Below are 72,089 nucleotides of genomic sequence, written 5' to 3' on the forward strand. Positions count from 1 at the left end.
GTTCTGTTCTAGTTCTGTTCTAGTTCTGTTCTAGTTCTGTTCTAGTTCTGTTCTAGTGTTCTAGTTCTGTAGTGTCTAGTTCTGTTCTAGTTCTGTTCTAGTTCTGTTCTAGTTCTGTTTAGTTCTAGTCTAGTTCTGTTTAGTTCTGTTCTAGTTCTGTTCTAGTTTAGTTCTGTTCTAGTTCTGTTCTAGTTCTGTTCTAGTTCTGTTCTAGTTCTGTTCTAGTTCTGTTCTAGTTCTGTTCTAGTTCTGTTCTAGTTCTGTTCTAGTTCTGTTCTAGTTTGTTCTAGTTCTGTTCTAGTTCTGTTTAGTTCTGTTCTAGTTCTGTTCTAGTTTGTTCTAGTTCTGTTCTAGTTCTGTTCTAGTTCTGTTCTAGTTCTGTTCTAGTCTGTTCTAGTCTGTTCTAGTTCTGTTCTAGTTCTGTTCTAGTTCTGTTCTAGTTCTGTTCTAGTTCTGTTCTAGTTCTGTTCTAGTTCTGTTCTAGTTCTGTTCTAGTTCTGTTCTAGTTCTGTTCTAGTTCTGTTCTAGTTCTGTTCTAGTTGTTCTAGTTCTGTTCTAGTTCTGTTCTAGTTCTGTTCTAGTTCTGTTCTAGTTCTGTTCTAGTTCTGTTCTAGTTCTGTTCTAGTTCTGTTCTAGTTCTGTTCTAGTTCTGTTCTAGTTCTGTTCTAGTTCTGTTCTAGTTCTGTTCTAGTTCTGTTCTAGTTCTGTTCTAGTTCTGTTCTAGTTCTGTTCTAGTTCTGTTCTAGTTCTGTTCTAGTTCTGTTCTGTTCTAGTTCTGTTATGTTCTAGTTCTGTTCTAGTTCTGTTATAGTTCTGTTCTAGTTCTGTTAGTTTAGTTTTTTTTTTGTTCTAGTTCTGTTCTAGTTCTGTTCTAGTTCTGTTCTAGTTCTGTTCTAGTTCTGTTCTAGTTCTGTTCTAGTTCTGTTCTAGTTATGTTCTAGTCTGTTCTAGTTCTAGTTCTGTTCTAGTTCTGTTCTAGTTCTAGTTCTGTTCTAGTTCTGTTCTAGTTCTGTTCTAGTTCTGTTCTAGTTCTGTTCTAGTTCTGTTCTAGTTCTGTTCTAGTTCTGTTCTAGTTCTGTTCTAGTTTGTTCTAGTTCTGTTCTAATTTCTGTTCTAGTTCTGTTCTAGTTTTGTTCTAGTTCTGTTCTAATTCTGTTCTAGTTCTGTTCTAAGTTCTGTTCTAGTTCTGTTCTAGTTCTGTTCTAGTTCTGTTCTAGTTCTGTTCTAGTTCTGTTCTAGTTCTGTCTAGTTTCTGTTCTAGTTCTGTTCTGTTGTTCTAGTTCTGTTCTAGTTCTTCTAGTTCTAGTTCTGTTCTAGTTCTGTTCTAGTTCTAGTTCTGTTCTAGTTCTTTTCTAGTTCTTTTCTAGTTCTAGTTTCTGAAAAATGTTTCCGAAAGCAGCCTGTATCTTTAGTACAAAAGATTGAATTAAAAAATTTTTCCGCCTTTCGGTCCTTTATTTGTTGCACTTACTTATATGAAGCTACAGTTTTTGGTATATTTCTTCAGTTATGGTTGCCATAAATGTTGTTGATGATTATGATGTTGTTGATGTATGTGGCATGTCATGTTTAAACTGCCAATGTATTTTATAACACTACTGTATATAGTTTTGCTTAAAACTTCCTAGATAGAACACTCTGCAGACTATAGATATATTCATGTCATATTCAATTTTGACTCTTACAATCGGTTGTATATCATGGAGTTTTTTTCTTGACTATAAATTTCAAAAAATATTGTTTTTGTTGGTTTGTATTTGATGTATGTATCATGAGCTTTTTCCCTTTCCTGCACTGTTGCTTGTTTTTTGGTAGAAATGGTTTGTTGTTGTGCTGCCTTTTTTGTGGTGGTTTCTTGGTATATGTATATGTTGTTGATTATGTCGCGGTTTTTTGTATGTATAAGCCGCCATAGACACAAAAACTTAGACAAGAGCTTAAATTTTGAACAACCAAAAATTTAGAAACAGACACTCACAAATACAGTTGCAGATATTATGAAAAGTGTTTGAGTGTATTCATATGTTGAAGATAATGCAAACTCTAATGAATTTTCAGATCAAAATCTGAAGGTTTCACTTTAAAATGTTTTTAGTATTTTCTTAAAGAATATTACATTTTCTGCCATTTTATAATAAGAGATCATAATTTTTTTAAAAAGTTTTTATTAAAACCGTTAAAACTAATTTTTCAATAATTTGTCCTACAGTACGTATGATTAATATTAATTAAGAGGTTATGATGGAAAATTGTCTGCAACTCAGCCAATAGATTGATGATTTTTAAAATAATTGTGGCAAATTGATGCTAAGAATTCAGGCAATTTGTTTTAGAAATTCAATACCTAAATTTTTAACAAGAACAATTTTTACGTAAATAAACATTGTTTAATAAATGATTAACTTTCGTCAACTTTAAGCATCAAGCGCCAAAAGGCAACTGAAATAAAATTATTAAAGTCATAGAACACAATACATTTAAGGCGAATATGTGTCTTTTTATTACTTGGAGAGTGTGTGTTGAGTATTACAAAGAGAACGACGGGACAAATAAAACTCACAGTGTGGTGAGTTAAAGAGTTATTTTTAAAAAGGCCTCTTTTCTTCTAAAAGTTTAAGGAAATGCTTTTAGAAAGGTTTAAAATAACCAAAAAAAAAAGAAAATTTAACCTTTCAAAGAAAATATGATAAAATGCAAATTTTCTACTTGCAACATAATTTTCTTTAGAGCAATATTAGAAATACATAACTGATAAATAGCATTTATGCTTAATTTTACCAAAATATATGAAATTTCAAGTTTTTAACATTTTTTGCAACATGTGGCAAGAATAATTTTTTGTTGCAACATGGTTTTTTGTAACGAAACTAAAAGGCTTAACAAAATTAATGTAGTTTAATGATTTTTTAACCATTTTTCAACATGTTGCAAGTAAAATTTTTAATGAAACATACAGTTTTCCATAAAAAATAAGAAAAAACACCTTTGCAATGTTTTGTAAACATAATCTTAACATAAATTTCCAAAAAAAACTCAAGTTGCAAGTAAAAAAAAATCCATGTTGCACAAAGAATTTTTTTAACATAAACTTAATTTGCCTAATTTTAGCATGGAAATCTGTAATACCAAGATTCTTAAACATTACTAACAAAATTTCTTAATGTTGCAAGTACTAGAAACCAGTTTTCTTCAGATTCCTAAGAAAAAATATGCTTTTTCCTTTATTTATCATAAATTAAGTAATAAATTTATTACATATTAACGATTTGTTAAACTTTTCCTAATATGTTGCAAGTAGACATTTTTTGTTGCAACATGATTTTTTCTAACTAAAATAAAAGGTTTCAGTAGTAAAACATTTCTTATCATATTTTCTAAGTTTATTAAAAAAAATATACATGTTGCAAGTTAAAACTTTAATGTTGCACAAAGGTTTTTTGGGAAATTTAAGTTTTTTCATTTTCGAAAAGCATGTAAAACACTAACTTTGGCTAAAATCTTCTACATTTTATATTGTATCGGTTTTTTGACATGTTGCAAGAACAATTTTTTGTAGCAACATTTATATTTCATTGACAAATTATTAATTTTATTTGTTATGATTTTTTTTTCCTATTATTTATAATTATTTTAGCTTTAATTAACATGTTGCAAGTAGAGTTATTGTTGCAACATTATTTTTTTAACAAAATTAAATTACTTGAATATTTAACAATATATTGACATATTAATTTACACTCTAAATTAATGTTGCAAGTAAAATGTCGGTGTTGCAAGTAAAAATGTTGATGTTGCACATAAAAATTTATTAAATATAAGATGGTTTAGTTAATTTGTGTAACATAATTACATTTTAAAAATTTTTTAATTATAATTTTTGCAGTTATTATGTTGCAAGATCAAATTTTATGTTGCAACATGCTGTTTTTCTCGGAAAAATCAAAGATTTGTCTGTTTAATGATGTGTTATTATCTTTTTGAATGTTATTTTTACTTTTAATTGATGTTGCAAGTAAAAAATATAATGTGGCAAGTTGTATTTTTTTTATTGCAATATCATTTGAGTTGTAAAATACATAAAACATGTAAATAATATTCATATTTGCTTTGATATTTATGAAATAAGTGCATGTTGCAAGTACATAGTTCAATAAAAATGTTTAATTTTTTCATATGAAAAATATGTTTTTTGAATATTTTGTTAATATTTTAAAATTTAAAGAATTTTTTGCTTGTGGCAAGTTTATCTATTTGATCATGTTGCAAGTATAAACATTTTTATATTTCAATATTTCGCTTAAAAATATATATTTGGGAGTATAGTATTAAAAATATTTTACAATTTTAAAACAAATTTAGCTTGTGGCATGATCAGTGTAATGTTGCAACATGACTTTTTTCGCCTAAAAATATTACAGTTTGCTTTAAAATATTGTTAAATGATATTCCAAACTAGTATTTGCAAAGTTTTTCCATGTTGCAAGTATCAAAATTCTTGTCTATGAACTGTTAGTTAATTTGTTAACAATATTTCATAAAATTGAGAAAATTTGGCATGTTGCCAGTTTAAAACTGTGTTGCAACATGCATTTTTTCTCAAAATTTTTCCTTAATTGATATAAAATTGTGTTTAAAACAAGTGTTAGTACAAAATTTCTTCATGTTGCAAGTAGCTTTATTCTATAAAATTAAATTTTTTACCTGTAATAATGATTTTAGACTTTAACTATTAATAATATTTCATAATTTTAAGAAGCTTTAGCATGTTGCAAGTTCAACATTATGTTGCAACATGAACTTTTTCTTAGAAAAATTAAAATTTCGCATGTAAAAGTTATTCCATGGTGTTTTAATAAAAAATTTCTAATATAATGCATGTTGCAAGTAGATTTTTTTATTTTTTCTTTATTTTTTTAGCAGACATTTTTGTTTAACTCTGTGTGACCACTTCTACAAACCATCAAAAATAAACTTAATTACAAAAATTTTTAATTTCATGCCTTGTTGACAGTTTCCACAGCAATCACTTAAACCCTCAAGAGTTTTTAGTACTGGCGTAAAATTAGTTTTGCAAAAAAAAACCCAAATGCCGACAGTTTGAAAACCAACATTATTTTTTTTCGCAATAATAGCCCACAAAAAAATAATTAAATTTTACAAAAGCTGAAAAGTATGCTGCACAAAAAAAACTATAACGGTTTATTTGCAATGGTTTTTATTTCCGGTCTAAAAAAGATTTACGCTTATTAAAAACGCAAAAAAAAAATACTTTACCAATTCTACCAATTAAAATTTAGAGATTAAGCAAGGCATGAAAATTAATTGGCCACAAATTGAAAAAAAACTGAAAATCTCAATACACAAACCAAACGCAACACTTGAGGCAGAGTAAACCAAAAACCCACAATGTTTTTCTTTTTGTAGACAAAAACTTTGGTTTTGTTTAAAAACTTGTTAAAGGCCACAAGCCTACAAGTAGGCTTTACAATTTGTAACAAAGTTGTTAAAACTCTGTTGTCGTCTCTCAAGGTAAATCAAAGTTTATCTAGAGTTTCTGTTAACATGAAATTCTTTTTATATTTTTGTATGAGAATTTAATAGTGTGAACTAAATTTTTAGTAAATTTTTTCCAGCAGCAAATGCAAAATTCTTGCAGCAATTCGTACATGTAGTAGAAATTATTTGCTATTGAAAAACACTTAAAATGTCAACATTTACTTTTATGTAAACTTTCTAACAATGATTCTTCAAATAAACAGTGGAACGAAACTGAACCAGAACAGATCTAGTAAATAACTACAAACAAAACTAGAACAGAACTAGAACAGAACTAGAACAGAACTAGAACAGAACTAGAACAGAACTAGAACAGAACTAGAACAGAACTAGAACAGAACTAGAACAGAACTAGAACAGAACTAGAACAGAACTAGAACAGAACTAGAACAGAACTAGAACAGAACTAGAACAGAACTAGAACAGAACTAGAACAGAACTAGAACAGAACTAGAACAGAACTAGAACAGAACTAGAACAGAACTAGAACAGAACTAGAACAGAACTAGAACAGAACTAGAACAGAACTAGAACAGAACTAGAACAGAACTAGAACAGAACTAGAACAGAACTAGAACAGAACTAGAACAGAACTAGAACAGAACTAGAACAGAACTAGAACAGAACCAGAACAGAACTAGAACAGAACCAGAACAGAACTAGAACAGAACTAGAACAGAACTAGAACAGAACTAGAACAGAACTAGAACAGAAATAGAACAGAAATAGAACAGAAATAGAACAGAAATAGAACAGAACTAGAACAGAACTAGAACAGAACTAGAACAGAACTAGAACAGAACTAGAACAGAACTAGAACAGAACTAGAACAGAACTAGAACAGAACTAGAACAGAACTAGAACAGAACTAGAACAGAACTAGAACAGAACTAGAACAGAACTAGAACAGAACTAGAACAGAACTAGAACAGAACTAGAACAGAACTAGAACAGAACTAGAACAGAACTAGAACAGAACTAGAACAGAACTAGAACAGAACTAGAACAGAACTAGAACAGAACTAGAACAGAACTAGAACAGAACTAGAACAGAACTAGAACAGAACTAGAACAGAACTAGAACAGAACTAGAACAGAACTAGAACAGAACTAGAACAGAACTAGAACAGAACTAGAACACAACTAGAACAGAACTAGAACAGAACTAGAACAGAACTAGAACAGAACTAGAACAGAACTAGAACAGAACTAGAACAGAACTAGAACAGAACTAGAACAGAACTAGAACAGAACTAGAACAGAACTAGAACAGAACCAGAACAGAACTAGAACAGAACCAGAACAGAACTAGAACAGAACTAGAACAGAACTAGAACAGAACTAGAACAGAACTAGAACAGAACTAGAACAGAACTAGAACAGAACTAGAACAGAACTAGAACAGAACTAGAACAGAAATAGAACAGAAATAGAACAGAAATAGAACAGAAATAGAACAGAACTAGAACAGAACTAGAACAGAACTAGAACAGAACTAGAACGAACTAGAACAGAACTAGAACAGAACTAGAACAGAACTAGAACAGAACTAGAACAGAACTAGAACAGACTAGAACAGACTAGAACAGAACTAGAACAGAACTAGAACAGAACTAGAACAGAACTAGAACAGAACTAGAACAGAACTAGAACAGAACTAGAACAGAACTAGAACAGAACTAGAACAGAACAGAACAGAACTAGAACAGAAACTAGAACAGAACTAGAACAGAACTAGAACAGAACTAGAACAGAACTAGAACAGAACTAGAACAGAACTAGAACGACTAGAAACAGAACTAGAACAGAAACTAGAACAGACCAGACTAGAACAGAACTAGAACAGAACTAGAACAGAACTAGAACAGAACTAGAACAGAACTAGAACAGAACTAGAACAGAACTAGAACAGAACTAGAACAGAACTAGAACAGAACTAGAACAGAACTAGAACAGAACTAGAACAGAACTAGAACAGAACTAGAACAGAACTAGAACAGAACCAGAACAGAACTAGAACAGAACCAGAACAGAACTAGAACAGAACTAGAACAGAACTAGAACAGAACTAGAACAGAACTAGAACAGAACTAGAACAGAACTAGAACAGAACTAGAACAGAACTAGAACAGAACTAGAACAGAACTAGAACAGAACTAGAACAGAACTAGAACAGAACTAGAACAGAACTAGAACAGAACTAGAACAGAACTAGAACAGAACTAGAACAGAACTAGAACAGAACTAGAACAGAACTAGAACAGAACTAGAACAGAACTAGAACAGAACTAGAACAGAACTAGAACAGAACTAGAACAGAACTAGAACAGAACTAGAACAGAACTAGAACAGAACTAGAACAGAACTAGAACAGAACTAGAACAGAACTAGAACAGAACTAGAACAGAACTAGAACAGAACTAGAACAGAACTAGAACAGAACTAGAACAGAACTAGAACAGAACTAGAACAGAACTAGAACAGAACTAGAACAGAACTAGAACAGAACTAGAACAAAACTAGAACAGAACTAGAACAAAACTAGAACAGAACTAGAACTAGAACAGAATTAGAACAGAACCAGAAAAGAACTAGAACAGAACTATAACAGAATTAGAACAGTGGAGAGAATATGCTCCACTGTTTCTTTAGCTTCTTCTTCATTTCTTTCTTTCATCTCCCACAATTTGATTTTAATCTTTTTCTAGCATTTCACTCTGCTTGACATGTCCGTAATGAATGTCGAAAAATTGGGTTAAAAAAGAAGAAAACCTAGAAAAGCAAATAGCATGAAAGAAATTTTAACCATTTCTAGCATTTCACTTAATACAGTTTGACACACAATACATACATTACAACTCTACACACAGCCAGCATATCAATGTAAGTAAAATTGCTTTGTAAGTTGTGCCAAGTTCCAAAAACAAACAAATATTTGTTCACACAATAGACAGTCGGAAGATGGTGGACAGCTGGATGGACATGAAAGATTCCTGCTGAAAGTTTAAAACCTCTTTTAAGTTTTTCCAAGAACAACATGTCACAGTTTGTTTTATTCAGGTTTTTTTGTAGTTTTCATTCCATCTACCAATGTTAGTAGACACCCTGGCCTTTTCAATGTAATTGTAATTTACAGCTTTCATGTTCTATTATTTTCAATCTCCCAGAGTTACATTCAAAGATGTCTTTTTTGTGTTAAGTCCTTTAAGAGGGGCATGTTAAACCATTTAGCAGTGGCCAGACATTTTAAGATCATAGTCGTATGTGAGTGTTTTTTTTAACATCCTTTTGAAACCAGGAAAATAGTCCTTGCAATAAACATACATATTTGTCTCATGTTGTTTCTCAGAGGATTTTTTGTCATTTGCTAAATCCTCACATTTTGTGAGGTATCCTTTGAAAAACTTTCAGCTCCCTTTAGTCTAATGTGGTATTTTTGATCACTTCTTTTACATGTTTCAGCTCAAATTACTTTTTTTTAGTTCTGTGAATAACTTTAAAACAAATTTAAAATTTTTCAATACAGGGCGTATGATTAATATTAATTCACAGGTTACTTGTGAAAAAATTCAATAACTTAGGCAATACTAAAACATTTATGAAAATTGAGACAGCATTTAAAAGCCGAGAAATTCAGCTTTATTATCAATGGTTTCTATATTTCTAAATTTTAAATAAATTAAATTCAATAAAAATGTTCACATTTTCTACACATATTATCTTCAGCAACCTTATTATTTTCCCCACATTAATCACACAGTTCTTTTATTTTCTATTTTCTTTTAAGGTCTAACACCAACAAACTTCTTGTTTTTAGCCCTGAACCAAAATAAATGATCTCATAAAATGTGTTCAGTAGAGCGATTATGTGAGATTTTATATGGCTTTTCTAGAGAAAAGGCCCCAAAAAAATCTCAACAAAAATCTCCACAGTTATTTGCAAACCAAAACAAAATTAAGAAAACTTGAAAACACAAGAAGGACCGGTAAAAACAAAAAGTTCTTTAACAGATAATTTCAAAAGATTAACTAATTCATTTTAGCAATAAATTCGTCTAATATATAGCCTTAGTTTAGTCTCTAGTTCTAGTCTATAGTCTAGTGTATAGTCTAGTCTATAGTGCTAGGCTAGTCTAGTCTATAGTCTAGTTCTATAGTCTAGTCCTATAGTCTAGTCTATAGTCTAGTCTATAGTCTAGTCTATAGTCTAGTCTATAGTCTAGTCTATAGTCTCGTCTATAGTCCTAGTCTATAGTCTAGTCTATAGTCTAGTTATAGGTCTAGTCTATAGTCTAGTCTATAGTCTAGTCTATAGTCTAGTCTATAGTCTAGTCTAGTCTAGTCTATAGTCTAGTCTATAGTCTAGTCTATAGTCTCTCTATAGTCTAGTCTATAGTCTAGTCTATAGTCTAGTCTATAGTCTAGTCTATAGTCTAGTCTATAGTCTAGTCTAGTCTAGTCTATAGTCTAGTCTATAGTCTAGTCTATAGTCTAGTCTATAGTCTAGTCTATAGTCTAGTCTATAGTCTAGTCTATAGTCTAGTCTATAGTCTAGTCTATAGTCTAGTCTATAGTCTAGTCTATAGTCCAGTCTATAGTCTAGTCTATAGTCTAGTCTATAGTCCAGTCTATAGTCTAGTCTAGTCTATAGTCTAGTCTAGTAGTCTATAGTCTAGTCTAGTCTATAGTCTAGTCTATAGTCTAGTCTATAGTCTAGTCTATAGTCTAGTCTATAGTCTAGTCTATAGTCTAGTCTATAGTCTAGTCTATAGTCTAGTCTATAGTCTAGTCTATAGTCTAGTCTATAGTCTAGTCTATAGTCTAGTCTATAGTCTAGTCTATAGTCTAGTCTATAGTCTAGTCTATAGTCTAGTCTATAGTCTAGTCTATAATCTAGTCTATAGTCTAGTCTATAGTCTAGTCTATAGTCTAGTCTATAGTCTAGTCTATAGTCTAGTCTAAAGTCTAGTCTATAGTCTAGTCTATAGTCTAGTCTATAGTCTAGTCTATAGTCTAGTCTATAGTCTAGTCTATAGTCTAGTCTAAAGTCTAGTCTATAGTCTAGTCTATAGTCTAGTCTATAGTCTAGTCTATAGTCTAGTCTATAGTCTAGTCTATAGTCTAGTTAGTCTATAGTCCGGTCTATAGTCTAGTCTATAGTCTAGTCTATAGTCTAGTCTATAGTCTAGTCTATAGTCTAGTCTATAGTCTAGTCTATAGTCTAGTCTATAGTCTAGTCTATAGTCTAGTCTATAGTCTAGTCTATAGTCTAGTCTATAGTCTAGTCTATAGTCTAGTCTATAGTCTAGTCTATAGTCTAGTCTATAGTCTAGTCTATAGTCTAGTCTATAGTCTAGTCTATAGTCTAGTCTATAGTCTAGTCTATAGTCTAGTCTATAGTCTAGTCTATAGTCTAGTCTATAGTCTAGTCTATAGTCCGGTCTATAGTCTAGTCTATAGTCCGGTCTATAGTCTAGTCTATAGTCTAGTCTATAGTCTAGTCTATAGTCTAGTCTATAGTCTAGTCTATAGTCTAGTCTATAGTCTAGTCTATAGTCTAGTCTATAGTCTAGTCTATAGTCTAGTCTATAGTCTAGTCTATAGTCTAGTCTATAGTCTAGTCTATAGTCTAGTCTATAGTCTAGTCTATAGTCTAGTCTATAGTCTAGTCTATAGTCTAGTCTATAGTCTAGTCTATAGTCTAGTCTATAGTCTAGTCTATAGTCTAGTCTATAGTCTAGTCTATAGTCTAGTCTATAGTCTAGTCTATAGTCTAGTCTATAGTCTAGTCTATAGTCTAGTCTATAATCTAGTCTATAGTCTAGTCTATAGTCTAGTCTATAGTCTAGTCTATAGTCTAGTCTATAGTCTAGTCTATAGTCTAGTCTATAGTCTAGTCTATAGTCTAGTCTATAGTCTAGTCTATAGTCTAGTCTATAGTCTAGTCTATAGTCTAGTCTATAGTCTAGTCTATAGTCTAGTCTATAGTCTAGTCTATAGTCTAGTCTATAGTCTAGTCTATAGTCTAGTCTATAGTCTAGTCTATAGTCTAGTCTATAGTCTAGTCTATAGTCTAGTCTATAGTCTAGTCTATAGTCTAGTCTATAGTCTAGTCTATAGTCTAGTCTATAGTCTAGTCTATAGTCTAGTCTATAGTCTAGTCTATAGTCTAGTCTATAGTCTAGTCTATAGTCTAGTCTATAGTCTAGTCTATAGTCTAGTCTATAGTCTAGTCTATAGTCTAGTCTATAGTCTAGTCTATAGTCTAGTCTATAGTCTAGTCTATAGTCTAGTCTATAGTCTAGTCTATAGTCTAGTCTATAGTCTAGTCTATAGTCTAGTCTATAGTCTAGTCTATAGTCTAGTCTATAGTCTAGTCTATAGTCTAGTCTATAGTCTAGTCTATAGTCTAGTCTATAGTCTAGTCTATAGTCTAGTCTATAGTCTAGTCTATAGTCTAGTCTATAGTCTAGTCTATAGTCTAGTCTATAGTCTAGTCTATAGTCTAGTCTATAGTCTAGTCTATAGTCTAGTCTATAGTCTAGTCTATAGTCTAGTCTATAGTCTAGTCTATAGTCTAGTCTATAGTCTAGTCTATAGTCTAGTCTATAGTCTAGTCTATAGTCTAGTCTATAGTCTAGTCTATAGTCTAGTCTATAGTCTAGTCTATAGTCTAGTCTATAGTCTAGTCTATAGTCTAGTCTATAGTCTAGTCTATAGTCTAGTCTATAGTCTAGTCTATAGTCTAGTCTATAGTCTAGTCTATAGTCTAGTCTATAGTCTAGTCTATAGTCTAGTCTATAGTCTAGTCTATAGTCTAGTCTATAGTCTAGTCTATAGTCTAGTCTATAGTCCGGTCTATAGTCTAGTCTATAGTCTAGTCTATAGTCCGGTCTATAGTCTAGTCTATAGTCTAGTCTATAGTCTAGTCTATAGTCTAGTCTATAGTCTAGTCTATAGTCTAGTCTATAGTCTAGTCTATAGTCTAGTCTATAGTCTAGTCTATAGTCTAGTCTATAGTCTAGTCTATAGTCTAGTCTATAGTCTAGTCTATAGTCTAGTCTATAGTCTAGTCTATAGTCTAGTCTATAGTCTAGTCTATAGTCTAGTCTATAGTCTAGTCTATAGTCTAGTCTATAGTCTAGTCTATAGTCTAGTCTATAGTCTAGTCTATAGTCTAGTCTATAGTCTAGTCTATAGTCTAGTCTACAGTCTAGTCTATAGTCTAGTCTATAGTCTAGTCTATAGTCTAGTCTATAGTCTAGTCTATAGTCTAGTCTATAGTCTAGTCTATAGTTGTCTAGTCTATAGTCTAGTCTATAGTTAGTCTATAGTCTAGTATATAGTCTAGTCTTTATAGTCTAGTCTATAGTCTTAGTACTATGTCTAGTCTATAGTTAGTCTATAGTCTAGGTTATAGTCTAGTCTATAGTCTAGTCTATATCTAGTCTACAGTTAGTCTATAGTCTAGTCTATAGTAGTCCTGTCTAGTCTATAGTCTAGTCTATAGTCTAGTCTATAGTCTAGGTCATAGTCTAGTCTATGTCTAGTCTATAGTCTGTCTATAGTCTAGTATAGTCTAGTCTATAGTTAGTCTATGTCTAGTATATAGTTCTAGTCTCTATAGTCTAGTCTATAGTCCTAGTCTATAGTGTAGTCTATAGTCTAGTCTATAGTCTAGTTCTATAGTCTAGTAATATAGTCTAGTCTATAGTCTAGTACTAAGTCTCGTCTATAGTCTAGGCATGTCGAGTCTATAGTATAGTCTATAGTCTAGTCTGATAGTTCTAGTATATAGTTAGTCTATAGTCTAGCTATAGTTAGTCTATAGTCTAGTCTATAGTCAGTCTATAGTCTAGTCTATAGTCTAGTCTATAGTCTAGTCTATAGTCTAAGTTCTATAGATCTAGTTATAGTCTAGTCTATAGTCTAGTTATAGTAAGTCTATAGTCTCGTTCTAGTCTAGTCTATGTTAGGCTATAGTGACCGCAAGGGTATCCTTATGAAGAGGATAACGGGTGTTACAATCCCGCGGACCCTAGTATATCAAGCCCGAGCTCAGGACTTGATAAGGAGCCACTGTAGGCGTACAGTGGAATGGTCAACAGATTTGTTGACTAGCTGCAGGGCAGTCTCCAGCAGAGCAGTGGAAATTTCTACACTTCCTAAACAAAAATCCAGGCGCGACGGTTTTCCACATTGGACGGCTTCCTGGTCAACGTCTGATCCCATGTTAGGGACGGTTGTACTATAAACCTGACGGAAGGTGAAAAACGTAAACAACAAACAAAAACCAAATTAATATGCAAAATAATGAAGAAAACGTTACGGTGCAGGGGCTAATTACCCCAGTACCGGCGGCTTTGGAGGGTGAGCAAACGGGCCCCCAGTCGTCGAGATCAGATTACCGTAATACTTCCCCGGTGGCAAACTTGGCTGGAGGAGTAGATAATGCTACAAGCCCCCAAAATATGGAACATTCCAATCCTTTTGGAAATAGTTCCAGGACAATGCGCACCCCACCGCCCAATGTGGAAAAAGTATCCGCTGGAATGGAATGTGATATGGACAATGAAAGGCAGCGTTTGAAAATGCTGCAATATGAAGAAGAAAAAGCTTTTGTTGAATTGGGAGATATACTGAGCATAATCAATGCAGTTGCAATAACCGCTAAAAGTGTTCACAGGCCCATTCGTGACAATATGATATGTGTTATGGCTCTTTACCAACAGTTAAGAGAATACAGAGATGCTATGGCAATAAACCCTTACAAGCAAACAGGATTTGAAAACAGCGTGTTAGTTGAGTCGAAATTTTGCCAAACTGACTTCCCATTACCAACAACAGAACATGTACACAAGGAGCAAGATAATAATGTAAATATGAGTAATAACGAGTCGAAATTTTGCCAAACTGACTTCCCATTACCAACAACAGAACATGTACACAAGGAGCAAGATAATAATGTAAATACACCATCCACTGGTCCAGTAAATAATATAGTGGAACAAAGCAGCAAACGGTTACTCTCAAACTCCCCGAAGCATGAGATGCGACCAAAAAGACAGAAAACTACAAACACCCGTTTAACTGAAAATGCAAACGGAGAACAAAGCGAAGAAATCGGTGAAAAAAACGAAGAAAGTGAGGTACAAAATGAGAAACAAAACGAAGAAAATACATGGAAACAAGTTATACCTAAGAAAAACGGAAACAAGATCCCAAATAGAAACAAAAATTCAAATAGAAAACAAGGATATGCAAAGGAGTCTGGTGAAGCTCTAACAATTAAAGTTGATAATTCCAGAACATATGCGGAATGTTGAAATGCATGAAGACAAAAATAAATCCTTCTGAAGTTGGCGTGGAAATAAACGAAATGAGAAGAACAAAAACAGGTGAACTACTTATTAAACTTAAGAAAGGAGATGGACAAGCTGAAAAATTAAAGGAAGCCCTCTGCAACACCCTCGGAGAAGGAGTGCAAATCCGCACAGCAACTAAAACGATTAATGTCGATATCAGGGACATGGATGAATCTACGGAAGAATGCGAAATAATAAATGCTCTTATGCAGACACTTGGTGTAACTCAAGAAGCTGTCTTTAAGATCCTTAATATTAGAGAGTCATATGGCAAAACTAAACAAGCATTAGTTCAAATGCCTATAAACCTTGCTTCGAAACTTATAGAGGAGCGAAGGATAAGAATAGGATGGATTCGATGTAGAGTAAAACAAAAGGAAAATATCGTAAAATGTTTTAAATGCTTAGACCAAGGACATTTAGCAAGAGAATGTACAGGTGTAGATCGTTCTGATATTTGCATGAGATGTTCTAAAAAAGGTCACAAATCGAAGGATTGTACAGATAACCCTGAATGTATAATCTGTAAGGAAGCTGGAGTACGAAATACTAAACATTTCATTGGAAGTGCGATATGTGTAACAAACAGAAGAAACGCAAATACCAGAAATGACTAAAGTTATCCAGATTAATCTTGGAAGAGGAAGACATGCGCAAGATTTACTGCTACATAAGCTTGACCGAGAGTAATATTGATGTAGCTCTCATAAGTGAACAATATAAAAGATCTGGTTCCCAAATATGGTTTGAGGATGCAACAAAACGAGCAGCAATAATTGTTATGAACAAATATATTAACATAAACGAAGCATGTGAAGTAAATGAATTTTTTGTATTCGCAACACTAAATGGAATAAGGATATATAGCTGCTATTTCCCCCCTAGCATGGATATCGTGAATTTTTCTGAAAACTTAAGTAAGTTGGAGATGAGCATTAGAACAACAAAAGGAAGAGTAATAATCGGCGGTGACTTCAATAGTAAATCGCCTGAATGGAACGCAAAAATACTAGATAGAAGAGGAAAACACGTTAGTGAGATGATTGCGTCTCTGGGTCTTATTGTGTATAATAACGGCTTTGCTCCAACTTTTTGTGGGGGTAGAGGAAGCAGTATCATAGACATAATATTTGGAAGTCCTGAATTATGTAATAATACATTAAAATGGGAGGTGTTAGACGAGCTCACTCTAAGTGACCACCAATACATATCTTTTAATGTTGATAGAACTACCATGACGCCGTTTGTTGATCTTAATCTCCCCAGGTGGAATGTTAGAAAGCTAAATGTTAACGAATTTACAAAAAAATTGCAGCAAATAAAACAAATGACGAACCTGGAAAATATAGAAGTGGCAAATGTAGCAAACGTTGTGACTGATACCATTACAAAATGTTGTAATGCAAGTATGCCGAAAATAAAAGAATACAATAAAAGAAAAGAACCAGCTTTCTGGTGGACCCCGGAGATCAAAATGCTACGAACTAATTGTTTACGTGCGCGAAGAATAGCTACCCGTCACTACTCCGACGACACGCTTGTGAAGAAGTATCGAAAACTGAGAAAACAACTTAGAAACGCAATTAAAAGAAGTAAAATAGAAAAATGGAAGGCGATATGCAACACTATAGATGATGATCCATGGGGAAAACCATATAAAATCATAACTAAGAAGATGCATACTATGATGTCAATACCAGGTATCACAGAGCCAACATGGGCTTCAAAAATAGTATCTACATTGTTTCCAATAGATACACAAGGATATACATGCAGTCAAAACTACAAAGTACTGGCAATATTGTCCCTTTTGATCTTGAGGAACTAAATAGCGCATGCCGAAAACTTAAACTGGGAAAAAGTCCCGGACTAGATGGTATCCCAAATGAAGTACTTAAACTAACAGGTGAGCTTTGGCCAGAGTTGTTGTTGGTAGCCTATAACCTATGCTTCATAAATGGTACTTTTCCGAAGTGTTGGAAAATCCAAAAGCTGGTTCTACTCCGGAAGGGGACGAAGCCACTAAATGAGCCAAGTTCATACAGACCTTTGTGTATGATAAATACACTAGGTAAACTATTTGAAAGTTTAATATCCACCAGATTAGACATTGAGATAAGGAGACAAGGTGGATTATCTCCAAAGCAATATGGTTTTCAAAAAGGGAAAAGCACAGTTGGAGCTATAAAGGAAGTAGTGGATATTGCACTAGCTTCCAAGAAAGAAAAAGGTTTTTGTACTGTTATTACACTTGATGTTAAAAATGCATTCAACACAGCTAAATGGAGTGTTGTAATGAGCTCATGCAAAGACAAAAGAATACATAGTTCTCTGTATAATATAATAGCTGATTATTTGTATGATAGAGTCCTAATGTATAAAACAGATGATGGTATGAAGGAATACCAAATTACTGCAGGAGTACCACAAGGATCGGTCTTAGGACCACTTTTATGGAATATGATGTACGACGGACTTCTAAATCTCGAGCTACCAAAAGGTGCGCATATTATAGGATATGCCGATGATGTAGCACTTGTTATTTCCCATACTTTGCCACAAGCTCTGGAAATAATAACTAATGATAGCCTCAGCCGCTGCGATAGGTGGTTAAACGAGCATGGTCTGAAATTAGCGGCCGAAAAAACAGAGTCAATATTAATTACAAATCGTAGATCGTTTATAGCTCCAAAACTAAGAATACAAGGTAAAAGTATAACCTTTAGCAAAAGTTTAAGATATCTTGGTGTTCTACTAGATAATCGATTAAACTTCAATATACATGTACAGAACATTCGAGACAAAGCCCTAAAAACTGCAAATGTGTTAACAAAAATTATGCCAAATATAAACGGACCTAAAGACTCCACTAGGAAGCTCATAAACAGTGTAGTTCACTCACAAATGCTGTATGCAGCACCTATAATTGCATCAGCTTTGAAAAGAAAGTGTGTAATCACACAACTGTTAAAACCACAGAGAGTTAGTGCCCTAAGGGTAATATCAGCGTACAGAACTGTGTCCACAAGTGCAGCTTTAGTTCTCTCCGGAATTCCACCCATTGACCTCCTTATATTGGAGCGAGAAGAAATATGGCAAAGATTGAATGTAGCAACAAGTCTAGACATCAATACGCAATATATTAAAAATGTAAAAGAGGAAGCAAGAAACAATCTGCTAACAAAGTGGCAGGAACAATGGGAAGCAGATGAAAGGGGTAGATGGACTCATAAACTGATACCAGACATTGAAAGCTGGATAAAACGAAAACACGGTAGAATGCACTACTATCTAACACAAATACTAACGGGACATGGAAATTTTAACTCATATTTAACAAGATTCAAGATAAAAGAGAATATATATTGTGAAGACTGTGGATCCCAAGAAGATACCGCAGAACATACTCTATTTCAATGTGAAAAATGGAACCAAATGAGGAGATCTTTATATGAATATATTGGAACTATATTAACTCCGGTAAACATTGTTTCGGAAATGTTGAAATCCGAAGAAACGTGGCTGAAGTGTCAAGATTTTATCACACATATAATGAAATGCAGATCTGATCGCAACGCCGAACCCCTAATCTCATATGAGGATGGGGGAGTAGGATAGCGATATATAAAATCGTCTGCCCCGATGAAATGCGAAAGTGGTACCGGGGTGGGACGGGGAGGTATTCGTGGGGCCACTAGTTGATAGTGTACTATCACTACGTCCTATAAAAAAAAAAAAATCTAGTCTATAGTCTAGTCTATAGTCTAGTCTATTCTAGTCTATATCTAGTCTATAGTCTAGTCTATAGTCTAGTCTATAGTCTAGTCTATAGTCTAGTCTATAGTCTAGTCTATAGTCTAGTCTATAGTCTAGTCTATAGTCTAGTCTATAGTCTAGTCTATAGTCTAGTCTATAGTCTAGTCTATAGTCTAGTCTATAGTCTAGTCTATAGTCTAGTCTATAGTCTAGTCTATAGTCTAGTCTATAGTCTAGTCTATAGTCTAGTCTATAGTCTAGTCTATAGTCTAGTCTATAGTCTAGTCTATAGTCTAGTCTATAGTCTAGTCTATAGTCTAGTCTATAGTCTAGTCTATAGTCTAGTCTATAGTCTAGTCTATAGTCTAGTCTATAGTCTAGTCTATAGTCTAGTCTATAGTCTAGTCTATAGTCTAGTCTATAGTCTAGTCTATAGTCTAGTCTATAGTCTAGTCTATAGTCTAGTCTATAGTCTAGTCTATAGTCTAGTCTATAGTCTAGTCTAGTCTAGTCTATCTAGTCTATAGTCTAGTCTATAGTCTAGTCTATAGTCTAGTCTATAGTCTAGTCTATAGTCTAGTCTATAGTCTAGTCTATAGTCTAGTCTATAGTCTAGTCTATAGTCTAGTCTATAGTCTAGTCTATAGTCTAGTCTATAGTCTAGTCTATAGTCTAGTCTATAGTCTAGTCTATAGTCTAGTCTATAGTCTAGTCTATAGTCTAGGCTATAGTCTAGTCTATAGTCTAGTCTATAGTCTAGTCTATAGTCTAGTCTATAGTCTAGTCTATAGTCTAGTCTATAGTCTAGTCTATAGTCTAGTCTATAGTCTAGTCTATAGTCTAGTCTATAGTCTAGTCTATAGTCTAGTCTATAGTCTAGTCTATAGTCTAGTCTATAGTCTAGTCTATAGTCTAGTCTATAGTCTAGTCTATAGTCTAGTCTATAGTCTAGTCTATAGTCTAGTCTATAGTCTAGTCTAGTCTAGTCTATAGTCTAGTCTATAGTCTAGTCTATAGTCTAGTCTATAGTCTAGTCTATAGTCTAGTCTATAGTCTAGTCTATAGTCTAGTCTATAGTCTAGTCTATAGTCTAGTCTATAGTCTAGTCTATAGTCTAGTCTATAGTCTAGTCTATAGTCTAGTCTATAGTCTAGTCTATAGTCTAGTCTATAGTCTAGTCTATAGTCTAGTCTATAGTCTAGTCTATAGTCTAGTCTATAGTCTAGTCTATAGTCTAGTCTATAGTCTAGTCTATAGTCTAGTCTATAGTCTAGTCTATAGTCTAGTCTATAGTCTAGTCTATAGTCTAGTCTATAGTCTAGTCTAGTCTAGTCTATAGTCTAGTCTATAGTCTAGTCTATAGTCTAGTCTATAGTCTAGTCTATAGTCTAGTCTATAGTCTAGTCTATAGTCTAGTCTATAGTCTAGTCTATAGTCTAGTCTATAGTCTAGTCTATAGTCTAGTCTATAGTCTAGTCTATTAGTCTAGTCTATAGTCTAGTCTATAGTCTAGTCTATAGTCTAGTCTATAGTCTAGTCTATAGTCTAGTCTATAGTCTAGTCTATAGTCTAGTCTATAGTCTAGTCTATAGTCTAGTCTATAGTCTAGTCTATAGTCTAGTCTATAGTCTAGTCTATAGTCTAGTCTATAGTCTAGTCTATAGTCTAGTCTATAGTCTAGTTCTATAGTCTAGTCTATAGTCTAGTCTATAGTCTAGTCTATAGTCTAGTCTATAGTCTAGTCTATAGTCTAGTCTATAGTTCTAGTTATATCTAGTCTATAGTCTAGTCTATAGTCTAGTCTATAGTCTAGTCTATAGTCTAGTCTATAGTCTAGTCTATGTCTATCTAGTCTAGTCTATAGTCTAGTCTATAGTCTAGTCTATAGTCTAGTCTATAGTCTAGTCTATAGTCTAGTCTATAGTCTAGTCTATAGTCTAGTCTATAGTCTAGTCTATAGTCTAGTCTATAGTCTAGTGTCTATAGTCTAGTCTATAGTCTAGTCTATAGTCTAGTCTATAGTCTAGTCTATAGTCTAGTCTATAGTCTAGTCTATAGTCTAGTCTATAGTCTAGTCTATAGTCTAGTCTATAGTCTAGTCTATAGTCTAGTCTATAGTCTAGTCTATAGTCTAGTCTATAGTCTAGTCTATAGTCTAGTCTATAGTCTAGTCTATAGTCTAGTCTAGTCTAGTCTATAGTCTAGTCTATAGTCTAGTCTATAGTCTAGTCTATAGTCTAGTCTATAGTCTAGTCTATAGTCTAGTCTATAGTCTAGTCTATAGTCTAGTCTATAGTCTAGTCTATAGTCTAGTCTATAGTCTAGTCTATAGTCTAGTCTATAGTCTAGTCTATAGTCTAGTCTATAGTCTAGTCTATAGTCTAGTCTATAGTCTAGTCTATAGTCTAGTCTATAGTCTAGTCTATAGTCTAGTCTATAGTCTAGTCTAGTCTAGTCTATAGTCTAGTCTATAGTCTAGTCTATAGTCTAGTCTATAGTCTAGTCTATAGTCTAGTCTATAGTCTAGTCTATAGTCTAGTCTATAGTCTAGTCTATATTCTAGTCTATATTCTAGTCTATAGTCTAGTCTATAGTCTTGTCTATAGACTAGTCTATAGTCTAGTCTATAGTCTAGTCTATAGTCTAGTCTATAGTCTAGTCTATAGTCTAGTCTATAGTCTAGTCTATAGTCTAGTCTACAGTCTAGTCTATAGTCTAGTCTATAGTCTAGTCTATAGTCTAGTCTATAGTCTAGTCTATAGTCTTGTCTATAGTCTAGTCTATAGTCTAGTTTATAGTCTAGTCTATAGTCTAGTCTATAGTCTAGTTTATAGTCTAGTCTATAGTCTAGTCTATAGTCTAGTCTATAGTCTAGTCTATAGTCTAGTCTATAGTCTAGTCTATAGTCTAGTCTATAGTCTAGTCTATAGTCTAGTCTATAGTCTAGTTTAGTCTTACGTCTATAGTCTAGTCTATAGTCTAGTCTATAGTCTAGTCTATAGTCTAGTCTATAGTCCTAGTCTATAGTCTAGTCTATAGTCTAGTCTCTAGTCTAGCTCTTCGTCTGTAGTCTATAGTCTAGTCATATAGTCTAGTCTTATAGTCTAGTCTATAGTCTAGTCTATTAGTCTAGTCCTAGTCTAGTCTATAGTCTAGTCTATAGTCTAGTCTAATCGTCTAGTCTTATAGTCTAGTCTATAGTTCTATGGTCAGTATAGTCTAGTTCTATAGTCTAGTCTATAGTCTAGTCTAATAGTCTAGTCTATTAGTCTAGTCATAGTAGTCTAGTCTATTAGTCTTAGTCTATAGTTCTAGTCTATCATAGTCTAGTTAGTATAGTCTAGTCTCTAGTCTAGTCTAGTTAGTCTATAGTCTAGTCTATAGTCTCGTCTATAGTCTAATCTATAGTCTAGTCTATAGTCTAGGTCTATAGTCTTAGTCTATAGGTCTAGTCTATAGTCTAGTCTATTCGTCTAGTCTATAGTCTAGTCTACAGTCTAGTCTATAGTCTAGTCTATAGTCTAGTCTATAGTCTAGTCTATAGTCTAAGTCTATACTACTAGTCTATGGTCTAGCCTATAGTCTAGTCTACAGTCTAGTCTATAGTCTAGTCTATAGTCTAGCCTATAGTCTAGTCTATAGTCTAGTCTATAGTCTAGTCTACAGTCTAGTCTATAGTCTAGTCTATAGTCTAGTCTACAGTCTAGTCTATAGTCTAGTCTATAGTCTAGTCTATAGTCTAGTCTATAGTCTAGTCTATAGTCTAGTCTATAGTCTAGTCTATAGTCTAGTCTGTAGTCTAGTCTATAGTCTAGTCTATAGTCTAGTCGATAGTCTAGTCTATAGTCTAGTCTATAGTCTAGTCTATAGTCTAGTCTATAGTCTAGTCTATAGTCTAGTCTATAGTCTAGTCTATAGTCTAGTCTTTAGTCTAGTCTATAGTCTAGTCTATAGTCTAGTCTATAGTCTAGTCTATAGTCTAGTCCATAGTCTAGTCAATAGTCTAGTCTATAGTCTAGTCTATAGTCTAGTCTATAGTCTAGTCCATAGTCTAGTCTATAGTCTAGTCTATAGTCTAGTCCATAGTCTAGTCTATAGTCTAGTCTATAGTCTGTTCTGTAGTTCAGTCTAGCCTGTAGTCTTGTCTGTGCATATGGAGGATTTTTAATTTCCTTCCTTCTCGTAATTTAATAAAATTCTTTTTTAAATGTGTCCATTCTTTTCCCATAAAGTTCGATTTATTGTATCACGATATTATTTTGAAATTTATAGCAACCTTTTGATCAACCTTGAGTTGGTGTTGTTGCTGTTTCGCACCACAGCGAGGCGATACAAAGTGTTTTATTGGAAAACCATCCGCGTTTTTTCTTCTTTTCGGTCAATATATTATTGGCAATATTTTGCCAATATCATGGCAACGTATTCGGGCAAACAATTCGTGGTGTTGGTGGTAGTCGGTCATAAATTGGTTAACGTGCTACAAAATTCATGGGGGAGCCATAAAAATGTATGTAGATTTTGTTATATAAAGGTACATGTATGTTTGTAGTTATTTAAAATATATACAATTTTGTAACAAGTAAGTCGAAAGACAGTGGGACAAATGGTTTAAATTAATATAAATTTATATAATTGCGATTTCATTATGAGCTGCTTGAATAATATTGAAACAAAATATATGTATTTCGCAGTAACTTCTCTAGCCCCACTGTCTTACATATATGTCTGCTAACAGTGTGTGATATTTAAAATTTCATTTCCCACACAACAAAAAGTTTGTGACGTTTTAATTTAGTTGACTACTACGGCTACATGTTCCTGTCCAATATTTATAAGGATTAATACGACAACAATGATATTGAGTCCATGTTACACAACAGACTGCCAATATTAAGCCAATATTTATTGTCAGCCAACGTGGGTTTTGGTGTTTTCCATTTTCAGGACAACAAAAATAAAAACATAAATTTAAACATGAAATTGGGGAAAAGGCAACAACTGAAAACATCAAATAATAAATTAATAAAACAAGTAAAGAAATTAAGTTTTTAATTAAGGGGGAGTAAAGGAAAAACTAAGATATAACAATGCTTATCATAAGCATACCAATGTTGAAAGTCTAGTCAGAGTTTAATTCAAAGTCTAGTTTAAAGTTTAGTTCAAACTTAAGTTCAAAGTCTATTTCAAAGTGTAGTTCAAACTACAGTTGAAAGTCTAATTCAAAGTCTAGTTCAAAGTCTAGTTCAAAGTCTAGTTCAAAGTCTAGTTCAAAGTCTAGTTCAAAGTCTAGTTCAAAGGCTAGTTCAAAGTCTAGTTCAAAGTCTAGTTCAAAGTCTAGTTCAAAGTCTAGTTCAAAGTCTAGTTCAAAGTCTAGTTCAAAGTCTAGTTCAAAGTCTAGTTCAAAGTCTAGTTCAAATTCTAGTTCAAAGTCTAGTTCAAAGTCTACTTAAAAATCTAGTTCAAAGTCTAGTTATAAGGCTAGCTCAAAGTCTAGTTCAAATTCTAGTTCAAAGTCTACTTCAAAGTCTAGTCTGGTTGAATGTCTAGTTCAAAGTCTAATTAAATGTGTAGTTCAAAGTCTAATTCAAAGTCTAGTTTAAAATTTAGTTCAAAGTATTGTCCAAAGTCTAGTCCAAAGTCTAGTTCAAAGTCTATTTCAAAGTCTAGTTCAAATTCTAGTTCAAAGTCTAGTTCAACGTCTAGTTCAAAGTCTAGTTCAATATCCAGTTCAAAGTCTAGTTCAAAGTCTTGTTCAACGTGTATGCCAAAATCTAGTTTAAAGTTTAGTTCAAAGTCTAGTTCAAAGTCTAGTTCAAAGTCCAGTTCAAAGTCTGGTTTAAAGTCTAGTTCAAAGTCTAGTTCAAAATCTAGTTCAAAGTCAAGTTGAAAGTCTAGTTGAAAGTCTAGTTGAAAGTCTAGTTGAAAGTCTAGCTTAAAGTCTAGTTCAAAGTCTAGTTCAAAGTTTAGTTCAAAGTCTAGTTCAAAGTCTAGCTTAAAGTCTAGTTCAAAGTCTAGTTCAAAGTTAGTTCAAAGTCTAGTTCAAAGTCTAGTTCAAAGTCTAGTTCAAAGTCTAGTTCAAAGTCTAGTTCAAAGTCTAGTTCAAAGTCTAGTCAAAGTCTAGTTCAAAGTCTAGTTCAAAGTCTAGTTCAAAGTCTAGTTCAAAGTCTAGTTCAAAGTCTAGTTCAAAGTCTAGTTCAAAGTCTAGTTCAAAGTCTAGTTCAAAGTCTAGTTCAAAGTCTAGTTCAAAGTCTAGTCATAGTCTAGTCATAGTCTAGTCATAGTCTAGTCATAGTCTAGTCATAGTCTAGTCATAGTCTAGTCATAGTCTAGTCATAGTCTAGTCATAGTCTAGTCATAGTCTAGTCATAGTCTAGTCTAGTCTAGTCATAGTCTAGTCATAGTCTAGTCATAGTCTAGTCATAGTCTAGTCATAGTCTAGTCATAGTCTAGTCATAGTCTAGTCATAGTCTAGTCATAGTCTAGTCTAGTCTAGTCATAGTCTAGTCATAGTCTAGTCATAGTCTAGTCATAGTCTAGTCATAGTCTAGTCATAGTCTAGTCATAGTCTAGTCATAGTCTAGTCATAGTCTAGTCATAGTCTAGTCATAGTCTAGTCATAGTCTTAGTCTAGTCATAGTCTAGTCATAGTCTAGTCATAGTCTAGTCATAGTCTAGTCATAGTCTACTAATAATCTAAATTCGATTCAAATTAAATTCAAAAACTAATACATTTAAGTATTTATGTAAAATTGTTGAGAATCGACAGCAGAACAAAGTGTTGATAGCCTTAGTTAAAAACAGAGAATGTTTAGAGTGTTCTCTTATTTAAGAGAAAAATAGTCTAACAACTGATTTCATTCTAAGTTAATTCTAAGCACGTAGATGTATGAGATTAAAACTTGATATTCTATTATTATTGTTAATTAACAACTAACAATATTTATTTAAAAAAAAATAAATAAGGAGTGTCAAATCATACATATAATTCCAACACTTTCATAAACTATTCAAAACAGTAGTTAAGAAAAAAAGAGAGAGAGAGAGAGAGAGAGAGCAACAGACAAATTAGCTATTTTAAAGATTACCAAAATGTATTTTTATTTTGAATACCACTAAGAAGTTTGTGTTCAACCTTTACGGAACGTTCATTAATTTAAATTGTTAAAAAACGGAAAAGTTTAGAATTTTAAATAGTGATCAAAATGAAGCTAACGTTAAGCTTCATAGGACTATCTCTGGTTTTGGCCTCACTATTTGTACCACAAACTCAAGCGGCCAGAATTTTGGGCTTATTTCCCTCACCCTCCAAGTCTCACCTGCTGATACACTGTGCCGTGGCTGATACCTTAGCTGAGGCGGGTCATGACGTCACTGTCATCTCAACAGTACCCAATTTATACAAGAGAGCCAAGTACAATTTTATACACGTCCAAGGAGCTATGTACGATGATAAATTTGCCAACAAGATGGTCAATAAACCGGCACCAGCTTACGTGAAATTTTATAACGTTATGTCCTCGGTCATGACCATGGCTAATACCACCATAAATCATCCCACTATACAGGACTTTTTGCAACAACACAAAGCGGGAGACTTTGATTTGGTGATATTGGGTTATTTTATGAATGATTTCTTTTTGGGCATCGGAGCCCATTTCCAATGTCCTGTCATAGTGTCATTTATGGTGCAGCCCATCTTTCCCATTAACAATATGATTGCTAATCCTTTGGAGGCTTCTTATGTTCCCACAATATTTAGTGGTGTCCGCCAGCCTATGGACTTTTGGAGTAGAGTAAAGAATATGCTTTCCGTCGCCATAGAAGAGGTTGTCTTAATGAACGTTTTAAGATCGAATATGAACAAAATGTACAGGTAAGTGCAATTTAAAGATAACATTGGTCGGGTGACCATGTTTTACAAAATACTTTTAAAGGTAACACATGTCAGTTTGTAAACAGTAGATAAGATTTTAAAATTGATTAGATTTGAAAGAAAAATTTTCCAAAACGATGAATAGCGAAACTAAAATGTTTATCAATAATTAACAATAATGAGAATTAATTGATAAAACTATTAAAATGGTAAAAGCTATTGGAAATAGACCAGACTATGACTATGCCTAGACTATGACTAGACTATTACTAGACTAGACTAGACTAGACTATGAACTAGACTATGACTAGACTATGACTAGACTATGACTAGACTATGACTAGACTATGACTAGACTATGACTAGATATGACTAGACTATGACTAGACTATGACTAGACTATGACTAGACTATGACTAGACTATGACTAGACTATGACTAGACTATGACTAGACTATGACTAGATATGACTAGACTATGACTAGACTATGACTAGACTATGACTAGACTATGACTAGACTATGGACTAGACTATGACTAGACGATGACTAGACTATGACTAGACTATGACTAGACTATGACTAGACTATGGACTAGACTATGACTAGACTATGACTAGACTATGACTAGACTATGACTAGACTATGACTAGACTATGACTAGGACTATGACTAGACTATGACTAGGACTATGACTAGACTATGACTAGCACTATGACTAGACTATGACTAGACTATGACTAGACTATGACTAGGACTATGACTAGGACTATGACTAGACTATGACTAGACTATGACTAGACGATGACTAGACTATGACTAGACTATGACTAGACTATGACTAGACATGACTAGACTATGACTAGACTATGACTAGACTATGACTAGACTATGACTAGACTATGACTAGACTATGACTAGACTATGACTAGACTATGACTAGACTATGACTAGACTATGACTAGACTATGACTAGACTATGACTAGACTATGACTAGACTATGACTAGACTATGACTAGACTATGACTAGACTAGACTATGACTAGACTATGACTGACTATGACTAGACTATGACTAGACTATGACTAGACTATGACTAGACTATGACTAGACTATGACTAGACTATGACTAGACTATGACTAGACTATGACTAGACTATGACTAGACTATGACTAGACTATGACTAGACTATGACTAGACTATGACTATACTATGACCAGACTATGACTAAACTTTGAACTAGACTTTGAACTAGACTTTGTACTAGACTTTGAACTAGACTTTGAACTAGACTTTGAACTAGACTTTGAACTAGACTTTGAACTAGACTTTGAACTAGACTTTGAACTAGACTTTGAACTAGACTTTGAACTAGACTTTGAACTAGACTTTGAACTAGACTTTGAACTAGACTTTGAACTAGACGTTGAACTAGACTTTGAAGTAGACTTTGAACTAGACTTTGAACTAGACTTTGAACTGGACTTTGAACTAGACTTTGAACTGGACTTTGAACTAGACTTTGAACTATACTTTGAACTAGACTTGAACTAGACTTTGAACTAGACTTTGAACTAGACTTTGAACTAGAATTTGAACTATACTTTGAACTAGACTTTGAACTAGACTTTGAACTAGACTTTGAACTAGACTTTGAACTAGACTTTAAACTAGGCATTGAACTAGACTTTGAGCTAGACTTTGAACTAGACTTTGAACTGAACTTTAAACTGACTAGCTTTGAACTAGACTTTGAACTAGACTTTGAACTAGACTTTGAACTAGATTTTGAACTAGACTTTGAACTAGACTTTGAACTAGACTTTAAAATAGACTTTGAACTAGACTTTGAACTAAACTTTGAACTGGACTTTGAACTAGACTTTGAACTAGACTTTGAACTAGACTTTGAACTAGACTTTGAACTAGACTTTGAACTAGACCTTGAACTACACTTTGAACTAGACTTTAAACTATACTTTGAACTAGATTTTGCACTAGACTTTGAACTAGACTTTGCACTAGACTTTGAACTAGACTTTGAACTAGACTTTGAACTAGAATTCGAACTAGACTTTGAACTAGAATTTGAACTAGACTTTGAAATTGACATCAAACTTGTCTTTAGAATAGACTTTGAACTAGACCTTGACTGAAAAGGCTTTCAACAAAAATCTAGAATTTAACTAGCCTTAAGTGGACTATGACTATATTACAGTGAGCTACCAACCAAGTCTTTTTTGTTTGTAGCTCACTGAATCTTTAATACTTTTAGTTTCGCTATGGGGTACCTGATACTCATAAACACTAACAACAAATAGAGATAATAAACTGGCTACTTAATCATTACTCTTCAGTTTATTCTCTACAATACGAAAATACTGATAAGAACTGCTCTTTAATTTTGTAAACAGAACAATATAAACAGAGACTTTAGCTATGAGTTTTGTTTATAGAAGAGAGATAACGATTTTTTTATGAAATAAGAGCAAAAGCAATTACTTAGCAATAGTTTTTTGTAATTTAACTAAACTAATTAATAGACAATGCATCTGCTGGGGATGAGCAGTAGTTGTTGAACGCGGTTTCTAGATAGACGTTTAAAAATAATTGTTTGAAAAAAAGCGGAAATAAATCTAAATAAATTATATTAATTAAAAAATTAATATTATCTAAGCGTTGCATCATGAAAACGAGCGTAATTTGTATTCTAGTGAGCATCGCCTGTTCTGTGGTTATACAATCCCAGGCGGCTCGCATACTGGGAGTGTTTCCCTCACCCTCTAAGTCGCATGTTTTAATACATTGTGCTGTAGCCGATGCTTTGGCCGAAGCAGGGCATGAGGTCACGGTCATAGCTACTGTGCCCAATATGATCAAAAAGGCTAAATACAAGTTCCTACATGTTGAAGGCCCCATGTTCGATAGCAACTTTGCTCAGGAAATGCTTAATAAACCAGCCTCCATTTATAGAAAATTCAATGGCATTATCTCGCATGTCATTGATATGGCCAACGACACTATGAATCAGCCGAAAATTTTGAATTTTCTACAGACTCACAACCCGGGTGATTTTGATGCTGTTATTTTGGGTTATTTTATGAATGATTTTATGTTAGGCTTTGGGGCCCACTTTCAGTGTCCCATTATCTTATCGTTTATGGTGCAACCGATATTTCCGATAAACAAAATGATCGGAAATCCTTTGGAGGCTTCATATGTACCCACTTTATATAGTGGCTATAAGCAGCCTATGGATTTTGCCAGCAGAGTAAAAAACTTTTTGGCCAATGGTTTTGAGCATCTGGTATTGAGAAATTTGATGCAGAGGAAACTTGAAAGGATGTATGGGTAAGTGAAGATTTCGAACAGTAAACTATACTGGTGTAGACTATACCATTAACGAGAAAACTACAGGCCTTAGGGCCTAAATAACGGAAATTTGTGACCAGTTTCATTTTCTTCCAAATTGAAAACCTAAAAGACCATTTTCTGAAACGCTAAGACCATTTAGCTTTACCCCCTTAATATTAAGAGATCAACAATTAATTAAAACATATGTTAACATAATGAGAGGAATAACTTCTTATCAAGAAAATGAAAGCTGTGCGGTATCTCTTGCTTGAACTTAAATTACCACAAATAGCTGCATTCATTATCAGTCTTTGTTTAAATCCCATAAAAACAGTCCAATTAACGGAAGCTTAAATTAAATATAATGTATTTTCCATTTGGGTCCTTAGCAATAATCATTCTAAGCCTTTCAAATTACTCGCAGGCGGCACGCATATTGGGTGTTTTCCCCTCACCCTTTAAATCACATCTTATCATACATTCTGCTATCGCTGAAACTTTAGCTGCTGCTGGTCATAATGTTACCATTATGGGTTCATTTCCTAATGTTTTGCCTCAGGCTAAATACGAGTATATACTCTTAGAGGGCAAACAATTGGATGCGAACTTTGTAACTAAGACTATAGAGAATCCCGACTCCACGCACAAAAAGTTTAACAATATGATTGGTGTGGCCATGAAAAGTGCCAATTATAGTTTGAATCATCCAAAAATGAAGAAGTTTTTGAGCCAACACCAAGCAGGTGATTTTGATCTTGTGATATTGGGTTATTTTATGAATGATTTTTTATTGGGTTTAGGGGCCCACTTTCAATGCCCCATCATTATTTCGTTTATGATAAGACCCCTATTTGCCATAGATACTATAGTGGGAAATCCTGAAGAGCCGGCCTATGTACCCACTGTTTTCAGTAATCTGAAAGAGCCCTTGGATTTTGGGGATCGCGTTCTCAATTACTTGGCCAACTTTGTTGAGCACAATATAATGGAGAAGGCAATGAGGAGGAAAATGCAGGAAATTTATAAGTAAGTGGAAGAAATTATATGAAACTTAAGAAAATATTCTCTCAGAACTAGAACAGAACTATAACAGAACTAGAACAGAACTAGAACAGAACTAGAACAGAACTAGAACAGAACTAGAACAGAACTAGAACAGAACGAACTAGAAAAACTAGAACAGAACTAGAACAGAACTAGAACAGAACTAGAACAGAACTAGAACAGAACTAGAACAGAACTAGAACAGAACTAGAACAGAACTAGAACAGAACTAGAACAGAACTAGAACAGAACTAGAACAGAACTAGAACAGAACTAGAACAGAACTAGAACAGAACTAGAAAAAAACTAGAACAGAACTAGAACAGAACTAGAACAGAACTAGAACAGAACTAGAACAGAACTAGAACAGAACTAGAACAGAACTAGAACAGAACTAGAGCAGAACTAGAACAGAACTAGAACAGAACTAGAACAGAACTAGAACAGAACTAGAACAGAACTAGAACAGAACTAGAACAGAACTAGAACAGAACTAGAAGAGAACTAGAACAGAACTAGAACAGAACTAGAACAGAACTAGAACAGAACTAGAACAGAACTAGAACAGAACTAGAACAGAACTAGAACAGAACTAGAACAGAACTAGAACAGAACTAGAACAGAACTAGAACAGAACTAGAACAGAACTAGAACAGAACTAGAACAGAACTAGAACAGAACTAGAACAGAACTAGAACAGAACTAGAACAGAACTAGAACAGAACTAGAACAGAACTAGAACAGAACTAGAACAGAACTAGAACAGAACTAGAACAGAACTAGACAAACTAGAACAGAACTAGAACAGAACTAGAACAGAACTAGAACAGAACTAGAACAGAACTAGAACAGAACTAGAACAGAACTAGAACAGAACTAGAACAGAACTAGAACAGAACTAGAACAGAACTAGAACAGAACTAGAACAGAACTAGAACAGAACTAAAACAGAACTAGAACAGAACTAGAACAGAACTAGAACAGAACTAGAACAGAACTAGAACAGAACTAGAACAGAACTAGAACAGAACTAAACAGAACTAGAACAGAACTAGAACAGAACTAGAACAGAACTAGAACAGAACTAGAACAGAACTAGAACAGAACTAGAACAGAACTAGAACAGAACTAGAACAGAACTAGAACAGAACTAGAACAGAACTAGAAACAGAACTAGAACAGAACTAGAACAGAACTAGAACAGAACTAGAACAGAACTAGAACAGAACTAGAACAGAACTAGAACAGAACTAGAACAGAACTAGAACAGAACTAGAACAGAACTAGAACAGAACTAGAAACAGAACTAGAACAGAACTAGAACAGAACTAGAACAGAACTAGAACAGAACTAGAACAGAACTAGAACAGAACTAGAACAGAACTAGAACAGAACTAGGAACAGAACTAGAACAGAACTAGAACAGAACTAGAACAGAACTAGAACAGAACTAGAACAGAACTAGAACAGAACTAGAACAGAACTAGAACAGAACTAGAACAGAACTAGAACAGAACTAGAACAGAACTAGAAAACTAGAACGAACTAGAACAGAACTAGAACAGAACTAGAACAGAACTAGAACAGAACTAGAACAGAACTAGAACAGAACCTAGAACAGAACTAGAAACAGAACTAGAACAGAACTAGAACAGAACTAGAACAGACTAGAACAGAACTAAGAACAGACAGAACTAGAACAGAACTAGAACAGAACTAGAACAGAACTAGAACAGAACTAGAACAGAACTAGAACAGAACTAGAACAGAACTAGAACAGAACTAGAACAGAACTAGAACAGAACTAGAACAGAACTAGAACAGAACTAGAACAGAACTAGAACAGAACTAGAACAGAACTAGAACAGAACTAGAACCGAACTAGAACAGAACTAGAACAGAACTAGAACAGAACTAGAACAGAACTAGAACAGAACTAGAACAGAACTAGAACAGAACTAGAACAGAACTAGAACAGAACTAGAACAGAACTAGAACAGAACTAGAACAGAACTAGAACAGAACTAGAACAGAACTAGAACAGAACTAGAACAGAACTAGAACAGAACTAGAACAGAACTAGAACAGACTAGAACAGAACTAGAACAGAACTAGAACAGAACTAGAACAGAACTCGAACAGAACTAGAACAGAACTAGAACAGAACTAGAACAGAACTAGAACAGAACTAGAACAGGAACTAGAACAGAACTAGAAACAGAACTCGAAACAGAACTAGAACAGAACTAGAACAGAACTAGAACAGAACTAGAACAGAACTAGAACAGAACTAGAACAGAACTAGAACAGAACTAGAACAGAACTAGAACAGAACTAGAACAGAACTAGAACAGAACTAGAACAGAATAGAACTAGAACAGAACTAGAACAGAACTAGAACAGAACTAGAACAGAACTAGAACAGAACTAGAACAGAACTAGAACAGAACTAGAACAGAACTAGAACAGAACTAGAACAGAACTAGAACAGAACTAGAACAGAACTAGAACAGAACTAGAACAGAACTAGAACAGAACTAGAACAGAACTAGAACAGAAATAGAACAGAACTAGAACAGCAGAACTAGAACAGAACTAGAACAGAACTAGAACAGAACTAGAACAGAACTAGAACAGAACTAGAACAGAACTAGAACAGAACTAGAACAGAACTAGAACAGAACTAGAACAGAACTAGAACAGAACTAGAACAGAACTAGAACAGAACTAGAACAGAACTAGAACAGAACTAGAACAGAACTAGAACAGAACTAGAACAGAACTAGAACAGAACTAGAACAGAACTAGAACAGAACTAGACAGAACTAGAACAGAACAGACTAGAACAGAACTAGAACAGAACTAGAACAGAACTAGAACAGAACTAGAACAGAAACTAGAACAGAACTAGAACAGGAACTAGAACAGAACTAGAACAGAACTAGAACAGAACTAGAACAGAACTAGACAGAACTAGAACAGAACTAGAACAGAACTAGAACAGAACTAGAACAGAACTAGAACAGAACTAGAACAGAACTAGAACAGAACTAGAACAGAACTAGAACAGAACTAGAACAGAACTAGAACAGAACTAGAACAGAACTAGAACAGAACTAGAACAGAACTAGAACAGAACTAGAACAACTAGAACAGAACTAGAAAACTAGAACAGAACTAGAACTAGAACTAGAACTAGAACTAGAACAGAACTAGAACGAACTAGAACTAGAACTAGAACAGAACTAGCACAGAACTAGAACAGAACTAGAACAGAACTAGAACAGAACTAGAACAGAACTAGAACAGAACTAGAACAGAACTAGACAGAACTAGAACAGAACTAGAACAGAACTCGAACAGAACTAGAACCAGAACTAGAACAGAACTAGAACAGAACTAGAACAGAACTAGAACAGAACTAGAACAGAAACTAGAACAGAACTAGAACAGAACTAGAACAGAACTAGAACAGAACTAGAAACAGAACTAGAACAGAACTAGAACAGAACTAGAACAGAACTAGAACAGAACTAGAACAGAACTAGAACAGAACTAGAACAGAACTAGAACAGACTGAAACTAGAACAGAACTAGAACAGAACTAGAACAGAACTAGAACAGAACTAGAACAGAACTAGAACAGAACTAGAACAGAACTAGAACAGAACTAGAACAGAACTAGAACAGAACTAGAAACAGAACTAGAACAGAACTAGAAACAGAACTAGAACAGAACTAGAACAGAACTAGAACAGAACTAGAACAGAACTAGAACAGAACTAGAACAGAACTAGAACAGAACTAGAACAGAACTAGAACAGAACTAGAACAGAACTAGAACAGAACTAGAACAGAACTAGAACAGAACTAGAACAGAACTAGAACAGAACTAGAACAGAACTAGAACAGACTAAAACAGAACTAGAACAGAACTAGAACAGAACTAGAACAGAACTAGAACAGAACTAGAACAGAACTAGAACAGAACTAGAACAGAACTAGAACAGAACTAGAACAGAACTAGAACAGAACTAGAACAGAACTAGAACAGAACTAGAACAGAACTAGAACAGAACTAGAACAGAACTAGAACAGAACTAGAACAGAACTAGAACAGAACTAGAACAGAACTAGAACAGAACTAGAACAGAACTAGAACAGAACTAGAACAGAACTAGAACAGAACTAGAACAGAACTAGAACAGAACTAGAACAGAACTAGAACAGAACTAGAACAGAACTAGAACAGAACTAGAACAGAACTAGAACAGAACTAGAACAGAACTAGAACAGAACTAGAACAGAACTAGAACAGAACTAGAACAGAACTAGAACAGAACTAGAACAGAACTAGAACAGAACTAGAACAGAACTAGAACAGAACTAGAACAGAACTAGAACAGAACTAGAACAGAACTAGAACAGAACTAGAACAGAACTAGAACAGAACTAGAACAGAACTAGAACAGAACTAGAACAGAACTAGAACAGAACTAGAACAGAACTAGAACAGAACTAGAACAGAACTAGAACAGAACTAGAAACTAGAACAGAACTAGAACAGAACTAGAACAGAACTAGAACAGAACTAGAACAGAACTAGAACAGAACTAGAACAGAACTAGAACAGAACTAGAACAGAACTAGAACAGAACTAGAACAGAACTAGAACAGAACTAGAACAGAACTAGAACAGAACTAGAACAGAACTAGAACAAAACTAAACTAAACCAGAACTAGACTAGAACTAGACTAGAACTAGACTAGAACTAGACTAGAACTAGACTACAACTAGACTAGAACTAGACTAGAACTAGACTAGAACTAGACTAGAACTAGACTACAACTAGACTAGAACTAGACTAGAACTAGACTAGAACTAGACTAGAACTAGACTATGACTAGACTAGTTCTAGTCTAGTTCTAGTCTAGTTCTAGTCTAGTTCTAGTCTAGTTCTAGTCTAGTTCTAGTCTAGTTCTAGTCTAGTTCTAGTCTAGTTCTAGTCTAGTTCTAGTCTAGTTCTAGTCTAGTTCTAGTCTACTTCTAGTCTAGTCTAGTTCTAGTCTAGTTCTAGTCTAGTTCTAGATCTAGACTAGAACTAGACTAGAACTAGACTAGAACTAGACTGGAACTATACTAGAAATGGACTAGATCTGAAATAATACTAAACAACGAACTAAATCTTGTCTGTTCAAACAGAACTGAATGTTAATTATACTAGCTAGTTTAGAATATAATTTACATTGTATGCAATGGTTAATTATGTTGTTAACTATAGTTTAAACTTTATAGTTTGAATACATTCGATTATCAGCTGTTGGTGGTTATAGATAAGCATTTGCTGGTATTGTGAGAGTGTTTTTTTATCAAGTTGATAAAGAGAATTTACTTTTATCAGTATTGGAATGTGTTTTTGACAAAAACAGAAAACTTATCAGTCTTTGGCAAACCCTCTGTAGTGATTGAGCGTTTTTTCTTTAACCAAGTGATTAGTGGAGAAATGAATATACGTTACGCGGTTTTAATTATAAGCTCCTTAAGCTGTTTAAGCTTCTTGCAGGCGGCAAATATTTTGGGTGTTTTCCCCTCACCCTCTAAATCTCATCTTATCATACATTCCTCCATAGCGGAGACTTTAGCAGCAGCTGGTCATAATGTTACGGTTATAGCAGTATTTCCCAATCTTTTACCTAAAGCCAAATACCAATACATACAATTAGATAGCCATAACGTGAGCGCCTCATTTGCCCAATCTTTGGTGGATAAACCGGAACCGTTTTATAAGAAATTCAAAACTTTATTAGACATGATAACTAAGAGTGCCAACAGCACTATGCAGCATCCGAAAATGTGGGAGTTTTTAAACACCCATAATAGAGGAGATTTCGATGTCATTATTTTGGGTTATTTCATGAATGATTTTATGTTGGGTTTGGGTGCACACTTTCAGTGTCCCATTGTTATATCGTTTATGGTGCGTTCGATATTTGCTATTGATTCTATGCTGGGTAATCCAGAGTTACCTTCCTATGTACCGACTTTATTTGAAAATCTACAGCAGCCTATGGATTTCGCCGATAGAGTGAGAAATTATTTGTTCACTTTAGTGGAAGGTAAGGTGATGGCACCCTATATGATGAGAAAAATGCAGGAAATATATGGGTGAGTAGTGAAAATGAGATAGTTTAGTACTAAAAATAGTTAGGTACGTTTTTGCTAAAAGTACTTAAGTACTCAGGTTGAAACTGAGTCACTTTTAGGCAACCGTAAACAGGTAATTGGTAATATTTGTTTTCCCTTTTATAAAACAGATAATAAATCTTAGATAAACTATTAAATCCCTGGTAAAACATGATTTACTTTGTACTAAAAACTAATTACATTTACATACCTTTACCTGAAGGTTTTTCCGAACCAGAATTTGTAAATTTACAATTTTATAAAAAATTAACAAATTGTCAATCAGTCTCACTTCGGGCTTCCTAACAAGCGTATGTTCCTAGTTAAGTGTTTCCAAAGAATCTACAGAAAATATTAACAAACCATTAACAACATGTTAAGACTTGTCTTTTTCCTATTAACCCTCTTAACATTTAACTATTGCCTACCCACCCAGGCGGCTCGCATTCTAGCGGTATTTCCCTCACCCTCAAAATCTCATCTTCTAATACACTGTGCCATAGCCGAGACTCTAGCGTCGGATGGACATGAGGTCACGGTAATAGCCACTCTACCCAATATGTACGCACAAGCCAAATATCATTATCTACAAGTCGATGGTGCCATGTTTCTCAGCCATTTTGCCCAAGAAATGTTGGAAAAACCTAAACATATCTATATGAAATTCAATGGTGCTGTCTCTCATCTCCTCCAAGGGGCCAATGACACTTTAAATCACAACAAAATGTTGCATTTCCTAAACACCCATAAAGCCGGGGATTTTGATGCTCTCATTTTGGGTTATTGTCTAGATGATTTTGTTTTGGGTTTGGGTGCTCACTTTCAGTGTCCCATTATTTTATCATTTATGATACAATCTATATTTCCTATACATCGTATGTTGTCCAATCCTTTGGAGGTATCATATGTACCCACTCTATATAGTGGTCTCAGTCAGCCCATGAATTTTGTGGAAAGGGCTAAAAACTGGTTGGCTCATATGTATGAACAATTGTTTTTGGATCTGTTAATGAAATGGAAAATGGAGGAGTATTATCGGTGAGTGGTTGAAAAGTTGTAGTTAAAGGAAACATTTTGAGAAAAAAAGTAGTAAAACTATTACTTTAAAAAAAAAAAGTAAAAGAAAACTTAAAAGTTGTTATAAAATAACTTTTAATATTTAAAGAAATAAAAATTTTACCTTAAAATGGTTTTTGGAAAAAAGTAGTAGAAATACTGCTTTTTTAAAAAGTAGTAAAATAAAGAAAACTTAAAAATGTTTAACAAATAAATGTTAATATTTAAAGAAATTAAAATTTTTACCTAAAAACGTGTTTTTGAAATTTAGTAGTAGAAATACTACTTTTTAAAAAAGTAGTAAGAAACTCAAAAGTGTTAACAAAATTTACTTAAACGTTTAAAGAAATTAAAATTTCACATAAAAATTTTTTTTAAAAAAGTAGTAGAAATACTACTATTTTTAAAAAGTAGTAAAAAGTAAATTTATTTGTTACGGAAAATAATTTTATAAATATTTTAAACACATTTTAGCAGTTCATTTAATAATTTAAAAACGTAGTAGAAATACTACTATTTTTAAAAAGTATTAGAAATACTTTAGAAAAAGTATTAGAAATATTTTTAAAAGTAGTAAAAAACTCAAAATTGTTGAAGTAATACATTTTAATGTTTAAAGAATATTCGTCAAAAAAATGGTTTTAAAAAAGTAGTAAAAATACTACTATTTGAAAAAGTAGTAGAAATGAAAAAATTTATTATAGAAATTATTCTCAATATAATTTAAAAACTTTTTAGTGGGTTTTAAGCAATTTACTTAATAATTTTTAAAAAAGTAGTAGAAATACTACTATTTTAAAAATAAAAAATTAAAAAGTCTTAAAAATTGTTTCAAAAATTAATTTGAATGTTTAAAGAAATAAAAATTTTACCTAAAAAATATTTTTGTAAAAAGTAGTAGATATACTGCTATTTTTGAAAAGCAGTAAAAAGTAAATTTTTTTCTTACAGAAAATATTGTAAAAATTTTTTATATGCCATTAATATGTACATATATTAATGTCTAAAAAGACAAAAAAAAAATAGTTTTTGAGAATGACTTTAATTTTTTATAATTTTTGTAATAATTTTACTACTTACTACTACATAGTACTTTTTTTAAAAAATGTTTAAAAATCAAAATTTTTGCCTTTGAAGTCTTCAAAATGATGTTTTAATTAAATTTTAAATACTTTTAGCACATTATTTTAAATTTTTAAAAGGTAGTAGAAATACTACTTTTTTAAAAATAATTAAAAAGCTAAATTTTTGCTTCTAAAGTCTTTGAAATGATTTTTTATGTAAATTTTTAGCACTTTCAATCCATTATTTAAAATTTTTGAAAACGTAGTAGAAGTACTACTTTTTTCAAAAATGTGCAAAAATAAAAATAATGTTTTCGAAAACATTTAGAAAGATGTTTTGTATAAATTTAAAAAATTTTCAGTAAATTATTGTCAATTTTAAAAAGGTAGTAGAAATACTACTTTTTTCAAAAAGTTGCAAAAATAGTTATATTTGTATGAGAAATCAATAAATTAATGTTTAAAACTTATTTTTATGGAATTAACGATTTTTTAAAAAGTTAGTAGAAATACTACTTTTTTGAAAAAAGTGTAAACATCAAAATTTTTGTTTTTAAAGTCTTTAGAATAATATTTTATGTAAGTTTTAAACACTTTTAGTACATTAGTTTAAATTTTTAAAAGGTAGTAGAAATACTACTTTTTTCCAAAAAGAGTGAAAACCAAAATTTATGTCTCTAAATCTTTATAATGATGTTTTATATAAATTTTAATCACTTTCTATCCATTAAATCGTTATATTTGTATGTGAAATCAGTAAATTAATGTTTAAAACTAATTTTTACAGAATTTACGATTTTTTAAAAAGATAGTAGAAATACAACTTTTTGGACAAAATGTAAAAATCGAAGTCTTTAGAATAATGTTTTGTGTAAGTTTTAAACACTTTCTATCCATTATTTTCCATTTTTAAAAAGTAGTAGATATACTACTTTTTTCAAAAAAGTTGCAAAAATCGTTATATTTATATGTGAAATCAATAACTTAATGTTTAAAACTCATTTTTACGGAATTTACAATTTTTTAAAAAGGTAGTAGAAATACTACTTTTTTTATAAAAGTGTAAAAATCAAAATTTTTGTTTTTAAATTCTTTAGAATGATGTTTTATGTAAGTTTTAATCACTTTTAGCACATTATTTTAAATTTTTAGAAGGTAGTAAAAATACTACTTTTTCAAACAAGTGTAAAAACCTAAATTTATGCCTCTAAATCTTTATAATGATGTTTTATATAAATGTTAATCACTTTCTATTCCTTATTTTCCATTTTTAAATGGTAGTAGAAATACTACTTTTTTAAAAAAGTTGCAAAAACGTGTATATTTGTATATAAAATCAATAAATTAATGGTTAAAACCTATTTTTGCGGGATTTAAAATTTTTAAAAAGGTAGTAGAAATTCTACTTTTTTGAAAAAAGTGTAAAACTTAAAATATTTGCTTGTAAAGTCTTTAGAATGATGTTTTGTATAGGTTTTTAAACACTTTTAGGCCTTTATATTCCATTTTTAAAAAGTAGTAGATATACTACTTTTTTAAAAAACGTTTAAAAATCAAAATAATTCTAAGATAAATCAATAAATTAATGTTTAAAAGCTTTTTTAACAAGTTAAATGAATTTTTAAAAAGGTAGTAGAAATACTACTTTTTTGAAAAATGTATAAAAATCCCTTAAATAGTATGTGGGTAGCGCAAATGTTTAACAGTAATGCTGTTCTTAATGGGTAAATACTTGTTTTCTTGATCTCTCTCTCTATCTCTTCAACTAAAAACTCTCTTAAATATTATTTAGACAATTCTCTTTATTTTTAATCACAATAAATGCAATTAATTGAAATAACAAACAAAAAACATTGAAATTTATTAAAAGGTCAATATTTCAACCTTTATTTACTTTGTTTGAGTTGAGAAAAGGGGATAGATAAAGTTGCTAAACATGCACATCATGTTCTCAAGTAATATATGGTTTTTGCCCGCAAACTGCCACTTAAATTTGCGTGTAAATATATTTGTTTTAAATAACAAAAACAAAAAGAGTAAAATAAATATAATAATAAAAATAAATTAATATGATCAAGAGCTACCTGTTGTGGTGCTAACGCTCAAACAATAGAAATAGTTATAGTAGAAATGCGCAATAATAGATAGGCACCAGTTGCGGCACGTGCTGCTGTTTATTATTATGTCACTGCAATGATGAGTTTGCAAAAATTTATTAGTTTATTATTTTTGTTCTGGTTATTGGGCGTTTTTTTTTTTATTAATTTTACAAATTTTAGTTAATTTTCGAAAATTCGAACTTAATTTCGAAATTCGGAAAATAGTGTTAAAAATTTTATTTTTTAATTTATTTTCAATTATTATTAGTAAAAATATAACAATCCAACTTTTTTCTTAATGTTCGAATTTTCGAACTTAATTTCGAAGTTCGAAAATTTTGCAAAAAATGTTGATTTTTTTAATATTATTAATTTAAATATGGAAAGTAATTGATTTCTTCAAAAAATTTGCTTTTAAAAGAGTTTTTAACAATGTTCGAATTTTCGAACTTAATTTCAAAATTAAGAAAATCGCTTCAAATGTGTATTAAAGCTGCACATTTGCTAAATAAATAATTTAAATAAATTTTTCTGAAAATTTTTTGCAATAAATTCATATTTTTACGAAGTTCGAATTTTCGAACTTAATTTCGAAATTAGAAAAAGTCCCAAAATAAATGTTTTGTTTAAAACTAATGATTTATAACTTAATAATATATAATTTTTACAAAAAATTAGCTTTTTAAAAGAGTTTTTAACAATGTTCGAATATTCGAACTTAATTTCGAAATTAAGAAAATCACTTAAAATGTGTATTAAAGCTGTACTTCTGATTAATAAATAATTTATATAAATTTTTCAGAAAATTTTTTGCAATAAATTCATATTTTTACAAAGTTCGAATTTTCGAACTTAATTTCGAAATTTGAAAAACGTCCCAAAATAAGTGTTTTGTTTAATACTAATGATTTATAACTTAAAAATATATAATTTTTACAAAAAATTTGCTTTTAGAAAGAGTTTTTAACAATGTTCGAATTTTCGAACTTAATTTCGAAATTAGAAAAAACTCTCAAACTAGGAATTTTAGGAATAGCTTTTGTTTTATATATAGAAAAGATTTAAGTTACTTCATTGTGTGCCAATAAATACAAGTTTTAAACATGTTCGAATTTTCGAACTTAATTTCGAAATTAGAAAAAAGTCTCAAAATAGGTGTTTTGGTAATAGTCTTGTTAAATATATATAAAATATTTAATTTTCTTCAATTTTTGCGAAATAAATACAAGTTTTAACCATGTTCGAATTTTCGAACTTAATTTCGAAATTAGAAAAAAGTCTCAAATTAAGACTTTTAAGACAAATTTTGTATATCTTTATTAATAATATCGATTTTTTACCATTTTTGTTAGTATTAATCAAGTTTTAACCATGTTCGAATTTTCGAACTTAGAAAAAAGTCTCAAATTAAGAGTTTTAAGACTAATTTTGTATAAATTTATTAATAATATCGTTTTATTTACAATTTTTGTTAGTATTAATCAAGTTTTAATGATGTTCGAATTTTCGAACTTAATTTCGAAATTAGAAAAAAGTCTCAAATTAAGAGTTTCAAAGCTAATTTTGTATATCTTTATTAATAATATCAATTTTTAAACCATTTTTGTTAGTATCAAACAAGTTTTAACCATTTTCGAATTTTCGAACTTCATTTCGAAATTAGAAAATATTCTCAAATTAAGACTTTTAAGACAAATTTTGTATATCTTTATTAATAATATTGATCTTTTCACCATTTTTGTTAGTACCAAACAAGTTTTAATGATGTTCGAATTTTCGAACTTAATTTCGAAATTAGAAAAAGTCTCAAATTAAGAGTTTTAAAGCTAACTTAACATATCTTTATTAATTATATCGATTTTTAAACCATTTTTGTTAGTATCAAACAAGTTTTAACCATGTTCGAATTTTCGAACTTAATTTCGAAATTAGAAAAAAGTCTCAAATTAAGAGTTTTAAGACAAATTTTGTATATCTTTATTAATAATATCGATTTATTTACCATTTTTATTAGTATTATTCAAGTTTTAATGATGTTCGAATTTTCGAACTAAATTTCGAAATTAGAAAAAAATCTCCAATTAAGAGTTTTAAAGCTAATTTTACATATTTTTATTAATAATATCGATTTATTTGCCATTTTTGTTAGTATTAAACAAGTTTTAATGATGTTCGAATTTTCGAACTTAATTTCGAAATTATAAAAAAGTCTCAAATTAAGAGTTTTAAGACAAATTATGTATATCTTTATTAATAATATCGATTTTTTACTATTTTTGTTAGTATTAATCAAGTTTTAATGATGTTCGAATTTTCGAACTTAATTTCGAAATTAGAAAAAACTCTCAAATTAAGATTTTTAAGACTAATTTTGTATACCTTTATTATTAATATCGATTTTTAAACCATTTTTGTTAGTATCAACCAAGTTTTAACCATGTTCGAATTTTCGAACTTAATTTCGAAATTAGAAAAAACACTCAAATTAAGAGTTTTAAGACAAATTTTGTATATCTTTATTAATAATATCGATTTTTAAACCATTTTTGTTAGTATCAAACAAGTTTTAATGATGTTCGAATTTTCGAACTTAATTTCGATATTATAAAAAAGTGTAAAATTAAGAGTTTTAAGACAAATTTTGTATATCTTTATTATTAATATCGATTTTTGCCATTTTTGTGAGTATTAATCAAGTTTTAATGATGTTCGAATTTTCGAACTTAATTTCGAAATTAGAAAAAGTCTTAAAATAAGTTTTTTAAGAATAATTTTTGGTTTCTTAATTAAAAATATCGATTTATTTACCATTTTTGTTAGTATCAAACAAGTTTTAATGATGTTCGAATTTTCGAACTTAATTTCGAAATTAGAAAAATTCAATAAAATTTCCGTTTTTTTCATTATTCATATTTGTATAAATAAATTTTCTTGAAAAAAAGTATTTAAAAATTTTGTTTCAATATTTATTTTAAAACTTTACGTATTTGTAGCTTTAACGCCTGCATTGTGTTTTAGCTTGAACACAAAATTACTTGTCACTATGTTCCCATTAAAAAATCAAGTCATGTTTAAACACATTTTTTTGTTGTTAAAATTTTGAACATGTTTCTTTCCAGTTTAAGTCATAATGAATCAGCAATATCAAGAATTTATAATAATTTTTTTTGAGTGATTGTTATTAAACTAATAAATTTAACAATAAAAAATTGTTTAAACAATTTAAAAGTCTTATCAGTAAATAATTACAAGTTAAATTGTTTACAAATATAATACAAAGGGCAATAAAAAATCTATTTTAATCCCTTAACTACTGCAGTAAATTTGATTTCTTTAAAATCCCCTAAAGTAGACTTAACTTTTTTAATTTTATATATCCTTAAAATATGTTAAACTTTTTCATTACATTTAATAACATTTTCCCGTTTTTCTCTTTCTAGATACAACTTCCCCGCCGATCGTTATCCTCCCTTGGAAGAGGTCTACAAAAACGTTTCTCTAGTCTTAACCAATCATCACTTTAGCCAGGGCCCCATAAGACCCAATGTACCCGCTCTCATTGAAATCGGAGGCATACAAATCAAAGAAAAACCCGATCCTCTACCACAAGATTTGGCTGAAATTATTGAGTCTTCCGATAAAGGTGTCATCTTCTTTAGTTTGGGTACCAATGTCCAGGGTTCTAATCTCTCGAAAGACAAAGCTAAAATGATCTTTAATGTACTCTCTAAACTACCCTATACCGTTTTACTTAAATGGGGTGATTCCGATTTCCCCGGACAATCGAAAAATATGATTTATCGCTCTTGGTTGCCTCAAGATGATATATTGGCTCATCCCAAAGTCAAGCTATTCATAACTCATGGTGGTATGGGCAGTGTGGTGGAATCCCAATATCATGGTGTACCCATGGTGGGCATACCCTTCTTTGGTGATCAACACTCGAATATAGCCAATGTCGTAAAGTCTGGCTTTGGTCTTGGTTTGGAATATGCTCGCTTCAGTGAAGAGGCCTTTAGAAATGCTGTGGTAGAGGTTTTGGAAAATCCTTCTTACACCCAAAATGTACAAAAATTCTCGGAATTATATCGTGATAGACCCATGACTCCTCGCCAATTGGTGCGTTACTGGGTGGATTATGTTATAAGACATAATGGTGCCAAGCATATGCAGTCGCCCGCCATAAATATGCCCTGGTGGCAATTGTATTCCGTAGATGTTATTGCATTCCTTTTAAGTATAGTCTTTGGTGTTGTTGCTGTTTTGGTGGGTTTGTGTAAACTGTTGTGCTGTCGTGGCAAGGGAGCTGGTAAGGCCGCTGGAAAGAAGGTGTCCAAGAGCAAGAAACAAAAGTAGTTAAATAATCAATATTATATAATGCATCCAGATGGTTTTAGTAGTCAATATTAGGAACTTTTTTAAAAAGATAAATTATACAATATTTGTTTAAACAAATTTTAATAAAAAAAAACGAAATTTTGTAAAAATTTATTTTGTAAAAAATATATACATAATTAATTTTTCATATTGGTCATGACTAGACTATGACTATACTATGACTAGACTATGACTAGACTATGACTAGACTATGACTAGACTATGACTAGACTATGAGTAGACAATGACTAGACTACGACTAGACTATGACTAGACTATGACTAGACTATGACTAGACTATGACTAGACTATGACTAGACTATGACTAGACTATGACTAGACTATGACTAGACTTTGACTAGACTATGACTAGACTATGACTAGACTATGACTAGACTATGACTAGACTATGACTAGACTATGACTAGACTATGACTAGACTATGACTAGACTATGACTAGACTATGACTAGACTATGACTAGACTATGACTAGACTATGACTAGACTATGACTAGACTATGACTAGACTATGACTAGACTATGACTAGACTATGACTAGACTATGACTAGACTATGACTAGACTATGACTAGACTATGACTAGACTATGACTAGACTATGACTAGACTATGACTAGACTATGACTAGACTATGACTAGACTATGACTAGACTATGACTAGACTATGACTAGACTATGACTAGACTATGACTAGACTATGACTAGACTATGACTAGACTATGACTAGACTATGACTAGACTATGACTAGACTATGACTAGACTATGACTAGACTATGACTAGACTATGACTAGACTATGACTAGACTATGACTAGACTATGACTAGACTATGACTAGACTATGACTAGACTATGACTAGACTATGACTAGACTATGACTAGACTATGACTAGACTATGACTAGGCTATGACTAGACTATGACTAGACTATGACTAGACTATGACTAGACTATGACTAGACTATGACTAGACTATGACTAGACTATGACTAGACTATGACTAGACTATGACTAGACTATGACTAGACTATGACTAGACTTTAAACTAGACTTTAAACTAGACTTTAAATTAGACTTTAAACTAGACTTTAAACAAGACTTTAAACTAGACTTTAAACTAGACTTTAAACTAGACTTTAAACAAGACTTTAAACTAGACTTTAAACTAGACTTTAAACTAGGCTTAGAACTAGACTTAGAACAGGACTTTGAATTAGATTTTGAACTAAACTTTGAACTTGGATTTAAACTAGACTTTGAACCGGACTTTGAAATAGGCCTTGAACTATACTTTGAACTAGACTTTGAACTAGATTTTGAACTGAACTTTGAACTAGAATTCGAACTAGACTTTGAACTAGATTTTGAACTAGACTTTGAACTAGACTTTGAACTAGACTTTAAACTAGTCTTTGAACTAGCCTTTGAATTATACTTTGAATTAGACCTTGAACTAGCCTTTGAACTAGACTTTGTACTAGACTTTGAATTAGACTTTAAACTAAACTTTGAACAAGACTTTGGACTAGATTTTGCAATAGACTTTGAACTAGACTTTGAACTAGACTTTGAACTAAACTTCGAACTAGAGTTTCAACTAGACTTTGAAATAAACTTTGAACTAGACTGAACTAGACTTTGAACTAGAGTTTTAAATGGACTTTGAACTAGAGTTTTAACAAGACTATGAATCAGACTTTGAACTATACTCTGGACAATGTTTTAAACTAGACTTTGAACTAGTGTTTTAAATAGACTTTGAACTAGACGTAGAACTAGACTTTGAACTAAGCTTTGTACTAGATTTTAAAGTGGACTTTAAACTAGACTTTGAACTAGACTTTAAACTAGACCTTGAACTAGACTTTGAATTAGAATTTGAACTAGACTTTAAACCGGACCTTGAACTAAACTTCGAACTAGAATTTGAACTAAACTCTGAACAAGGCTTTGAACTAAACTTTGATGTAGACCTTGAACTAGACTTTGAATTAGACTTTGAACAAGACTTTGAATTAGACGTTGAACTAGAATTTGGACTAGACTTTGAACTAGACTGTGAACTACACTTTGAGATAGACTTTAAGCTAGACTCTAAATTACACTTTGAACTAGACTTTGTATTAAACATGAAACTAGACTTTGCATTAGACTCTTGCTAGACTTTGACCTACACTTTAATTAGACTTTATACTTAACTTTGAACTAAACTCCTAACAATATTTTCAGTTATACTTTGAACTGAACTGGACTTTAAACTACAAGAAATAATACGTTTCACTCCCTGCTGTCTCCACTTAAAAATATCCCAGTGTCACTCGAATGCTCATGCTTGAGGTATTATCATTATTTTTGATAATTTATGGTAATTTATGAAACACACAAAACTATATGTATATGCCACAAAACCACAGCAGACACATGGTTTTAAAATTTATAGGTTTTATAACATTTTTGATTTGTGTGAAGGGAAACATATTTGTCATTTATCAAACCGAAATATCAACAAGCCACATATTCCTTTTGCGGTATTAAAGGTCAAGGCAAAATGAACTAGTAGTAAAAGGATATATAGGTATGTGAATGTTAATGAATAATATATAAACAAATTTAAATTAGAACACAAAAATATTACAAAAAACATAATTTGACATATAAATCTTGAAAATTCTTTGACTAAAATAAGTAAATTTGAAATACACTGTACAAGTTAATAGGGTTTATATATGGTTACTGAAACTTTGAGATATTTAGTTGTGATAGGATATGGTAGCCTTAAGTCTTAGCTTTTATAGGTTTTTCACTTTTTAAAAATCGGTTGGTAAGTTTTTAAGTTATAGACAAATTTGTGACTTTGCCTGTGAATTAATATTAATCATACGTACTGTTGCACTAAAACATTATTAACAATTTTTTTGTGTTTTCTTTAAACTTTTGTTAAAATTTCACTTGGAAATGTATAGTCATTGTTATTATTTTGTAATAAATTTGTTCTTACAAGGCAACCAATGCTAAATCCACTTTAAGCTTAAAGGTTTACCTTAACATTTGTAAAATTTGGCAAACTCATTGTGACAATGATATGGAAATGTATAAAGTTGAACCAAAGAACGGGAGAAAAAAAATTTGGCATTAAGACAAATTGAAGCAGACAGTTGGCAGAGTATTAAAATGTTGCACACAGCCAAAGTATATTGAAAGAAATGTTCAAATTGTAAAAAAACGCTGTAAATAAAGATCTCATCTTTAAGTCATGAGTCTATATTACACTTTAGCCATGAAACCATGAATATAAATTTCATCAACACCTGTTAAACCAGAACAAGCAAAGATATTTATATTCTTTTGTTTGCAATTTGTAGAAGAAAATGCACCTGTTTTGTTCTTCTTCATCAATACTTATGGACCATAAAACTCATTTCCTTGTTTCTACTCTTTCTTTTGGGTTTTCGTGAAAAATTTATTAAGTTTTTCAGGAGAAAAAAAGCCAGAATTTCTTTTGAAAGAATATATTGCTTGTTTGCAATATCAGCACTTTTCCAAGAACAGGAAAATAAAACCTGCATTTTTACTTTCTCATTGCCACATGGCAAATACCAGTTAAACCATATTTTAAGTAAAACATTTTCTACTTAATTTTAACAAAAACCCAGCCTGATTCAACCATACAATTAAGCATTTTGTAGTTTTAAAGAAGAAAACAAAATAAAACAGTTCAAAGCTTTTAAATAGAAACCCAAAAAAAAGAAAAATTAAAATTAAATTTAAACCAGCCCTAAGATATGCAGCAAATTTTAGAACCTATAAAGTAGCTACAAGAAATATTTGTAACACATATTGTAGTCCTAAGTCCAAGCTATTAAATCCCTTTTAAATTTTTAAAATCCCCCCACAACTAGCCAAGTTATAGACAATTTTGTCACCTAACCTGTGAATTAATATTAATCATACGCACTGTAAAACTAAAAAAGTTTTTTAGTTATAACTACTTTCATTATAAGCCGATTTTTAAAATTTTAATGGCATATTAAAGCTAAAATCTAACACAATACCCTCGTTAAAATTTAATGCATGTGGAATCCATTATTATTACCTTTACTGTTATTTACTGCAATTAAACTTTTTAGAAATATTTACAAAACAAGTAAATTAATTCCTTTTACTTTATTTACAACAATTCATAGGTTGTTTTCAACTTAAGTGCTTTCTTATATTCTTTTCAAACGTAAATAGAAAAGCAACAATTTAGAACTTTTAAAAATGGACATAAATTCTAGTAAAACTTTAACTACAATAACATTACATTAACAAAAGCATATTTAATGTCTAAGAAAACATTTAAAGAAGTAAAATGCATTGCTTTTAACTATAACTTAAAAGCATTTAACACATAAAGAATTGTTAAAAATGTTTTTGGAAATTGAAAGAGCTTTTTAAAAAGAAATTGGTTAAAACAAAGCGACTAAAGGAAAATGTTTTAGAAAAGTTGTAGCCGTAAGTCTTAGTTTTAATACAAAATCAACATTTTAAAAATCAGTCATTCTGTTATCAAGCTATGCACAATTTTGTAAATTAACCTATGAATTAATATTAATCATACGTCCAGTATGTCTAAATGGTCGCAAAGCTAAATCAAACGGCTTAAGTCAAATCTAGTCTATAGTCTACTCTAGTTTAGTCTATAGTCCAATCTATAGGCTACTCTAGTTTTTTCTATAGTCTAGTCTTTAATATAGTGTGTATTCTAGTCTGTAGTCTGGTCTATAGTCGAGTCTATAGTCGAGTCTATAGTCTAGTCTATAGTCTAGTCTATAGTCTAGTCTATAGTCTAGTCTATAGTCTATAGTCTAGTCTATAGTCTAGTCTATAGTCTAGTCTATAGTCTAGTCTATAGTCTAGTCTATAGTCTAGTCTATAGTCTAGTCTATAGTCTAGTCTATAGTCTAGTCTATAGTCTAGTCTATAGTCTAGTCTATAGTCTAGTCTATAGTCTAGTCTATAGTCTAGTCTATAGTCTAGTCTATAGTCTAGTCTATAGTCTAGTCTATAGTCTAGTCTATAGTCTAGTCTATAGTCTAGTCTATAGTCTAGTCTATAGTCTAGTCTATAGTCTAGTCTATAGTCTAGTCTATAGTCTAGTCTATAGTCTAGTCTATAGTCTAGTCTATAGTCTAGTCTATAGTCTAGTCTATAGTCTAGTCTATAGTCTAGTCTATAGTCTAGTCTATAGTCTAGTCTATAGTCTAGTCTATAGTCTAGTCTATAGTCTAGTCTATAGTCTAGTCTATAGTCTAGTCTATAGTCTAGTCTATAGTCTAGTCTATAGTCTAGTCTATAGTCTAGTCTAGTCTATAGTCTAGTCTATAGTCTAGTCTATAGTCTAGTCTATAGTCTAGTCTAGTCTATAGTCTAGTCTATAGTCTAGTCTATAGTCTAGTCTATAGTCTAGTCTATAGTCTAGTCTATAGTCTAGTCTATAGTCTAGTCTATAGTCTAGTCTATAGTCTATTCTATAGTCTAGTCTATAGTCTAGTCTATAGTCTAGTCTATAGTCTAGTCTATAGTCTAGTCTATAGTCTAGTCTATAGTCTAGTCTATAGTCTAGTCTATAGTCTAGTCTATAGTCTAGTTTATAGTCTAGTCTATAGTCTAGTCTATAGTCTAGTCTATAGTCTAGTCTATAGTCTAGTCTATAGTCTAGTCTATAGTCTAGTCTATAGTCTAGTCTATAGTCTAGTCTATAGTCTAGTCTATAGTCTAGTCTATAGTGTAGTCTATAGTCTAGTCTATAGTCTAGTCTATAGTCTAGTCTATAGTCTAGTCTATAGCCTAGTCTGTAGTCTAGTCTATAGTCTAGTTTATAGTCTATGCTATAGCCTAGTCTATAGTCTAGTCTATTGTCTAGTTTATAGTCTAGTCTATTGTCTTATCTGTAGTCTAGTCTATAGTCTAGTCAATATTCTAGTTTATAGTCTATAGTATAATTTATAATATAGTCTATAGTAAATTAGACTTCATTATACAACATAACTTTTTGCTTTTCTATATATGTTTGAACATTTTTTATAAAATTTTTTTTCACTCCCAGTAAATGTCATTAAATACTGTCTACATCTAAAAGCAATTGTCTTTCCTGGAAACCCATTAACACCTGCCAATATAAACTCCAAATGAAACCATATAAAAAAGGAGAAAAAGGATGAAGATTTAAAAAATAGTTAACATTTCTTTTAAATGAGTTTTTGCATCAGTTTGGTGCCAAACGGGTTGATTTGATTTTAATTTGCCATTAATTACAAGAATTTTATTAATGACACCACCAACCAGTAGATTGAAAATTGCAGATAAGTATGTCTGTATATGTGAGAGAGAAACCTCAATGGTTTTCTTTTTTCAACACTTTAGGATGGTAGGTGTGAAAATAATTGCTATATAAAAACCTTAGATATGTCACTGATATGTATTTACATTTCACAGAATCTATTGAGAGTTAAAACGGATGTGTAAAAGAATATCGAAGAAAACATTCCTGCAATTTAACTAATGAGTCTTTAAATTTAATAGGATTTTTATTTTCTTGCTTAGACCAAATTATCTTTATGACATCCTTAAATGAGATTATTTAGAAATTAATCGTAAAGTATTTTAACAGAAAATAAATTTTAAACATTAAAAAATGTTTAACATTTTTTAAATTTCTCTATAAAAGTTTAACTAAAACGAAATTTAATTTATTTAAATTTATGGCCTCAATAAAGAAGACCAATTTAAAATAATAAAATTAAATTTTGTTCTCCTAGACGTATGATTAATGTAATTAGTTCCAGTTCAGTTCTAGTTCAGTTCTAGTTCAGTTCTAGTACAGTTCTAGTTCAGTTCTAGTTCAGTTCTAGTTCAGTTCTAGTTCAGTTCTATTTCAGTTCTAATTCAGTTCTAATTCAGTTCTAGTTCAGTTCTAGTTCAGTTCTAGTTCAGTTCTAGTTCAGTTCTAGTTCAGTTCTAGTTCAGTTCTAGTTCAGTTCTAGTTCAGTTCTAGTTCAGTTCTAGTTCAGTTCTAGTTCAGTTCTAGTTCAGTTCTATTTCAGTTCTAATTCAGTTCTAATTCAGTTCTAGTTCAGTTCTAGTTCAGTTCTAGTTCAGTTCTAGTTCAGTTCTAGTTCAGTTCTAGTTCAGTTCTAGTTCAGTTCTAGTTCAATTCTAGTTCAGTTCTAGTTCAGTTCTAGTTCAGTTCTACTTCAGTTCTAGTTCAGTTTTAATTCAGTTCTAGTTCAGTTCTAGTTCAGTTCTAGTTCATACTATACTAGACTATAAACTATACTATAGACTAGACTATAGACTAGACTATAGACTAGACTATAGACTAGACTAGACTAGACTATAGACTAGACTATAGACTAGACTATAGGCTAGACTATAGACTAGACTATAGACTAGACTATAGACTAGACTATAGACTAGACTATAGACTAGACTATAGACTAGACTATAGACTAGACTATAGACTAGACTATAGACTAGACTATAGACTAGACTATAGACTAGACTATAGACTAGACTATAGACTAGACTATAGACTAGACTATAGACTAGACTATAGACTAGACTATAGACTAGACTATAGACTAGACTATAGACTAGACTATAGACTAGACTATAGACTAGACTATAGACTAGACTATAGACTAGACTATAGACTAGACTATAGACTAGACTATAGACTAGACTATAGACTAGACTATAGACTAGACTATAGACTAGACTATAGACTAGACTATAGACTAGACTATAGACTAGACTATAGACTAGACTATAGACTAGACTAGACTAGACTATAGACTAGACTATAGACTAGACTATAGACTAGACTATAGACTAGACTATAGACTAGACTATAGACTAGACTATAGACTACACTATAGACTAGACTATTTTTCAACTATATGACTCTCTAAATCTTGTCTAATTTCCACTGGAATAGTTTATACAACCTGTTCCCTAATTGGATATTTTTAACATTTTCATTTTAAATGTTTTTCTCTTGTAAATACCATAAATGAAATTGATGTAGTAAAAATTTACGTTATTTTTTTTTTACTCTAACACCATAAAAAATATATAAGTACTTTCCTCGAACTAAAAACTAAAAGTTATTTGCAAATATTGGCTTCACTGAACCATCAACACTGTCAGTATTCTAATAGAGTTGTTTACACCACATGACAGCTGCCAAAATATAAAAAAAAACTAAAACATACATGGCAGGCATATCAGCACTATTTTATAGAAATATTCTAAAAAATAAACTCTAACACATGACAGCCACATCAACACTATTTTGAAGTACTATTTGGTAATAGATATAGAATAGATGAGGAGGAGGAGAAAGCGTAAAACCCACTTAAAATATAAAACCTGGCAAATGTTTAGCAAAATGTTTGGCAAAATGTTCTTATTTTCCAAACATGCTTCATAAATCTCTTGAGAGTGTATGTTCGAGGTAAATGGTTAAGTGTATTTGTTAAGGTTCTTAGCAAGCAATCAAGCGCTCAAAAGTATGCAACTTGTCCAGGCCATCAAATTTCCACTTATACACACCTGCAATGGAAACAAATTCATGTACGTAATAAATTTCGTAGATATAAAATGTAAAGTTTTCCATGAAAGTGTTATGCCTGAATGCTCAACTAAAAATAGTTCAACCATATAATTTTATAACAAAAATTCTGCTTTCAATCTTCATATTTCTGGAAAATGTTAAACCAAATAAAATTTATGTTGAAAAATTAAAGTTTTACTTATTTAAATAGAAGAAATTTTATTGAAAACTTTTAAAAGTGATTTAAATATTTGGCTACTACCCAAGTTTCTCCCATTTTTCCCTTATTTCCAAAATATTTTATCTCCTAATTTTCATCTAATTTTATAGCCCTAAATCTTAGCTTTCCTTAAGCTTTTAAATCTTTTCAATAGCTTTTCTAATATAGAAACTATCATGAATTTTGTAACATAACCTCTTAATTAATATCAATCATACGCCCCATACAACAATTTATTTAAAATTTAAATTTCTCTTAAACTAAAGCACTTTTTCTCAGTTTTCTTTTTGCTAATTAAAATTTAAAAACAACACTAAAACTTAACATATTTTAACAAAAACTAAACTTGTTGTTTCTTTTACCTAAACTAACAAATTTATCTTGACTTAAAAGTTCTCTTCAAGTTGTTGCACATATTTTAAGTTTGTACCTCATTTTACTGCCCTTACCATTCATTCATTGTTGTTATATTATTTTTGTTGGCTACTGCTCTCTAGTTCTTACAAGTTTCTTAACCTACTTTAATTTGTAAGTAAATCTTATTTTAAATAACTTTTCGTTTTCTTTATTCAGTTTCTTTTATTTTAACATACACTTAAGCACTACTTTAAAGAAAATTTCTAGAACAACTGTACTTGCAAGTTGCAACTAATAGTGGCACTACAACTTGCTACTTGGAATATTCATGTAACAATTTTGTAAGGGTCACAACTAAGTAGGAACGACAATAACTAAGTACTTGTAATATTTTTTGGCTTTTTTTTTAAAGTACTAATAAAAACAACAAAATCTTCAACATTGTTTTGTAGTAGAAAAAAAAACAAACAAACAAACAAAAATGTTGTCAAATTGTCAAGGGATTGATAAGCTTAAGCTAAGTAATACTAATGGGATAAAAACTGTTCTAGTTACTTTTATATTTCAAGTTCACTTCTAATACAGTTTTAGTTCAGTTCTAGTTGAGTACTCGTACAGTTCTAGTTCAGTAATAGTTCAGCTCTAGTTCAGCTCTAGTTAGTCTATTTCAGCTCTAGTTCAGCTCTAGTTCAGTTCTAGTTCAGTTCTAGTTCAGTTCTAGTTCAGTTCTAGTTCAGTTCTAGTTCAGTTCTAGTTCAGTTCTAGTTCAGTTCTAGTTCAGTTCTAGTTCAGTTCTAGTTCAGTTCTAGTTCAGTTCTAGTTCAGTTCTAGTTCAGTCTAGTTCAGTTCTAGTTCAGTTCTAGTTCAGTCTAGTTCAGTTCTAGTTCAGTTCTAGTTCAGTTCTAGTTCTAGTTCTGTTCTAGTTCTGTTCTAGTTCTGTTCTAGTTATGTTCTAGTTCTGTTCTAGTTCTGTTCTAGTTCTGTTCTAGTTCTGTTCTAGTTATGTTCTAGTTTGTTCGTAGTTCTGTTCTAGTTCTGTTCTAGTTCTGTTCTAGTTCTGTTCTAGTTCTGTTCTAGTTCTGTTCTAGTTCTGTTCTAGTTCTGTTCTAGTTCTGTTCTAGTTCTGTTCTAGTTCTGTTTAGTTCTGTTCTAGTTCTGTTCTAGTTCTGTCTAGTTCTGTTCTAGTTCTGTTCTAGTTCTGTTCTAGTTCTGTTCTAGTTCTGTTCTAGTTCTGTTCTAGTTCTGTTCTAGTTCTGTTCTAGTTCTGTTCTAGTTCTGTTCTAGTTCTGTTCTAGTTCTGTTCTAGTTTCTGTTCTAGTTCTGTTCTAGTTCTGTTCTAGTTCTGTTCTAGTTCTGTTTCTAGTTCTGTTCTAGTTCTGTTCTAGTTCTGTTCTAGTTCTGTTCTAGTTCTCGTTCTAGTTCTGTTCTAGTTCTTTCTAGTTGTCTAGTTCTGTTCTAGTTCTGTTCTAGTTCTGTTCTAGTTCTGTTCTAGTCTGTTCTAGTTCTGTTCTAGTTCTGTTCTAGTTCTGTTCTAGTTCTGTTCTAGTTATGTTCTAGTTCTGTTCTAGTTCTGTTCTAGTATATGTTCTAGTTCTATTCTAGTTCTATTCTAGTTCTGTTTAAGTTCTGTTTAAGTTCTATTCTAGTTCTGTTCTAGTTCTGTTCTAGTTCTATTCTAGTTCTATTCTAGTTCTGTTTAAGTTCTATTCTAGTTCTGTTCTAGTTCTGTTCTAGTTCTGTTCTAGTTCTGTTCTAGTTCTGTTCTAGTTCTGTTCTAGTTCTGTTCTAGTTCTGTTCTAGTTCTGTTCTAGTTCTGTTCTAGTTCTGTTCTAGTTCTGTTCTAGTTCTGTTCTAGTTCTGTTCTAGTTCTGTTCTAGTTCTGTTCTAGTTCTGTTCTAGTTCTGTTCTAGTTCTGTTCTAGTTCTGTTCTAGTTCTGTTCTAGTTCTGTTCTAGTTCTGTTCTAGTTCTGTTCTAGTTCTGTTCTAGTTCTGTTCTAGTTCTGTTCTAGTTCTGTTCTAGTTCTGTTCTAGTTCTGTTCTAGTTCTGTTCTAGTTCTGTTCTAGTTCTGTTCTAGATCTGTTCTAGTTCTGTTCTAGTTCTGTTCTAGTTCTGTTCTAGATCTGTTCTAGTTCTGTTCTAGTTCTGTTTAAGTTCTATTCTAGTTCTGTTCTAGATCTGTTCTAGTTTTGTTCTAGTTCTGTTCTAGTTCTGTTCTAGTTCTGTTCTAGTTCTGTTCTAGTTCTGTTCTAGTTCTGTTCTAGTTCTGTTCTAGTTCTGTTCTAGTTCTGTTCTAGTTCTGTTCTAGTTCTAGTCTATAGTCTTTTCTATAGTCTAGTCTATAGTCTAGTCTATAGTCTAGTCTATAGTCTAGTCTCTAGTCTAGTCTATAGTCTAGTCTATAGTCTAGTCTATAGTCTAGTCTATAGTCTAGTCGATAGTCTAGTCTATAGTCTAGTCTATAGTCTAGTCTATAGTCTAGTCTATAGTCTAGTCTATAGTCTAGTCTATAGTCTAGTCTATAGTCTAGTCTATAGTCTAGTCTATAGTCTAGTCTATAGTCTAGTCTATAGTCTAGTCTATAGTCTAGTCTATAGTCTAGTCTATAGTCTAGTCTATAGTCTAGTCTATAGTATAGTCTATAGTCTAGTCTATAGTCTAGTCTATAGTCTAATCTATAGTCTAGTCTATAGTCTAGTCTATAGTCTAGTCTATAGTCTGTTCCAGTTCTGTTCTAGTTCTGTTCTAGTTCTAGTCTATAGTCTTTTCTATAGTCTAGTCTATAGTCTAGTCTATAGTCTTGTCTATAGTCTAGTCTATAGTCTTGTCTATAGTCTAGTCTATAGTCTAGCCTATAGTCTAGTCTATAGTCTAGTCTATAGTCTGTTCCAGTTCTGTTCTAGTTCTGTTCTAGTTCTAGTCTAGTCTATAGTTTAGTCTATAGAGTAGTCTATAGTCTAGTCTATAATCTAGTCTATAGTCTAGTCTATAGTCTAGTGTATAGTCTAGTCTATAGTCTAGTCTATAGTCTAGTCTATAGCCTAGTCTTTAGTCTAGTATATAATCTAGTCTATAGTCTAGTCTATAGTCTAGTCTATAGTCTCGTCTATAGTCTAGTCTGTATTCTAGTCTATAGTCTAGTTTATAGTCTAGTCTAGTCTATAGTGTAGTCTATAGTCTATAGTCTAGTCTATAGTGTAGTCTATAGTGTAGTCTATAGTCTAGTCTATAATCTAGTCTATAGTCTAGTCTATAGTCTAGTCTATAGTCTAGTCTATAGTCTAGTCTATAGTCTAGTCTATAGTCTAGTTTATAGTCTAGTCTATAGTCTAGTCTATAGTCTAGTCTATAGTCTAGTCTATAGTCTTGTCTATAGTCTAGACTATAGTCTAGTCTATAGTCTTGTCTATAGTCTAGTCTATAGTCTTGTCTATAGTCTAGTCTATAGTCTAGCCTATAGTCTAGTCTATAGTCTAGCCTATAGTCTAGTCTATAGTCTAGTCTATAGTCTAGTCTATAGTCTGGTCTATATTCAAGGTATTTTTAATGAAATATGTATATTTGATTACAACTTTTAAATTTTATTTATTTTGAATTTTCTCCGTTTTTCTTCTGTTGCACTTCCGTTTCATTTCTTTATTTGTATAGCAAAATAAGCTGTAAAAAGGAATTCAAATCCCTACATATTGTCTGCTAATGTCGAATACTGTCACACATGTCCTCTAACATCCTTAGCATTCCTGCTTGTCTGCTTTTCCCGCTTCTTGTGCTATAACACAAGACAGCATTGCATGTGACAGATATTTGGATTAAAGGAATTTTCTTGTTGAAAAAAATTTTTTTTGCTGACTGCAGGAATTGGTAGCGACATGTTAAGGATTTTATGGAAAAATATTTCTAGTAAAAATATTAGTTGGTACCAGATTTTTTTTTTTGTATAGCACTTATGTTCTTATAGAAAAAATCAATTGTTGAATAATATTCTCTAGATAGTTAACATGTACAAATATTTGTACAAATGTCTGGGATATAAAGTGCAAAAAAAGAAATGTATACTGCTGGAGAGGAAAAAAAATTGGCAAAAATTGAGGAAATGAAAATTGTAGAGAAAACCCAGTAAAGTATTTTTCCTCCAATGCAAGTTTTCAATAAGTTTAGTAATATTTAAGAATATGGTTTGAAGATGTTAGCTGGGTTGTGCTCACATCCTGGCAGATTCTACATGTCTGCTGAAATATTGTTAAAAATCCAGCAGTAGTCGTAGTACGAAAAAAAGCTTCTTTTTTGCTATAAAAGCTGTAAAGGACATTCAATTGAATTTAATAATAATTGAATTGTAATTTGATGAAAATAATCATGGTATATATTTAACAATACCCAGAGAATGAGTGTGTGCTTGCTATAGTATACTTTTAGGAGTTAAACATTTGGAAATTTTCAAGCATACTTTAGGGAGATGGAAAATAAAAAAACAGCAGAAAATGGAAGAAAAACACAATAAATAAATATTTATAAAGAGAAATCAAGTGTAACAAGAATAGCAAAAATACCAAAAAAAGACAGGTCATGGTTTTAGATATAAAAAGCATGAATCACAGTTTCTAGGTAAAAAAAATAAATTTTATTGAATAATTTATTCGAAAACACATTCGAATCACCTTTCTATACCACCAAACCCCTAATCATTGTCTTAATCATAAAGCAAATATTCTCTGATTCATTATACAACGCCCCCCCCCCCCCCCTTTCAAACACAATTGCTTTTTAGCTTCCAGCTTTTGTGCTATCAAACTGTCAACAGTAACTTGCAATTCTAATCCTTGATGACCAACATGTAAAGAATACAATTCTATACAAAACTCACGTACATCTCATTAGTAAAACTTTTGTGTCCCAAAGACAAGTGACAAAATTTGTGCAAAAGAAAATAGCAAAGCATACAACAACTGTGACTAAACATGATATGTTGGACTTTTTATTTTTCAACTAAAATTTGGCAGTACTTTACAAATTTATTTGCTACTTTTTTACTAGTGTTTTAATATAATTTTAAAGTTGTGAATATATTTTATAGTTTTTCGCAATTTTTAGTTTTTACACTTGCCATCAGCACTAATTAAATTCCATAAACAAGGGGTGAGTGTAATTTTTGCTGATTTTAGTTTATTCGTTAAGTTTGAAGTTTTATTTGTGAAAACAAAAATAATTTTGTATTAAAAAGAATAGAGTGACCAGCACACTTCCCAAATAGTTTACTTCAGCTAGTTATGTAATAGTTCTGTTCTAGTTATGTTCTAGTTGTGTTCTGGTAGTGTTCTAGTTGTGTTCTAGTTGTGTTCTAGTTATGTTCTGGTAGTGTTCTAGTTGTGTTCCAGTCATGTTCTACTTGTGTTCTAGTTGTGTTCTAGTTATGTTCTGGTAGTGTTCTAGTTGTGTTCTAGTGATGTTCTACTTGTTTTCTAGTTATGTTCTGGTAGTGTTCTAGCTGTGCTCTAGTTGTGTTCTAGTTGTGTTTAGGTTGTGTTCTAGTTATGTTCTGGTAGTGTTCTAGTTGTGTTCTAATTGTATTCTAGTTGTGTTCTAGTTGTGTTCTAGTTATGTTCTAGTTGTGTTCTAGTTGTGTTTTAGTTGTGTTGTATTTGTGTTCTAGTTGTGTTGTAGTTGTGTTCTGGTTGTGTTCTAGTTGTGTTCTAGTTGTGTTCTAGTTGTGTTCTGGTTGTGTTCTAGTTGTGTTCTAGTTGTGTTCTAGTTGTGTTATAGCTCTGTTATAGTTGTGTTCTAGTTGTGTTCTAGTTATGTTCTGGTAGTGTTCTAGTTGTGTCCTGGTTGTGTTCTAGTTGTGTTATAGCTGTGTTATAGTTGTGTTCTAGTTGTGTTCTAGTTATGTTCTGGTAGTGTTCTAGTTGTGTTCTAGTTGTATTCTAGTTGAGTTCTAGTTGTGTTCTAGTTATGTTCTAGTTTTGTTGTAGTTGTGTTCTAGTTGTGTTCTAGTTGTGTTCTAGTTGTATTCTAGTTGTGTTCTAGTTCTGTTCTAGTTCTGTTCTATAGAACAGTATTTAGTCTGGACTATAGTCTTAGTCTGGTCTATAGTTTGGACAATAGAACAGTATATAGTCTGAACTATAGAACAATCTATAGTCTGGTCTACAGAACAATCTATAGTCTGGACTATGGAACAGTCTATAGTCTGGAATATAGAAAAGTCTATAGTCTGGACTATAGAATAATCTATAGTCTGGACTATATAACAATCTATAGTCTGGACAGTCTATAGTCTGGAATATAGAACAGTCTATAGTCTGGACTATAGTACAGTCAATAGAATAGTCTTTAATCTGGGACATAGAATAGTCTGTGCAGTCTGTTTGACTCAACACAATAATTTGTTTAAAACTTTTTTAATTGAAAGGATTGTTTTGGAAAATGTTTAAAACTGAAATAAAATTTAAAGAAAAAAATTTGGTTTACACTAAAAGTAATAAGAAAGTTTAAGAAACTGTATCAAATGTTTAAAAAAAGTCATAAAATTAAAGAAATTTATTAGCAAAATGGTAAATTTTGTTAAATTTAGTTGTTTGCTTACCACATTTTTTAATTTGTTTGCATTTTTCTACAAAAGATCACAAGGAAGCCTGGTGTGGAATTTAATTGTTATTATATAATGAGGTCTTGGCTTTTCAAATTCATTTACAGTTACAAAATAGCTTTCTAACTGAAAAAGTTATGTATGAATTTCTCCATCAACCTCTTAATTAATATTACTCATACGCCTTGTGGCAAAAATAATAATTATTTATGAATGTTCAAGATTTTTTCAGTATTTTATTTTTAAGTTTAAGTTATTATAAAGCAAGTTTCAATAATTTTGTCTCTATACATATCCTAACAAAGCAGTTTTAAATGCTTTTTGTAAAAGCAATGTGTAGTAAATATTACATTAAACTGTGATACTACACATTGCTTATACTAGATAAATGTTTGCAATAGCAGCACTAACAACTAACAGCAATAACTATAAAAATTGCAGCAGCAACAACAAAGTATTGTTATGTTGTTAAACCATTTATTATTTCTGTTTATCTAGGTTCTCCTAGACAGAAACCTAGAAATGAAAAAACGTGCACTCGTTTAATAGGGATATTTATGACACCAACCAAAAAGGAAACATTTAGTTTAACCTAGTGTCATAGAGATAATTAAGGAAGATAGTGGCATTTTGCAGTAACAGCATCAACAACATTTTTAAATTGTTTTTTAAGTTAAAGGAAATCGTGAACTGAATCATGTTTGTTCGGCTTACTTTTATATATATTGTATAAATAAATTTAACATTTTGAATTAAATTATTAGTATTTATTAAGTATAGACTTTAATAAGAGTAAGTACATTTTGCATGGTAATTGTAGCAAATATTCTATTCATTTAATATGTAAAGAATTTGTGTTTTCAAAAGATTTGTTTTTAAACAATATGTTTCACTTTATACTCATATAGAGCCCACTGTGCTTAACTTGATTAACTCTGGGATTGATATTTTGAAAGTTTATTTACTAGCTTAATGTTTCTCCTAAGTTTTGTATCAATTGCTTAAGTAGTTTATGTTTATTTCCTTTATTTAGCTAAACAGACCACAGTGCGTATGATTGATATTAATTCATAGGTTATTAAGGAAAATTCTTTATAACTTTTTAAGTTTTAAAGCTATTGAAGAAATTTAAAAAGTATTTGTTAAAATAAACTTTAAGGAATATTTATAAAATATTTACAATTACAAAAACTTAAGAAATTTTACTTAAAAAAGACTTAAAATTGAATTTTTCCGGAAAAAATTTAATCAACAATCTTTGAGAGACCATTTTTATAATAAAACTTTTTAAATTTTCGGATTAAATTTCCTTTATTTATTTAAAGAAATAGTTCAAAATCCATTTATTAAAGAATTAATTGAATGTATTGAAGTGTCTCTCCATTCCTGCTTAATTCCAATAAGTTTGCTTAAATAACAAAATCAATTAATTTCAAAAGTAATTAAATCTACTCTAAAGTATTCAGTTTCTTCCCCTACAAACTCCCTAGGAAAACAAATAAATCCACATTAAACAAAAGCTTCTCTGGAATAACAACACCACCCCTAACACCTTCTAAACCAACTAAGTAAAAATTTACTTTTCAACTATAAAATATTTAAAAACAAGTTTATTTGCAAAATATTTTCTAAATCCTTTTTTTTCATTCAGTGTCATTTTCAATACAAAATCTCTAATGGAAAATGCCAGACAAATACTTTCATCATCCCTCTTAGACAGAGGAAACTGTTGCATAAAAACACTTCAACTGTAATGGGTGAGTGTTAGAAGCAAAAGAATGACATTAACTTAAATAAACATCACTATTAACACAAAAAGAAGCAAATAAAATAGCAAAAGAGAAGCAAAAAAATACAAAAATATATAGTACAACATTTCAGCTCACAACTATTTGCAATAATAAAATAGCAACAAAGGCACACACGAGAGTATTGTAAATATGCTACTAAGTAAATTTGCAACTCGGGAGTCAGCATTGCTAAACAAAGAAAATAAAAAACTATAGTTTTACTTATTTATTGTGACTTTTAGCTTGTTATTTATTTTTATTTAATATACAAACTTATTCACACTTTCTCTCTTACTCTTGCTCTTTTACTTACACACACTCATTAATAGATTGAAACGGCAATCTGCATAGTTTTGGGCGTACAAGATAATGTTACAGTTGTTGCAGTTAGTACTAAAAATTTTTGCAAATTTTTTATTTTTTCTTTGTAAATAAATAGATATATAAAAATTTTAGAATCTAAATAAATTTAATTACTTTTAGAACAAAACCGCTTAAGGCAGTTCATTTCAAATGAATTTCCGTTCAAAAGTATACTGAGCTATAGTTCTGTTCTAGTTCTGTTCTAGTTCGGTTCTAGTTCTGTTCTAGTTCTGTTCGAGGTCTGTTCTAGTTCTGTTCTAGTTGTTCTAGTTCTGTTCTCAGTTCGTTCTAGTTTCTGTTCTAGTTCTGTTCTAGTTCTGTTCTAGTTCTGTTCTAGTTCTGTTCTAGTTCTGTTCTAGCTTCTGGTGTCTAGTTCTGTTCTAGTTCTGTTCTAGTTGTTCTATTGTTCTAGTTCTGTTCTAGTTTCTAGTTCTAGTTCTGTTCTAGTTCTGTTCTAGTTCTGTTCTAGTTCTGTTCTAGTTCTGTTCTAGTTCTGTTCTAGTTCTGTTCTAGTTCTGTTCTAGTTCTGTTCTAGTTCTGTTCTAGTTCTGTTCTAGTTCTGTTCTAGTTCTGTTCTAGTTCTGTTCTAGTTCTGTTCTAGTTCTGTTCTAGTTCTGTTCTAGTTCTGTTCTAGTTCTGTTCTAGTTCTGTTCTAGTTCTGTTCTAGTTCTGTTCTAGTTCTGTTCTAGTTCTGTTCTAGTTCTGTTCTAGTTCTGTTCTAGTTCTGTTTCTGTTCTAGTTCTGTTCTAGTTCTGTTCTAGTTCTGTTCTAGTTCTGTTCTAGTTCTGTTCTAGTTCTGTTCTAGTTCTGTTCTAGTTTTTCTGTTCTAGTTCTGTTCTAGTTCTGTTCTAGTTCTGTTCTAGTTCTTTTTTTTCTGTTCTAGTTCTGTTAGTTCTGTTCTAGTTCGTTCTAGTTCTGTTCTAGTTCTGTTCTAGTTCTGTTCTAGTTCTGTTCTAGTTCTGTTCTATTCTGTTCTAGTTCTGTTCTAGTTCTGTTAGTTCTGTTCTAGTTCTGTTCTATGTTTTCTGTCTAGTTCTGTTCTAGTTCTGTTCTAGTTCTGTTCTAGTTCTGTTCTAGTTCTGTTCTAGTGTTCTAGTTCTGTTCTAGTTCTTTCTATCTGTTCTAGTTCTGTTCTAGTTCTGTTCTGTTCTAGTTCTGTTCTAGTTCTAGTTCTGTTCTGTTCTGTTCTAGTTCTAGTTCTAGTTCTGTTCTGTTCTAGTTCTGTTCTAGTTCTGTTCTAGTTCTGTTCTAGTTCTGTTCTAGTTCTGTTCTAGTTCTGTTCTAGTTCTGTTCTAGTTCTGTTCTAGTTCTGTTCTAGTTCTGTTCTAGTTCTGTTCTAGTTCTGTTCTAGTTCTGTTCTAGTTCTGTTCTAGTTCTGTTCTAGTTCTGTTCTAGTTCTGTTCTAGTTGTTCTAGTTCTGTTCTAGTTCTGTTCTAGTTCTGTTCTAGTTCTGTTCTAGTTCGTTCTAGTTCTGTTCTAGTTCTGTTCTAGTTCTGTTCTAGTTCTGTTCTAGTTCTGTTCTAGTTCTGTTCTAGTTCGTTCTAGTTCTGTTCTAGTTCTGTTCTAGTTCTGTTCTAGTTCTGTTCTAGTTCTTTGTTCTAGTTCTGTTCTAGTTCTGTTCTAGTTCTTTTCTAGTTCTGTTCTAGTTCTGTTCTAGTTCTGTTCTAGTTCTGTTCTAGTTCTATTCTAGTTCTGTTCTAGTTCTGTTCTAGTTCTGTTCTAGTTCTGTTCTAGTTCTGTTCTAGTTCTGTTCTAGTTCTGTTCTAGTTCTGTTCTAGTTCTGTTCTAGTTTGTTCTAGTTCTGTTCTAGTTCTGTTCTAGTTCTGTTCTAGTTCTGTTCTAGTTCTGTTCTAGTTCTTCTGTTCTGTTCTGTTCTGTTCTGTTCTGTTCTAGTTCTATTCTAGTTATGTTCTAGTTCTGTTCCACTTCTCTTCTCGTTCTTCTTCTTGTCTTGTTCTAGTTTTGTTTTCATTTTGGTCACCTTGTTTTCCTTCCCACATTCACATGCATGTGGATTACAATCGCCTGCATTATAAAAGAAAAACTTTTGGTCAATTTGTATTAGTGTATGCATGTTGGTGCATGCATAAGTAATCTCTGTCATAAACGTTGAATACCAGACAATATGGCTCTGACAACAAAAACACAAATGCTTCCCACTATTTTGTAAAAGTTTTTTTTTTTTTGCATCCTGTCAAGCTTTGTTATTTGTTGGCATTTACATTTTCATTTTTTTTTTTCCCACTCGCACACACGCATTATGAAACTTTTCCAATTGTTTTTTGTGTATGAATGTTTGTTTTTATGTGTCGTTGTTGTTTACTAATACCACTGTCCTCAATTTTGGTTAAAGAGGATTGAGGTGGCTTTCGTTTTTTTTCGGTTTTTGTTGGTTTTTTGCTCCCTTCTCAGTTTTATTTTGCTGTTAATGTCAGAAAAATCCCAAATGTGGTTGACAACTACTACAATTACAAATGCCAGGATATGTGTGTCAACATTTAGGTTGTTGGTGTAAATGTTGTTGCAGTTTTTATGTAAATTGGTTGTAAACATGATTTCTCCATATTCATGAGCCTGTTTGAACATGTTTGTGCAGTATAATTATAGCTGTACTGTAAAAATGTTGTGGGTTCTTTTGTTGTTGTTGCTGCTTGCAACAATGATGCCTGCAATACAATAGCTTTAAAGGAAAAACAAGTTGAAGTTTGATTTAAAATATAAATTTCAAACTATTTTTTTCTGCGTTCCTTTACCCACACGTTATGTTGGTGGTTTTTTATAAAAAAAAAGTAATTTGATTATTTTTCTGTGTGTAAATGACAGTTTTAATTAAAACAGCATTAAAATAGTTTGGGAATATAAAATTGTTCCAAATGTAAAAATTGTTAAAAAAAAAAATAGCTTTAACTTTCTTTATTCCACTTTATTTGCTAAAACCTTCATAAAATTGTTTATCTTGATATTACCAAGATTCCTTTAAGGTTATAAATCTAGTTTTATATCAAATGTTGTAATAAATCTAATTTTTTTATCTCCCTCACTTAACTTTAATCTATAACATTCTAAGGTTAACATTTTCCTTTCCACTAAGAAGCAATAAAACTAATGTGAATCGGATGAGGAAGCAATATATAAAACGGAAATCTATCAATAACAAAGTTTTTTTTTCTTTTTTATAGTTTAACCGCGCATTGTCCTGTTTTTATAGTCAATTGTTATTTTTTTCCTGTCATCGTTAATCTTGCGTTTTGGTCCAAAGCTGCTTAAACTTCAGCAGTGCGGTTTTTTTTTATCTGTCCTTTAGTGAGTCGTAGTGTTAGCCAGTGACTTTGTTCATAAGGCATTTTCCTAACGGTACAAACACTCGAAAGTATAAATCGTTATGAAAAGTTTGGTAATACTTAGTATAGCAAAAAGACGCAGAAACGTTGCAGAACTAGAACAGAACTAGAACAGAACTAGAACAGAACTAGAACAGAACTAGAACAGAACTAGAACTAGAACAGAACTAGAACAGAACTAGAACAGAACTAGAACAGAACAGAACTAGAACAGAACTAGAACAGAACTAGAACAGAACTAGAACAGAACTAGAACAGAATGGAACAGAACTGGAACAGAACTAGAACAGAACTAGAACTGAACTAGAACTGAACTAGAAAGAACTAGAACAGAACTAGAACAGAACTAGAACAGAACTAGAACAGAACTAGAACAGAACTAGAACAGAACTAGAACAGAACTAGAACAGAACTAGAACAGAACTAGAACAGAACTAAACAGAACTAGAACAGACTAGAACAGAACTAGAACAGAACTAGAACAGAACTAGAACAAACTAGAACAGAACTAGAACAGAACTAGAACAGAACTAGAACAGAACTAGAACAGAACTAGAACAGAACTAGAACAGAACTAGAACAGAACTAGAACAGAACTAGAACAGAACTAGAACAGAACTAGAACAGAACTAGTAACAGAACTAGAACAGAACTAGAACAGAACTAGAACAGAACTAGAACCAGAACTAGAACAGAACTAGAACAGAACTAGAACAGAACTAGAACAGAACTAGAACAGAACTAGAACAGAACTAGAACAGAACTCGAACAGAACTAGAACAGAACTAGAACAGAACTAGAACAGAACTAGAACAGAACTAGAACAGAACTGAGAACAGAACTAGAACAGAACTAGAACAGAACTAGAACTGAACTAGAACTGAACTAGAACTGAACTAGAACAGAACTAGAACAGAAACTAGAACAGAACTAGAACAGAACTAGAACAGAACTAGAACAGAACTAGAACAGAACTAGAACAGAACTAGAACAGAACTAGAACAGAACTAGAACGAACTAGAACAGAACTAGAACGAACTAGAACAGAACTAGAACAGAACTAGAACAGAACTAGAACAGAACTAGAACTAGAACTAGAACAGAACTAGAACAGAACTAGAACAGAACTAGAACAGAACTAGAACAGAACTAGAACAGAACTAGAACTGAACTAGAACTGAACTAGAACAGAACTAGAACAGAACTAGAACAGAACTAGAACAGAACTAGAACAGAACTAGAACAGAACTAGAACAGAACCTAGAACAGAACTAAGAACAGAACTAGAACAGAACTAGAACAGAACTAGAACAGGAACTAGAACAGAACTAGAACAGAACCGAACTAGAACAGAACTAGAACAGAACTAGAACAGAACTAGAACAGAACTAGAACAGAACTAGAACAGAACTAGAACAGAACTAGAACAGAACTAGAACAGAACTAGAACAGAACTAGAACAGAACTAGAACAGAACTAGAAAGAAACTAGAACAGGAGACTAGAAAAGAACTAGAACAGAACTAGAACTGAACTAGAATGAACTAGAAACTGAACTAGAACAGAACTAGAACAGAACTAGAACAGAACTAGAACAGAACTAGAACAGAACTAGAACAGAACTAGAACAGAACTAACAGAAACAGACGAACTAGAACAGAACTAGAACAGAACTAGAACAGAACTAGAACAGAACTAGAACAGAACTAGAATAGAACTAAACAGAACTAGAAAGAACTAGAATAGAACTAGAACAGAACTAGAACAGAACTAGAACTAGAACTAAACAGAACTAAACAGAACTAGAATAGAACTAGAATAGAACTAGAACAGAACTAGAACAGAACTAGAACAGAACTAGAACAGAACAGAACTAGAACAGAACAGAACAGAACTAGAACAGAACTAGAACAGAACTAGAAAACAGAACTAGAACAGAACTAGAACAGAACTAGAACAGAACTAGAACAGAACTAGAACAGAACTAGAACAGAACTAGAACAGAACTAGAACAGAACTAGAACAGAACTAGAACAGAACTAGAACAGAACTAGAACAGAACTAGAACAGAACTAGAACAGAACTAGAACAGAACTAGAACAGAACTAGAACAGAACTAGAACAGAACTAGAACAGAACTAGAACAGAACTAGAACAGAACTAGAACAGAACTAGAACAGAACTAGAACAGAACTAGAACAGAACTAGAACAGAACTAAACAGAACTAGAACAGAACTAGAACAGAACTAGAACAGAACTAGAACAGAACTAGAACAGAACTAGAACAGAACTAGAACAGAACTAGAACAGAACTAGAACAGAACTAGAACAGAACTAGAACAGAACTAGAACAGAACTAGAACAGAACTAGAACAGAACTAGAACAGAACTAGAACAGAACTAGAACAGAACTAGAACAGAACTAGAACAGAAAAACAGAACTAGAACAGAACTAGAACAGAACTAGAACAGAACTAGAACAGAACTAGAACAGAACTAGAACAGAACTAGAACAGAACTAGAACAGAACTAGAACAGAACTAGAACAGAACTAGAACAGAACTAGAACAGAACTAGAACAGAACTAGAACAGAACTAGAACAGAACTAGAACAGAACTAGAACAGAACTAGAACAGAACTAGAACAGAACTAGAACAGAACTAGAACAGAACTAGAACAGAACTAGAACAGAACTAGAACAGAACTAGAACAGAACTAGAACAGAACTAGAACAGAACTAGAACAGAACTAGAACAGAACTAGAACAGAACTAGAACAGAACTAGAACAGAACTAGAACAGAACTAGAACAGAACTAGAACAGAACTAGAACAGAACTAGAACAGAACTAGAACAGAACTAGAACAGAACTAAAACAGAACTAGAACAGAACTAGAACAGAACTAGAACAGAACTAGAACAGAACTAGAACAGAACTAGAACAGAACTAGAACAGAACTAGAACAGAACTAGAACAGAACTAGAACAGAACTAGAACAGAACTAGAACAGAACTAGAACAGAACTAGAACAGAACTAGAACAGAACTAGAACAGAACTAGAAACTAGAACAGAACTAGAACAGAACTAGAACAGAACTAGAACAGAACTAGAACAGAACTAGAACAGAACTAGAACAGAACTAGAACAGAACTAGAACAGAACTAGAACAGAACTAGAACAGAACTAGAACAGAACTAGAACAGAACTAGAACAGAACTAGAACAGAACTAGAACAGAACTAGAACAGAACTAGAACAGAACTAGAACAGAACTAGAAGTAATTAAATTTCTTCAGATTTTAAAATTTGTATAAATCTTATTTATTTAAAAGCCTAATTAAAATTTGCAAATAGAGTAAACTGCAACGTTTCATTAACATTATCTTGTACGCTCAAAACTATGCAGCATTTGCGTTTGAATCTATTAAATGAGTGTGTGTAAGCAAAAGAGCAAGAGTAAGAGAGGAAGTGTGAATAAGTTTGTATATTAAATAAAAATAAATAAGAAGCTAAAAGTCACAATAAATAAGTAAAACTATAGTTTTTTTATTTTCTTTGTTTAGCAATGCTGACTCCCTAGTTGCAAATTTACTTAGTAGCATATTTACAATACTCTCGTGTGTGCCTTTGTTGCTATTTTATCATTGCAAATAGTTGTGAGCTTTTGCTTCTCTTTTGCTATTTTATTTGCTTCTTTTTGTGTTAATAGTGATGTTTATTTAAGTTAATGTCATTCTTTTGCTTCTAACACTCACCCATTAGAGTTGAAGTGTTTTATGCAACAGTTTCCTCTGTCTAAGAGGGGATGATGAAAGTATTTGTCTGGCATTTTCCATTAGAGATTTTGTATTGAAAATGACACTGAATGAAAAAAAAGTATTTAGAAAATATTTTGCAAATAAACTTGTTTTTAAATATTTTATAGTTGAAAAGTAAATTTTTATTAGTTGGTTTAGAAGGTGTTAGGGTTGGTGTTGTTATTCCAGAGAAGCTTTTGTTTAATGTGGATTTATTTGTTTTCCTAGGGAGTTTGTAGGGGAAAAACTGTATACTTTAGAGTAGATTTAATTACTTTTGAAATTAATTGATTTGTATTTAAGCAAATAGCTGGAAACTTATTGAAATTAAGCAGGGATGGAGAGACACTTCAATATTCATTAATTCTTTACTAAATGGATTTTGAACTATTTCTTTAAATAAATAAAGGAAATTAAATCAGAAATTTAAAAAATTTTATTATAAAAATAGTCTCCCAAACATTTTTAATTAACTTTTTTCCCGGAAAAAATTTAAGTTTAAGTCTTTTTTAAGTAAAATTTCTTAAGTTTTTGTAATTGTAAATATTTTATAAAAATTCCTTAAAGTTTATTTTAACAAATACTTTTTAAATTTCTTTAATAGCTTTAAAACTTAAAAAGTTATAAAGAAATTTCCTTAATAACCTATGAATTAATATCAATCATACGCACTGTGGTCTGTTTAGCTAAATAAAGGAAAATAACATAAACTACTTAAGCAATTAGTACAAAACTTGGGAGAAACATTAACTAGGAAAAAAATTTCAAAATATCAATCTCAGAGTTGATCAAGTTAAGCACAGTGGGCCCTATATGAGTATAAAGTGAAACAATTGTTTGAAAACAAATCTTTTCAAAACAAAAATTTTTACATATTAAATGAATAGAATATTTTCTACAATTATCATGTAAAATGTACTTTAAACTCTTTTCTAAAGTCTATACTTTATAAATGCTATCAATTTAATTCAAAATTTACATTTATTTACAAAAATAATGTAAAGTAAGGCGAACAAACATGATTCATTTCACGATTTCCTTTAACTTAAACAGCAATTTAAAAATATTGTTGATGCTATTACTGCAAAATGCCACTATCTTCCTTAATTATCTCTCTGACACTAGGTTAAACTAAATGGTTTCCTTTTTGGTTGGTGTCATAAATATCCCTATTAAACGAGTGCACGTTTTTTCATTTCTATGTTTCTGTCTAGGAGAACCTTGATAAACAGAAATAATAAATGGTTTAACAACATAACAATACTTTGTTGTTGTTGCTGCAATTTTTATAGT

General features: G+C 31.7%; 2 protein-coding genes across 4 annotated transcripts; both read left to right on the forward strand.

The window, feature by feature from the left end:
- Window positions 1–25,795: 25,795 nt before the first annotated feature.
- LOC119605386 (UDP-glycosyltransferase UGT5-like) lies at window positions 25,796–45,717 on the forward strand. Of its 3 annotated transcripts, none has more exons than XM_037958453.1 (2): window positions 25,796–26,550; window positions 44,793–45,717. In XM_037958453.1, the coding sequence occupies exons 1-2, from the start codon at window positions 25,880–25,882 to the stop codon at window positions 45,706–45,708; spliced, it is 1,587 nt and encodes a 528-aa protein (XP_037814381.1). In that variant the 5' UTR covers window positions 25,796–25,879; the 3' UTR covers window positions 45,709–45,717. The 3 variants fall into 3 exon arrangements, with proteins under 3 accessions (XP_037814381.1, XP_037814382.1, XP_037814383.1); XM_037958454.1 differs by lacking the exon at window positions 25,796–26,550 and adding an exon at window positions 29,113–29,902; XM_037958455.1 differs by lacking the exon at window positions 25,796–26,550 and adding an exon at window positions 36,408–37,115.
- Window positions 30,230–31,013, forward strand: LOC119605387 (UDP-glucosyltransferase 2-like). The gene has a single exon (XM_037958456.1). It carries the CDS (start codon window positions 30,270–30,272, stop codon window positions 30,933–30,935), a length of 666 nt encoding a protein of 221 aa, XP_037814384.1. The 5' UTR covers window positions 30,230–30,269; the 3' UTR covers window positions 30,936–31,013.
- Window positions 45,718–72,089: the final 26,372 nt, after the last annotated feature.

The sequence above is a fragment of the Lucilia sericata genome, unplaced genomic scaffold (genome assembly GCF_015586225.1).
Source record: "Lucilia sericata isolate MDLA Ls3-8-SP2 unplaced genomic scaffold, ASM1558622v1 Contig000481F_arrow, whole genome shotgun sequence".
In the NCBI taxonomy this organism is placed as follows: Eukaryota; Metazoa; Arthropoda; class Insecta; order Diptera; family Calliphoridae; genus Lucilia; species Lucilia sericata.

Bases quoted from the DNA above. Each gene is read 5' to 3' on its own strand.
- LOC119605386 (XM_037958453.1), top strand. From the start codon at position 25,880: ATGAAGCTAACGTTAAGCTTCATAGGACTATCTCTGGTTTTGGCCTCA. The intron at 26,551-44,792 runs GTAAGTGCAATT...TTCTCTTTCTAG, and splicing joins AATATGAACAAAATGTACAG to ATACAACTTCCCCGCCGATC.
- LOC119605387 (XM_037958456.1), top strand. From the start codon at position 30,270: ATGTATTTTCCATTTGGGTCCTTAGCAATAATCATTCTAAGCCTTTCA.